The sequence below is a fragment of the Paramisgurnus dabryanus genome, chromosome 5 (genome assembly GCF_030506205.2).
Source record: "Paramisgurnus dabryanus chromosome 5, PD_genome_1.1, whole genome shotgun sequence".
In the NCBI taxonomy this organism is placed as follows: Eukaryota; Metazoa; Chordata; class Actinopteri; order Cypriniformes; family Cobitidae; genus Paramisgurnus; species Paramisgurnus dabryanus.
In genome coordinates, this window is record NC_133341.1 from 10,474,071 (window position 1) to 10,546,159 (window position 72,089).

The 72,089-nt window shown below is 40.6% G+C and overlaps 1 protein-coding gene across 3 annotated transcripts; it reads right to left on the bottom strand.

The window, feature by feature from the left end:
* Window positions 1–9,386: 9,386 nt before the first annotated feature.
* rhobtb4 (Rho related BTB domain containing 4) lies at window positions 9,387–55,183 on the bottom strand. 3 transcript variants are annotated; one of them, XM_065266897.2, is made up of 11 exons: window positions 55,081–55,183; window positions 33,996–34,197; window positions 33,596–33,699; window positions 28,766–28,951; window positions 27,528–28,329; window positions 27,020–27,239; window positions 25,358–25,476; window positions 15,691–15,841; window positions 14,404–14,492; window positions 14,054–14,159; window positions 9,387–13,969 (listed from the first exon to the last, which is right to left on the bottom strand). In XM_065266897.2, the coding sequence occupies exons 2-11, from the start codon at window positions 34,185–34,187 to the stop codon at window positions 13,788–13,790; spliced, it is 2,151 nt and encodes a 716-aa protein (XP_065122969.2). In that variant the 5' UTR covers window positions 34,188–34,197; window positions 55,081–55,183; the 3' UTR covers window positions 9,387–13,787. The 3 variants fall into 3 exon arrangements, with proteins under 3 accessions (XP_065122969.2, XP_065122968.2, XP_065122967.2); XM_065266896.2 differs by lacking the exon at window positions 55,081–55,183 and adding an exon at window positions 54,391–55,006; XM_065266895.2 differs by lacking the exon at window positions 55,081–55,183 and adding an exon at window positions 40,737–41,126.
* Window positions 55,184–72,089: the final 16,906 nt, after the last annotated feature.

Sequence of the window (72,089 nt, forward strand, 5' to 3'; positions counted from 1 at the left end):
GTTACCCAAGACGTTTTCATGTGTCAAACACAACTATGCAAAAAAAGTATTTTGGTATGAATCAACATTCACATACAGAAGATATAAGCATTTAAAGCGAACAGTTAAGCAGGTGTTCTTAAAAAGTCTAGATTTTTATGATTATCCTACACTACACAGGGAATTATATGGATTTTTTCCCCCAGAAAACTTCTTGTATAAAATAGATTCAAGCCCTTCAATGACATGTATCTATCTATGTATATTTTCAAAAACTTCCCAGGGCCTTGAATTTTTTCCCCCAGATTCACAAACTTTCAAGGATTTCAAGGACCCATGGGAACCCTGAGAGAGACTCTGTTGTTATTGATTCTTTGAGGTTACGTTTGGGCCACAAAAGCTGGTTTAGAAGGAAGAGCAACCCATACAGAAATCACATATTTGTCTGTGTTTATATCTAGAACAGATGCCATTCATACAGACAGTCACGTGTGTTTAGACAAAGAAAGGGTCAAAGGATAACACACCAAAGATATATGCCTGGAGTCCAGCCTTATAGCTTGACCTCTGTCCTCTAACAGTCATTATTCTTTTTCATCATATGTTTTTTGTTAGCCCCGCTTCTCTCTGTCCCATTAAATCCAACACAGCAACCTTAACTGGACTTTTGATACCGTGTGTCTGTCTGCGAACGCAGAAGTGCTTTATCTTAAGTAAATTTTAGTATCATCAGGAGTGACTTCCAGAGAATTGAAAACCTTCAGGAATGCTTACATATCAAAGGGCAGTAAAAGGTCAGACATCATATTTACTATGTTAATTGGAGAATGCACATACATAGATTGTACACAATATACAGTTACTTAATGTTTCTTTATATTGTTTAAACATAATTTTTAGTTTGTTCTTGTATTGTTTTCCCATATCAACAATCAGGTCTGTCACCAAATGTCAAAAAAACACTGCACATTGTCATAACCTCATCCAGTCCAATAAGCAATATGTGGGGAAAGATTTTAGATTGGATGAAGAAAACTTCAGACTTCCCTTTACTACGAAGGGTTTGGAATTCAATGTTGTAAGCAATCTGTGTTTGCTTTCTCATGACATTAGGAGGTCAGAATGCTGCCTAGGCTAATATGATCACATTCTTGTGAGGAGGCTTCAGGGAGCATCCTCCACTGGGTTCAGCCAGTTTACATAGTCATTATTTAGTGCCATGCTCATTACACCAGAAGATGAAGATCTCACGCTTTAGTTGTCACAGTCTCCCACATGTGCTACTGGGATATGCTTGTTTATGCTAATTACATTTTCCATCAATGCGTGGTGTGCCGTACCAGTTGAGGCCTGAGTAGGAGTATTGCAAACTCCAACCAAAGCGAAAGTTGTGATCATGATATCAATGAGGTGAGAAATCCACAGTCACCTGCAGAGTACAAAGCATTGTAAAGAAAAAACCAACATGATCTCATGGAAAGTCGTGTTATAGACGGCTTCAGCAGTAACAACATAAACAAGCATCTTTCGTGGTCATCACATAACTTACGGTAAACTCTGCGAAGAATACATAACAACAAAGTCCTTTTAAAGTAGTTTATTCATATAACAAGCTAAATAAACAACACGTAGCTTACATAAAACATTTGTTATATTTTCAACGAGGTATTTGTTTAAAGGGGCAATAAGTAGGATTTTAAATCTGTTAAGCGTCACCGTCCCGTATACGGGACACCTAACTTTACGTCAATATTGTTCAGGTAAATGTTAATCTATCACTACAAACTATATATTGTTGGAAAGGTCTAAGCCTCTAGAATAGACATTTTAACAGTGTTTTATGAAATAAATTATGTAGGGAGAGTAATTGATTCATTTATGAAGAGAGTGCGCCTCAAAACATTTTTATCCTGCTAAATGTCACTGATTCGCCAGTGGGGCGCCTACGTTTACTTCAGTGTTTTCCATGTGAATTCTTATCCAATCCTGACAAACTATATATCATTTGAAAGCTCTAAGGGTGTATTTTCTATTTATCATCAGAATTTTGGGAAAGAAATGACATAGTGAGAGCCATTTTCTAAAATGCCACAGGTCCACAGGTGGGCTCATGTTGTTATTATATATTGGTAACACGAATACCCTATCTAAACCTAAAATTTCTTGACAAACTATATATCATTGGAAAGCTTTGAGAGTGTAGTTTTCATATTTTATCACCATTTTGGAGAAATTATGAGAGAGTGAGAGTCAGTTTCCAAAATGTCATCGGGCCACAGGTGAACCCAGTTTGTTTTTACATATGTATAGCAATAATACCCTATTCCAAACCTAAAACATTTTGACAAACTATATATCATTGGAAAGCTCTAAGAGTGTAGTTATCATATATCTTCACCATTTTGAGAAAAAAATGATCTAGTGAGAGTCAGTTCCAAAAAGGTCACGGGCCCACATGTAGGCCCAATATGTTTTTACATTTTTCTAACACTAAACCCCCCACACTAAACCCCAAAAATCTTGATAAACTATATATCACTGGAAAGCTCTCAGAATGTAGTTTTCATATGTCAAAGTCATCTGATGATAGAAATAATTTAGTGACAGTTTTTTGTTACATGCCACCCCCCCCATAGGAATGCATATTAATTTTCTATATTCATAACACTATATACTAGTATAAATCTACAAAAATGTTGACAAACTATATATCATTGGAAAGCTCTTAGAATGTAGTTTTCATATTTCAAAATGTTTTAGCAGTAATAATAATGCAGTGACAGCAATTGATTCATTTATGACAAGAGTATGCAGCAAACCGTTGACACCTACTGGCCGTTGTTGGTAAAACCACTAAAACTGTGATACAAACCTCATTTTTTGTGATTTTAACTTGAAATTTGGATCACAACTGCTTGAGACATATGGCTTTATGTTTACATTATTACTAATTTTTTGAATAAAATTAATATTTTATTGGATTATTTGTATTTATTAAAATAAATTTAAACTGCTATAACAAATTTTCTGTTAAATATTTTCACCTGCTCACCTTGAATTGTCTTCTTTAAAACAAGATAAAGATTAGGCTTCTAGACCAAAAAATGCCAGAGTTATATTCGTTTGAACATGCACTTCAATTTTTCACCCCCCCACTCTAAAGGATAGGACGACGCTTAAGAGGTTAATCAAAATCAATGTCTTTATTCATAAATATGTCCTTGTTGGTGTCAAATGACCTCTGCCAGTGATCTGACTTTTCTTTGTAAGCTTAGAATTTCTTCTCTTTACTAACATTGAACGGGTAAGTCCAAGGAGGCATCCATATCATTCCGGCGTATTGATAAACTATAATAGCAGAGAGGGACAAAAAGCACTAGCCTACCAACGCATTTCCACAACGCATTTTCATTCAGAACACGTGAACCAGCTGCAACGGACAAGGAGATCAGCGATTACATAACGGCTACCGTAGTTGCAACACGCATTTGGAAAGGGGAGGAGCTAGTAAGCACTGTTCGTTTGAATGCAAAATACAATTCCACCACTAGATGGGGGTAGATCCTACTGATTGCCCCTTTAAGAGTTCAGTTTCAGCAACTAGTCAGACCATTAAAAAATCTGAAACCGGAAGTAAAGTTCAGACCATATGCTTATCGTGTCACTGCATGTGCGCCCGATGAAACGGTCTATAAAAAATAAAAAAATTGGATTAATTTAATTGTGTACATGGCATGAAATTCAGCTTTTTTGTGCCTTGAGCACAAACGTATTTTTCGTGACACTCACACGAATTTCTATAAATAGTTTTTTGTGTCTGTGGCACGACTTTCTTTTTCCTGTCATTTTATCATATTGTTTTCTCATTTTCCCCCCTATTTTTAAATCATTGTCGCTTGGGGTTGGGGTTAGATTTGGTGTTTGGGTTAGGATGTACTTTTATTTATTGGTTTCTGTTTTTCTTCTGCTTTTAAAACTATTCTCACCTGGAGTTGTAGTTAGAGTTGGGGTTAGGAGGTCTAAAAATGTAACAGAAAGTGATTCTAACACTAACCCCAAGCAATGGTAAGAAAAAAGAAAAAAAACTATGAGAAAGCAATACATTAAATGAAACGAAAAGTCGTGCAACGGACACAAAAAACTATTTATAGAAATTAGGCCAAGTGTCACAAAAAAGACATTTGTGCTAAATGCACGCAAAAAGCTGAATTTCTTGCTGTTTTTTTTAGATGTATTGTTTTCTACATAAAGTCATCCTACATGATATATTTAATATTGACTAAATACGGCATTAAAATCGACATGAAATGAATAACTGAAATCAAAATGTGATGCTCTTGCTCAACTAGGTCACGATGGTCATGCAGGTCAAGCATCAGCAGTAAGGAACCTGTCTACTAAACAACATCGTTGCCTGGGTTGCGTATGTGGGGTGGGTCTATCAAAAGAAGATCCAGATTCTATTGGGGTAGGGGCATGTTTGTTTAGGTGATATCAACATTGGCTTTCAGAGATCATGGACCAAGTCATTTGAACTGTATTGACCAGTGATGAGCTGTAACTTGTAAAATAAATTTGACATAACTAAAGCAAATTCAACTTGATTTATTAAGTTACCGCAATGCATCACTTGATCAAGATAGTTGAAATGACTTTTAAATTCTAGTTGATTAAACTTAAAAAAATTAAGTGCAATAAGATTTTTTACAGTGTATTCAAAAGATGATCTAATCTATATTTGCCCATACTTTAAATGTGCAGGGCTAAAGCAGCATGTTTCAGAAAACATTGAGATTACATACTGTATAACGTACATCACATGATAAGAGTACTGGTTATTTTAATTTTTGATGAGACACAATGCAACATCTACAAAACACTGAAAGCAATTCCTAAAGCTATGGCATACGCTCTAAAAACAAACTGTGCTATAGCACTAAAAGTGGTTCTTGGCTCGTAATCATAGAGGAACCATTTTAGTGCTATATAGCACCTATGAAGCACCTATGAAGAACCATACGGGGGTCATAGCACCACTATAGCACCACATATGGTTCTATATAGCACAAGATAAAGTGCTTCACAGGTGCTTCATCTGTGATATATGGCACTTAAAATGGTTCCTCTATGATTACGAGCCACCACTTTTGGTGCTATTTGTTTTAAGAGTGCATACTTCTGTACAGGGTATGTGTACAAGAGACAAAGGAGAAGTTTTTGATAAATGGGTGCATGTGGTTCAACTAATATAGGGAACACAATAGATGATACAAAGAAACGAGAGGAAGTTAAAAAGTGTGTTTAACAGTTTCACTGTCTGTATAAAATCAGAATTCAGGTGCATTCAAATGAAACAATGCTCACATGTACTGTATCAGTTTCACATGAATTTGATCTATTACAGTACACTCCCACGACCTTGGCATTGGTATATCCACACTATGCCATACAGCTACATGAACAGATGCATAAAAACTCACCAATGTAGAGGAATTTATAGTGCGCTGAGGGGGTTATACCTCCTCTTTTAGTTAGTCTAGGCATGCAGCTCTTGTCAGGAATGTCTATGACCTTGCTTTTGTGATTTCAGTAATGGTTTTGGACTTGGGGCAATGCATTTAGTGCAGACTAATGTTGAGGAATTCCATTTGGACAAGAAAAACACTATCATAACATCTAACCGAAGAATAATAAGATGTTTAATCCTATAATTTTAAAGAGGTAGCAGACAATTCTTTGGTAGCAGCCATCATACAGTGTTTGTGAAGTGTTTTGCTGACATGTCTGTAAAAAGATAATAACATTATCTATGTCCGCAATTGTTATAACTAGCCTTTTGGTCAAATACATTTTCTATGGTTTTCATAAGAAACTACCTTGTGATGGTATATTAATGTGAAGGAAAAATGTGGAGAGACCACTGCTCAGTGATCTCATGACTGAAAAATGCCATGGCAAGTTCAGGTTGATTTAACACTTACGTAACACTTACAACACTATAATGTTACAGTTTTGTATAATCACCTACTTTTATACAAAAGTTGCTGCAAAGTAAATTTAAATAACCTGTTAAAAGTGAACATTACCCTGCTATAAAAAAAAAACAATAAAACCATTACAGAAAATTCTAATGGTTTTATTGGGAATTGTATTGGTTCTAATGGAATATGGCCCAAAACATACAGTGTATTGGATTTTGTTGGTCTCTAATGGTATGTATTGGTTCTATGTATTGGTTCTAATGGAATATGTATTGGTTCTAATGGAATATGGCCCAAAACACAAAGTCTAGTGGTTTTAATGGTAAAAGCTAATGGTTCCTACTGGTATTTTAATCGAAACCATTAGAATTTTCTGTAATGGTTTTATTGTTTTTTTCCAGCAGGGTACACGCACATAAAAATACAAAACTTGCATTGTCTCACACATAAACAGATGGAAGTAAATATTCTGGTCGGTTTGCCATACTGTATACACATTAATGACTACACCCATCCTTTACAGTCAGTGACTACAGCATCAATCATTCAGCATAGCGACCGACCACCATTGCCTCATGGAAACAGAGAAAAGTTTGCATGACTTTACTGTTTGTTTGTTTGTTTAATAATTCAGAGAAGCAGAAAATATGATCTTCTGTGTATGGGTCGGGGGAGCATGGGTTGGTTGGTAGATACAGATGTGTGATGATGACTCAGCATTTTGACAGGCTAAGCTCAGATGAGTCTACTGAGATGACTGCCATGCATTCATTGGAAAGATTTAACAAAAGAGATAAACAACATGGATTATTTTGGAGTCATGTCAACGTTTTAATTAAAATCTCTTGACTTTTATTTGAATACTTATTTTTGGCAATTTTAAAAAGATTTATTGATTAAGATCTTTAGGATATCAATGTGCATTTATGTTTTTTCTTGGGAGAATGTCAATGTTAAGGTTTTAACAACTTTACACATTGCTCATAATTTACACCAAGACGTTTTTCCATGTTTATATAAATTTCTCTCTCTCTGCACGCTGTGAGAATTACAACATGATATGAGAAAAAAAGTTTCTTGAGAAAGCACTGTGATAAATCTGTCTATGCCTCCCTCTGCAGGACAATTAATAGTAGTGAGTTATCCACGTTAGAAACATAACCAAGACCTATTAATGTCTAAGTTATTCACTCTAATACCACGGGGCTGTTGAATGCTTTATTCTGATTGGTTGAAAAATGTTTCACCGGTATTATTTTTCGATAATTGCACACCTGATCTGTAAAACGTGTAACTCCCCACCAGCCTTTTGATCTGTAAAACGTGTAACTCCCCACCAGCCTTTTGATCTGTAAAACGTGTAAAGGGCGATTTATAGTCGTGCGTAGGTCCTACGGCGTAGCAGCGACGGCGTAGGTTCCGCGTCGGTTTTCATTTATACTTGTGCGTCGCCGTCCGCGTCGACGTGCAAAGACACGCGAAACCGCTGGTTGGCAGTAATCACGCGTGTAACCACAGTAGCAGCAGAAGTCGTCACAGAAGAAGAAGCTAAGCAAGTTAACCCACAAACGAAGAACAAATAGCAACTTGTTGTGTATAATTTGAGAAGACCAGCAATGATGTAAGTAAATAAACAGCGACTTATGTTGCAGTTTTAGTTAAATCACTCCTCAACTTGGCTCATCTTTGTTTTCACCGTCTCAACGGGAAATACCTATGACGCAGTTTTTTTTACCTGACGGGAGGGGTTCTGGTGGACCAATCACAGAGCTTGCGGTCCGCGTAGGTCCGACGCGCTGTTAAGGGCGATTTATAGTCGTGCGTAGGTCCTACGGCGTAGCAGCGACGGCGTAGGTTCCGCGTCGGTTTTCATTTATACTTGTGCGTCGCCGTCCGCGTCGACGTGCAAACACACGCGAAACCGCTGGTTGGCAGTAATCACGCGTGTAACCACAGTAGCAGCATAAGTCGTCAGAGAAGAAGAAGCTAAGCAAGTTAACCCACAAACGAAAAAGAAATAGCAACTTGTTGTGTATAATTTGAGAAGACCAGCAATGATGGAAGTAAATAAACAGCGACTTATGTTGCAGTTTGAGTTAAATCACTCCTCAACTTGGCTCATCTTTGTTTCACCGTCTCAACCGGAAATACCTATGACGCAGTTTTTTTTACCTGACGGGAGGGGTTCTGGTGGACCAATCACAGAGCTTGCGGTCCGCGTAGAGCCGACGCGCTGTTAGGAATTTTGTGAGGTGCGCGTCAGGCTACGCAGAGCTACGCACAGGCTACGGATAGCCAACGCCGTAGCTACGGCGTAGCACCTACGCACGACTATAAATCGCCCTTTAGGAATTTTGTGTGGTGCGCGTCAGGCTACGCACAGGCTACGGATAGCCTACGCCGTAGCTACGGCGTAGCACCTACGCACGACTATAAATCGCCCTTAACTCCCCACCAGCCTTTTTTTTAAGTTGCCCACAAAAGTTTCACAAAATGCCTTCAAGGAAAATATACGTCTATATATTTTTTAAAATATATAGTACTGTGCAAAAGTCTTTAATTGAATTGCGATAACTCGTCAATGGTGGGGAAAGAGTTAAAATAACCACCAGAGCAATGTCTGTGGTAACCGGGGTATAAACAGAATAGTTAACTATGGTCATTTTAATTATTTAAAAATATAAGCACACCCGCAGCGTGCTGCATTACCATCTTGAGTGTGTATCATTTTCGAACAATTCAATGGCCTGTTGTCAATCATTCCTTACTTAATATATTACAGAAATGATTTTATCATTCATAAAAGGCAGTGTTTTCTATTTATATGTAAACTATATCCGTCGAAGGGACAATCTTAGGCTGCAGGAGGGGCAATAATATTATTCGCGAAAATAGTCCCCTGCTATTGAAAGTTACCACGGGGACTATTTTCTGGCGCTGCGTAATATTATTGCGCCTGCTGCAGCCATGTTAGAGCAGCAAAGTCCTTGATTATTACGCCCAGAATGAGAATATAGTTCCTAGCAATATCGGTCTAGAAAATCACAACTTTTAATTTTCCGTCGATCTTAGTACATAATGTAACTACAGAAGAGTCAAGTTTTAAATAGGAAAAATATCAAAACTCTTTGGTCATTTTTGAGCGCGATGCTAATGGTCTCATCAGATTCAATGGATTATGATAAGCCAGACCTGGAGATCAGCTGAATGAATTCCAAAACAATAAAAATCCAATTTGTAACTCTAGGGGAGCTGGAAAATGAACATATTTTCAAAAAAGTGGAGTGTCCCTTTAAGGTTTATATGTAAAGGTTTGTAATAAATGCTTTTTTTTTGGTAAAACTAAGAAATAGAATTTTGCCAGTTATCAAGAGATAAATCAGTCGATACCAAACATACAGCATGTGAAGAAAAACCAAGCTCAAGTATTTCAGTTTAGTTTTATTAAAAGCCAAGCAAACATTAAAATACTGAAACAAATAACCTTTTCAACCCGTTCCCAACTCCATTTTGTACAAATCACAGTTATTCAAAAATATTACAAAGAATTCAATAAAATGTTTTTTTTTCTTTTATCCTTTTTTTTGCAACAGCAGCAAAAACATTCTGATTTAGTATTTTAAAAGCCCTTAATAGTGTGTGTGTGTGTGTGTGTGTGTGTGTGTGCTTCTAGTTCAGACCAAGTACAGAACAGTAACAGAAACTTTTGGGTTTAGGACGAGAAAAACAATTCTTCAAACAAAGTGAATAACAACAAACACAAAGTGCAAAAAAGCTTTAAATAGTCACAGGAAGGTCAAGAGTCAGGTCAATTCAACAGACAGTCAGTGATTCCCTCTTACCTCAAGAGGATAAAATTGGCAATTATCACTTAACACCTACCACATTGTCAGTCAAAAGGAGTAAGTGCTAAAATACAACTGACAGACTGACTTTTTTTTCTTAGACTCGTAATACGGGCCTTTTGTTTACTAGAGATGAAGGTGGATTTCAAAACACATTAGACAGAAAGAAAGCTTTCAAACAGAAAACCTTCAAATGGTCAGTACTTATTTTAGAAAGTAAGTTGTGGTTAATTACTCATCACAATATAAACCAAACCCAATTAAACATGTTGTGTAATATAGGCCCATTTTCCTTCCCATACATTAATTTATATCACCTTGATTATTTAAAATAGGTGAAGTGTGCAATTTAAAAACACTCTTGTCCCAGCCTATTATTATGAAACCTGTATTTTTTCGATTCCATTGGTGACGTTAGTTGCGCTGAAACGATTTAGTGTCAGCTGACGGTAGAGGGCGCAAGGGTACATATATATAGGGTATATATATATATATATATATATATATCTCACATCACTCACACAGAAGGTTTTGCTACATGCTGGCCACAGACATGCAGAAAAGCAATGTAGTGGTCTGCTGGCTGTCATCTTAGCACATATTGTTGAGTGTGTGTGTGTAAATATATATATATATATATATATATATATATATATATATATATATATATATATATATATATATATATATATATATATATATATATACACACACACATATATACATATACGATTACAGAATAATTACAGGACTTTTTGTTAATCAAAGGCACAGGTAACTCAGGAGTAGACCACAACTTTCAACGACTCTCTCATTTCTCAAAAAACGCATGGTTTCTATACCTTACAATGCATTGAATAACCAAACCTAGAACAATATTAAGTGTTAATAATGAACATGAAGCAAGCAGTTTCCAGGAAGAGTACTAATGTATTTTCACAACATATTATTATGTGGCTTAATGAGGGCTTTTTTTTCTCAAAAACAAGACGAAAGTTCACGCTGACTGCTTAACGTTATTCATGACTACATGCTAACTCGGAAGCTGGCACTTAAACCAATCATCTTACATGTAAACGTGCATTGTTAATACTTCACAATTTGTCATTTGGGACGATTTGGGTTAAATTGAATAAAATTTACAAAGCATTTTGTATCTAACTTTAGGCTAAAGTGCATATTTAACAAGCAGTTATACTGTTAGCAGTTGTTAGATCCAAGTCAGAGTGTCTAAACCAATTTCTTTTCTTAAATTGGACCTCCGGTAAACAAATCAACTAAACCTTCTAGACTATTAAAAGCCATACATCAGGTCATGTATCTCATAGCACAAGGTAGGAAGTCTTGGACGTCTTCAGCACAGCAGACATCAAAGTCTTATAGAAATATTTTTTTCATGCAAGCACAGAAATACAGGGCTGTCAGAAGCACCATTTTAATGGAAGAAACCCATTACATGCTACAAAATGTAATCTATTTTTAAAAGTCATGGTTTTAGAAACAGTCAATGGCATGCACATCAAAGCCAGACTGAAACTACGCAAAAAAAAGTGCAAAAGCAAAAAGAAACAAAGTGCTAACAAGCCCGAAATCACCACGGCAACGAAGCTTTCCATCCCAGGACGTACAGTCTATTGATGCTTATTATGTTTCCTAAGCACTTATCAGGAGTCGATGTACCTTTTTGGTTTCGTATAAACTCGTTTTTGAAAATTACATAATTCTTTGCAGCACCGGTCTGCAAATAAACAGTAAAGTTATACATTCTTGAATTTACTTTTTATGAGTGCTTCTACAAGGCATTCATTTACATTACCGACCTCATAAATACTGCATTGGCATTTCATCAGAGACGGGTGAATGTCAAAATCTTTGACAAAGCAATGCTTACAGACTTCAAATACTTCTTCGTTTTTTATTTCTATATTATAAGTGTGCAGATCGGCCTCTCTGGGCACATAAGCTCTGTGTGCGTCTATTTTTGTAGCTGTTGATGATTTCAGCTTGTCTGGTGAGAAAAGCAGGATGCAATCTTGAAAAGGCGAAATCAGGAAGCCAGAAATAGAAAAAAAGTGCCATGAAGAAATGTCTTGGGTTTCTCATTCACCTCCAAAGTAGCTATTAATAACACTCTCGTTAAAAGGCACAAAACAGGCAAAACAAACATGCTTCACCAAGACATACTTGATCTCGATGTACAAGGAAAAGTGTAACATGGTCATAGGCACTCATGTACTTAAATGGAAGGCAATTCAGACAGACTCTAGCGAACAGATTCAATGCTGATTCAACACTGCACCGCAGTGCATACAGATCTGTAAAGAGGAACCAAACCGGGAGGAAATGGTATATTACAATATCAGTGTCAGATAAAGCTTTCATTCGAAAAAAAGAAGCATGTTTAATTTACAGCTTTTGTTGAGCAGTTTCGTTATTAAGATTGTCAAACAGGTAAACTTGTAGAAAGAGGTGAGTGAGCGGTCAAATAAAATTTTGCATGCAAATCCTGAGCACCAATTTCGTCAGCAAAGTGCAAAGTGAGATTCTAACTCTGAAGCATCACAATGCAACGTATCAAAGACTACAGGAAATGGATTGATCGTTTCTTCCTCTGTATGGTTAACGCAGAGGTAGAGGAAAGGAGGATTAAAGGCGGGGTGCATGATCTCTGAAACAAACAAACACGCCCCTATCCCAATAGAATCTGGACCTTCTTTTGATAAAACCGCCCCACACATATGCAACCCAGGCAACGATGTTGGTTAGTAGACACGCCCCTTAGTGCTGATTGGCTACAAGTGTGTTTTGGTACTTGGCCCGACTCCCTTTTCCAAAGTGTTTTTTTTTTTCAAAAATCATGCACTCCGCCTTTAACAGAGGGGGCAGATTTAAGAAACGCCACAATATAATTTTTTTTTTTTTTTGCCAATCACTTGAATTTAGCGCTACTAAATGCTCGGATTCTTAGATGCAAAGATTTATGATTCAAAAACAAATAAGTACCTAATACTTTCTAAAGAAGGGTAAACTCAGAAGGCATGGGCGCCACCCAGTGGTGAAGTTGAAAGGCAAGCAAGTCAAGTAGCTTGGTAGTGGTCACGTCACAGAAAACGATTTAATGTTATATAGCTGCAAATTCTCTCACGGCAGTGGTATAAATAACCCTAAAAGTTCACTCGATGTCAAGTTTAGTCTTGTTTCAGTAGATTTTGGTAAGGCGTTTGTGTCTGAATGAGTTTGTGTCTGTCTTTGGTGCTTTGCTAGAGCCTATGAGTGACAGACCTGAAATAATACCTTTCTGTGTTTCTGCCCCTGGTCTATCGCATTACCAAATATTAAAAACAGGAACAACTAAATGCAAAGCCAGGAGGTGCAATGGAAGATCTAAAATGGAGATATTTTTGCGAGAACGTAGGCAGACATAATTTTGAAGAACTCTTTGATTTCAACAAAACAATTTATATCCCTGCCGCCATTAAGCTTAAGCTAAGTTTCAGCTTGTATGCATTGAACATGACGGGTTTCCCAGAAATGGGTCTCACAGAAAAAGCTTAACACAGCAGCACCATGCAGCATCCGACGGCCTGGGCGCCAGCGCACAGACAGGGTGCTGGTGTTAGTGTGTGTGTGGTCTCGTATAATAATAACAGTCTTTAAGAGTTCAAATCAGGTCATTGCAAAAATGACATGATGCTGTGGTAAGACCTCACACCTGCTGCATTCGCACAGTGAAACACGTAATGTTGAAAGTGAGAAAGATTAGAAATGTTCTTCAAGCCCCATTGAATGACACATACTCTGAGAGCTCGTGGTGGGCAGTCCGCTAAGGCCCATCTCGGAGAGAGAAGATGAGGGGCAGAGAGGCCCGGAATAATTCCCAGAGCAGCCAGGTCGGACACGCCCAGACGTAGAAACGGGGGTTTCCTCAGGCTCGGAGGCAGAGATTGAAGGGTTAAGGGGGTTGATGGAAGGAGATAACCCTTTATGATATATGGGGTGCAGAAGAAGACGGGTGTCTCCAGAAGCACCATCCACGTTTAGTGTGTTGCTTGCGTAAGATCTCTTCCTCGCGCTCTCGCTCTTTTTGAGAGCGAAGGTAGCGGTCTTCCTCCTTCAGGAACCAGACGGGTGGCCAGCGATGCTTCTCAAAGTGCTTCTGGTTTTCTACGCAAATGAGACAAAAAGTTAAAGCTAGACAGAACTGTCAAACGCAACCGATTCGCCAGGATTTCCAGAAAACTTCCTTACCGGCAGACATGGCCTTCATGTCTTTGGGGAATTTGCGACAGACACTGTTATAGTTGGTGCAGACGTGATGCAGACACCAGGCAAAGAGCTGTTTGGCATTGTGGAACTGCAGCAGACAGAGAGAAGAGTACACACACACACACACACACACACACACACACACACACCATCAAATAATGATTTTTCTCAATGAGGCTCATTTATAAAAAATCTCCATAGCCTTTCAACAAGAATGAAGTAGGCAATTCTGTAATGTCTTTCAGTTTTTTAAAAAGCCACTTCATTACGTAGTGTGAATGTGGTTTGCATTTGCATTGCACTATTAATGCATTCATCTTTATTAACGTTACCTGAGCTAACTCCAGGTAGGCCAGCACATGTCCATCAATGTCCACCCCTTTAACGGAAAACTGCAACAGCTCCTCAACGGCATGTTGTTCTGTAGACCATAACAAAATACAATAAAACAAGTGTTAATATTTCAGCCATTAGGCTTAATGGTTAACATTTGTCAAGACATTCCATCACAACAAAACCCACTTAAGTGACACTTTTACTTCACTGATGTTTCTTTCACAAATTCGGCATGCAGCTGTGGATATAGATGTCACATTAGAGGCCAAATGGCATCATGCAGAACATTTGGGTGATTCTCGCGAAATTAGACTTATGAGGTGTCATGAAAGATTTGGATAAAAATAGTAAATGCAAAGTAAGAGTATCAAAATAAGAAGCATACAGTTACAAACATCTCTTCATGTACTATTTTGCACATGATTTCAAATGACATCATACAAACCAATTTTGTTGTTTTTTCCACACTTAAGGGGAAAATTTTCATTACCGCAACGTGTCCATGACTGGATTTGGGTTCTTTAACATGGAAATATTTATAATAAAAAAATCTAAAAAATAAAAAGCTTCAGTGCATGTTATGCTATAAACATTTACAGTAAAGAAACATGTGGTATTTGGTGATCGTTGGTAAATGTAGAGACATTAAGAAGGAATATAAATGTATCCAAGACCAGTTTTCTCATCCTCTGCAACAATTTTCAATCATTGTTTAAGCCCTCAATGAACTAACATTTTCAAAAACAATTGTTGGAAGGGACATAATTGACTGTGACATTGAGATGGCTACCAGGTAAAGAGTTATTATTTTTTCTCTCCAGATAAAAGTTGAAATTTTGTTTGTCATAGTACTTGGACAACTTTTTAGTTCTCATTACCGAAACATGAGTTTGTAAATGCATATATTTATTATAATATCATGTTGCGGTAATGATAATGTTTAATAATGATAATCTAAAAAAATGTAAATAATTCTACAGGAAATATTTTTTAAATCCTCTAAAAATAATGGTTATAGTAAGTTCAGACCTTAATCTTATACAGTATGTGAAAAAAAATGGCTTCAGGGGCTTTTTAAAAAATCTAATTCCGGATCGACATCTAAGACTGGATTTCATGAGAATCACCCATTTGCTTTTAAGAGTGAAGTTTTTGGCACTTTGTGGAAAGATACACTTCTTTTTCTTTTTTTACCTCCCTGTCCCATTAACCAGAATTATACAGAAGTTTTGCAATGTTCACTGTTTGTTTTAAGGTAAACACAGAGCCATTACCAAACCTACCTGTTAGAGCTACAAGGCGGGGAAGACAGAGGCGGTTGGCTAGTATTATAAGGTCCATTGGCTCCAGTTCAGGACTTGGTGTCAATACACCGCAATAGAGATACTCCAGAACTGCTCTCATACAGGCACAAGTGGTGTTGGGAATGGACACCTGAATAAGAGAATGAAAAACGGGGATTAATTAGCAAAAATTAAGAAAACTTTTTGAAGGCAGACTTCATAACCCATGCTGAGGAATGTTTATTCATAGCTCATCTCCAGGACATGAGAGGTGGATTGATCCAAGGACGAAACAATCTGCTCGGCCCCCTCCCCTATTGAGACCTGGCCACTGACCATTAGAGGACACCTGACACATGGCAGGACCCAAAGTGAGCAGGAAATGGGTCAGAAGACGATGAACGTGTCCAGGATGGCTCACAGAGAAAAGGGTGATAAAAGGGCGAGGGCAGTGGTCGCCACGAGGGGTCTTTTATCCTTCAGGAGATTAAAGCACTGTGGGAAATCGTTGACAGTCTCAGCTTAAAGCTGTGGAAAAATAACTCTGTGGGCTTGTCGCTAAGGGAAACCTGGCCGCTGCATAAACAAGGGCCAATAAGACAGCCTACAGGAGACACTGTCATCATATAACAGTGAATACAGAATTTGCTTTACAGCTTATGTTAGTTTGGGGCATTTCAGTATCATTTAGGCTTAAAACAGTATAGAACCTGATTACCTGTAGTGCCTTGAGCACCTAAAATTAGCAAGGCTGTGAATGTAATGAATGTAAATTAAAGACTCAAGAATGAAATAACACCTAAATTTCAAGAGGCAATAAAATGGATTCCTTAGAGAGTCTGGATAAAACTGGAGAGATGTGGTGGGTGTTATGTGACATTGATGAGATCCCTGGAGGCCACATGACATCATGTCCTAACCCCATTCACATCGAAAATAGGTAAAATGGACAAGAGCTTTTGTTTTGACTCTGCTTTGGCTGGAGGGTGGGAAGCAGACAAAAGCATGCTTATTCTTTCAGCCCCGAGGAACGGCCAAGGAATTAGACACAAAGAGGAAAGTGCTGGGCCTGTGCATCAATCCATGGCAACCTTTTGCTCTCGCATTGCTCAGATGAAGCAGTTGTTCCTCTGTGAATTTGGACAGGATGCAGTGGATTTAATTGCCTCTTACGTTACCCTTTTTTAATGACTTTGTGCTTATAAGGCACAGAGATTTAAAGGGACACTCCGCTTTAAAAAAAATAAAAATATGCATATTTGCCAGCTCCCATAGAGTTAAACATTTTATTTTTACAGTTTTGGAATCCATTCAGCTGATCTCTGGGTCTGGCGGTACCACTTTTAGCATAGCTTAGCATAATCCATTGAATCTGATTAGACCATTAGCATCGCGCTTTAAAAAATGACCACAGGTTCAACATTTTTCCTATTTAAAACTTGACTCTACTGTAGTTACATCGTGTACTAAGACTGACGAAAAAAATTAAAAGTTGCAATGATATTACACTGCGCCCCGAAAATAGTACCCTGCTATTGAGAGTTAAGGGACTTTTCCGCCTGCTGCACCCACGGTACGGCAGCAAAGTCCTTGACGCCAGAATGAGAGTATAGTTCCTACCCATATCGGCCTAGAAAATCACAACTTTAAATTTTCTGTCAGTCTTAGTACACGATGTACTAAAGAAGAGTCAAGTTTTAAACAGGAAAAATATCAAAACTCTTTGGTTAACTCTTTGGGCGCGATGCTAATGGTCTAATCAGATTCAATGGATTATGCTAAGCTATGCTAAAAGTGGTAGCACCAGACACAGAGATCAGCTGAAAATTCAATTGTTTAAGTCTAGGAAAATAAGCCTATTTTCGAAAATAAGCCTATTTTCAAAAAAAGCAAAGTGTCCCTTTAAGCCTGAAATAGAAGTAGCTTTTTTACGTTGAATACATGTCCTGACAATCGGTGACGCAAAATGCATCAGAACTCATGCTGTGTGATTATTTTGAACTGGATGAATGACAACAGAACTGATATTTGTATGATATGCACTTTTAGGATTTCATAATAATTTAAAACAAGGAGTAAAAATCTAAACTATCGGTATCTATCAGTATCAGTAGTTGTCATATTGGCACAGAAACGTTGTATCGGTTCATTTCTAGTCACAATATAATCTATCCTGATTCCATCACAAAAGCAGGAGTTTGTGGGACCATGGCCCCAAGTCGACACATATCCCATAGGTCAGAGATGTTGCATTAGGGGGTGACAAGATGACACTCAACGGTACTTCAGAAGCCTAAGGGGTGCCCTTCACCTGCCTGTCTCAAAGCCAATTAACAGAATGTCAGTGTGAATGTGACCTCTCATTATGGCTAAAGGGCAGACGAAAATGACGCAAAGGGGACACAGATGGTAACTTCCTGCTAAAACCAAAAGGTAACAATGATGCTGTGAGGGAATGGAAATTCTGTTTGCCCAAATCAAACGACTCAGAACACAAACTCTAGTTTTAGCAAACAACCCATCATTTACTCTGGAAATGCACCACGTTGCCCTTTAATTTGCCTTTTTCCAACTCGGACAAGTGAGAATCGGAAGACGATAATGAAACTACATAGAAACCAAAGGGGGTCAAGACAAAGGGCTTCGTTTGTCAGGAAGTGTTCACATACACCGAGCAACCAGACTCCTCCTCATCAACTAACAATTGCAGTGCACACCGAAACCACATACTGTTGTAGACTCCACCTTAATAGTCTTGTTTTTCACTTCATCTTTTTCATCTCATGGGAGAAAGGCAAAAAGTTCTGAGCTTCTGTTCGCTGTTGTGCTTATCACACTCAGATCTACGATGTTGACAGGAATACTGACACCATAGCATCTGCCATATGTTCAAATACTGCCTGTCTTTCTGGAAAGCTGTTCACAAGAAAGAGCGACCAGTCTCGAACAGACGGCAGACCTGAGAATTCAGTTTAATGTGATGTACACATTTGATATAAAAGCAAAGTTATAAATAACATTTCAAATAGATATAGCACAGATGTTGCAACTGTCCTCAGTAATAACTATGCACTGCCTAACCTCAAAAACCTTGAGATATTTTTGCACGGCGCTAGAATAGTAAAGCTTGCATGTGGTACAACAATCAAGGACAATTCTTGACTTTGTGCGTCATAAATCGATGTGCATCAGTGATGTACAATAATAAATATAAAACATTTGGGAACAGACTGACAAAAAGCCAGACAACTTATTAGCTTTACTCAACTGAATGGCACTAAATATTTGCCGTGCGCAGGTCTTGCAAGCGCTTATACAACACCGTCTGTGACAGCTTCCACACAGACTATGACAAGAATCTGCTCTACTCAAAACCTCATTTTATAAATAGCACAGTGTTCAGTACAGCTTGGGTCCCAGACCAACAGACTTCGACAACAGGCCACGTGACAGCTCTTTTTCACATTATTATTGTATGAAGTATGCTCAATTTTAACAGTTTATTAGCATTGGTGTACAGTATTGGGGAAAGTTACTTTTAAAAGTAATGCATTAGAATATTAAGTTACTCCCCAAAAAAAGTAACTAATTGCGTTACTTAGTTACTTTTCATGGAAAGTTTAAGTTTAAGTTGCTTTTGAGTTACTTTTTCTTACTTGGCTTAGGCTTGATTTCAGGCCTTGCAGGTGTTTTTTATGATCGCAAAAATTTCAAGCTTTGGCCTGCCATCTCCGTTTCTGACTCAAACTGTTCCCGCTGAGGCGCGCGTAGATTGCGTATTTCTTAGTTAATATGTTCAGTTTAATTCAGTACGTATTTTAATTTTAAATTAAATTAATTAAACTGTTAAGTAACTTGCATTACTTTTTTAAAAAAGTAACTAAATATTAATGTGTACATTTATAAAGTAATGCGTTACTTTACTTGTTAGTTCAGAAAAGTTATATTATTACGTAATGCACGTTACTTGTAATGCGTTACCCCCAACACTGTTGGTGGAGCATTTAGCCCAAATCCCAATAATGATACTAAAGCAACAATTACTCATGAAAGAGGCACCAAAGAGCAGTGTTGGGGAAAGTTACTTTTAAAAGTAATGCATTACAATATTAAGTTACTCCCCAAAAAGGTAACGAATTGCGTTACTTAGTTACTTTTCATGGAAAGTAATGCTTACGTTAATTTTAAGTTACTTTTGCGTTACTTTTTCTTACTTGACTGAGGCTTGATTTCAGGTCTTGCAGGTGTTTTTTATGATCGCAAAAATTTCAAGCTTTGGCCTCCCATCTCTGTTTCTGACTCAAACTGTTCCCGCTGAGGCGCGCGTAGATTGCGTATTTCTTAGTTAATATGTTCAGTTTAATACAGTACGTATTTTAATTTTAAATTAAATTAATTAAACTGTAAAGTAACTTGCATTACTTTTTTAAAAAAGTAACTAAATATTAATGTGTACATTTATAAAGTAATGCGTTACTTTACTTGTTAGTTCAGAAAAGTTATATTATTACGTAATGCACGTTACTTGTAATGCGTTACCCCCAACACTGTTGGTGGAGCATTTAGCCCAAATCCCAATAATGATACTAAAGCAACAATTACTCATGAAAGAGGCACCAAAGAGCAGTGTTGGGGAAAGTTACTTTTAAAAGTAATGCATTACAATATTAAGTTACTCCCCAAAAAGGTAACGAATTGCGTTACTTAGTTACTTTTCATGGAAAGTAATGCTTACGTTAATTTTAAGTTACTTTTGCGTTACTTTTTCTTACTTGACTGAGGCTTGATTTCAGGTCTTGCAGGTGTTTTTTATGATCGCAAAAATTTCAAGCTTTGGCCTCCCATCTCTGTTTCTGACTCAAACTGTTCCCGCTGAGGCGCGCGTAGATTGCGTATTTCTTAGTTAATATGTTCAGTTTAATTCAGTACGTATTTTAATTTTAAATTAAATTAATTAAACTGTTAAGTAACTTGCATTACTTTTTTAAAAAAGTAACTAAATATTAATGTGTACATTTATAAAGTAATGCGTTACTTTACTTGTTAGTTCAGAAAAGTTATATTATTACGTAATGCACGTTACTTGTAATGCGTTACCCCCAACACTGTTGGTGGAGCATTTAGCCCAAATCCCAATAATGATACTAAAGCAACAATTACTCATGAAAGAGGCACCAAAGAGCAGTGTTGGGGAAAGTTACTTTTAAAAGTAATGCATTACAATATTAAGTTACTCCCCAAAAAGGTAACGAATTGCGTTACTTAGTTACTTTTCATGGAAAGTAATGCTTACGTTAATTTTAAGTTACTTTTGCGTTACTTTTTCTTACTTGACTGAGGCTTGATTTCAGGTCTTGCAGGTGTTTTTTATGATCGCAAAAATTTCAAGCTTTGGCCTCCCATCTCTGTTTCTGACTCAAACTGTTCCCGCTGAGGCGCGCGTAGATTGCGTATTTCTTAGTTAATATGTTCAGTTTAATACAGTACGTATTTTAATTTTAAATTAAATTAATTAAACTGTAAAGTAACTTGCATTACTTTTTTAAAAAAGTAACTAAATATTAATGTGTACATTTATAAAGTAATGCGTTACTTTACTTGTTAGTTCAGAAAAGTTATATTATTACGTAATGCACGTTACTTGTAATGCGTTACCCCCAACACTGTTGGTGGAGCATTTAGCCCAAATCCCAATAATGATACTAAAGCAACAATTACTCATGAAAGAGGCACCAAAGAGCAGTGTTGGGGAAAGTTACTTTTAAAAGTAATGCATTACAATATTAAGTTACTCCCCAAAAAGGTAACGAATTGCGTTACTTAGTTACTTTTCATGGAAAGTAATGCTTACGTTAATTTTAAGTTACTTTTGCGTTACTTTTTCTTACTTGACTGAGGCTTGATTTCAGGTCTTGCAGGTGTTTTTTATGATCGCAAAAATTTCAAGCTTTGGCCTCCCATCTCTGTTTCTGACTCAAACTGTTCCCGCTGAGGCGCACGTAGATTGCGTATTTCTACGTTAATATGTTCAGTCTAATTCAGCACGTTATTTTATTTTTAAATTCAGTGAATTAAACTGTAAAGTAACTTGCATTACTTTTTAAAAAAAGTAACTAAATATTAATGTGTACATTTATAAAGTAATGCGTTACTTTACTTGTTAGTTCAGAAAAGTAATATTATTATGTAATGCACGTTACTTGTAATGCGTTACCCCCAACACTGCCAAAGAGACATTCAAGTGGTTTGGCTGTGTACTAAACTTACCAAGTATGTTTTTTATCTGAAAAACTTAAAAATACCCTTTCCCAAGTTTGCACAAATAAAAAAGCTCAACAAAATGGCACTGCTTTGCAAAAAACATAATACACTTAATAACAGAATAATTAATAAGTAAAGAAACCAAATCAGACATTAAAATCAAACCCTATTTAAATTCAACTCTTGACCCACAACTATATCAAGCTTGCATCATCGAGTTTACTCATCTCTGACCACAACATTTTGCTCTCTAGGTGACATCTCTAAACCAATGCTGTCAGACTAGAAAAGCAGATAGCATCTTATTACCTGCATCAGTATGTGCGCTGTAAATCTAGCTCCCTGTAATGCCCGTAATGTAATACAGGGTGATCCTGTTCAGCAGCAGACTCGGGCACCTATAACCCAGCCAGTTTTCTGTGTTGGTCAGCCTGGTCCTGAATCTCTGCCCTCAGGGAGTTTGACTTTCTAGAACTTGAGCTGACAGCCGGTAGCCCAGAGAAATCAGAGAGCGTGCATGGGATAGACCTGGATTGAGTTATGTGCGAGTGAGATGCTTCAGAACAGAATACAGCGAAACCTTACCTTTGACACCCTACTTAATAGTTTTGAATAAAAAATGCATGAGCTAACTTTGTGCCAAGTTGGGTCTGTGATCGTTGTGAATAATTCCTAGAAGAAAAATTGTATTGCAGCTCGACTGATAAAGCGTAGCACTACCAGGTTATGGGTTTAAATCCTTGGATACACAAAAATTGATAAAATGTGTTTGCAAACTTAGAATGTTTTTTAACCCATACTTAATAAAAATTGACAAACCTATAAAATCAACCTATACCGGATGTTTCAACTTTAAATGCATATGGACATTTTCTAGGTTGGGTTTGGCCATATTTTACTCAACCATAGTTAAAAACAACCCAGCTATTTTTTTATTATTTTAATAAATGTAAATGAGTAATTTAACTGGAAAGATTATCATTTGGTAATCTGAGGTATTTCACTGAAACGTTTATGACTCTAACGGTACATTCACACGGGGTGTAAGCGTTAACGCTTAACGGAAGGCTTGTCTGAAGCGTGGCCAACAGCCAATCACAGTGGCCGCTACACATGCTCCGTTCTTCCATAAACGTAATTGGCTGGCTCTGCCTAGGTTATTTGCATAAGGCGATCTGATTGGCTGACGCATGCGTTGCCGCTTGAAAAGTTGAGAAATGTTCAACTTCTGCCGCGAGCAACGGCACTGACGCGGCGCCGACGGATCCACAATTCAGTTCGGCAACGCATGACATCACCCATTAAAAGTGAATGGGAGCTGTAACGCTGACGCCCCGTGTGAATGCGCCGTAAGGCGTGGTTTCCCGGACAGGGATTATCTTAAACCAGGACTAGGCCTCAGTTTAATTAGGAACTATAACTAGTTTTAGCAAACATGTCTTACTAAAAACATAACTTGAGTGCATTTTGAGTGCAAAGGGCACTGATGTATTTTAAGATATGTCAGTGCACGCTGTTTTCAGTTTTGACAGCTCTTACATTTATTTAAGTCTAGGACTAGTCTAATCCCTGGCCTGGAAACCGCCCCTAAAACTAAAATGTAAAAATCTAGACGCTAACATATAAAGTCTTGTGGTGCTGAGGAAGTTACTAGCTGCTTTCTAGGAAGTGCACAGTCACTTCCTGTCACTGCAACTTAACCAGTGTATAAGTAACACAAGTTCAGTACCAGAGCTTTAGATTTCGGTAACACTTTACAATAAGTTTGCATTAGTAAACATTAGCAAATGCATTAACTAACAAGAACAAACAATTAACAATATAGTTTTCAACATGTATTTATTCTTGTTTAAGTTAGCTAGTGTCAATACGGTTATTAATGTTAGTTCAGGGTACATTAACTAATGTTAACAGTTTATACGTTTGATTTTAATAATATATTAGTAAATGCTAAAATGAACATAAAATAAGATAAATAAATGCTGTAGAGGTATTGATCATTAATAGTTAATGTTACCTAATGCATGACCTAATTGTTAACAAATAAAACCTTATTGTAAAGTGTTACCTTTATTTCTTCTCTAGATTTTGATATGCATGCGTAAATATTTCAAAACACACAGCAACTGATGGCTCACATCTCAGATCATATCAAATGCTAATGAAATGAGCCAAAATAAATACTGTAAAACACCACTTATCCACTGAATGCATAGTAGGTCATCCAGGTGCTATAGATTTTGCCGACTATGTCTTTGGAAACGGATATATTTTACATAACCCAAAAATTCTCTATCATGACTCATACTATTATAAAAACAACATTTGCTTCTTAATATGTACATACGCTCAGAAAATACAATAACCCTTAAAGTTGGTCATCGACCTAAAAGATATCCTTATAGACACCAGCATACTACACTATAGTTTCCCCTTCCTGCCTCACAGACACAAAGCACATATTTCACCAAATATCTCGATATAGATGCATGTGTTCCTGCACGCACAGGAGCTCCTCTAATATTTCAGCATCTGTCTGCCTGGAGTGCTCCCTTCAGAGCCCTGTTTAGTCCTGCAGGGCTGTTATCTCATTCATATGGATGAGATTGCATCAATGTGGGCCAGGCTGTCATAGAGGTGGCCTAGTTTTAACTACCTGTGCCACTTTCTTATTGGGATTTGTCAGAGCTCCAGGGTAGGAAGAATCAAGGTGACTCAATCTAATCAGTACTTCAAGTTCTTCCATAAATAAGTTTTGGTGAAACTGGAATAGTTATGGTCAATTTCCGTCAAGCTTTAAATCAAACCCTTATCAAATCAAACCCACTTCCTTGTTTTCTGACTGATAGGCATGTGTATTAGCTTGTAAGGAAGAAAATTACTTTAAAAAGCATATTGACTTAAAACTGCATGCTGTCTCCTTACCTTACCACAATTTACATTGGTAAGCTTATAATGATTCATAATTTCGGGTCCAATTTCGCAAAAAAAGTCAGTTTGATGTCATATGACTTCAATCCTTTAAAAGATAAGTGCGTAAAGTAACCAGCAATTAAATTTTTGATGATATAGAGCAAAAATGATGGATTGTCGCTTCAATAACTCCTAAAAGCTACTGTGCATGTCATCGGCATTAGCTTTTAAAAATATTAATATTTCAATTATAAAATGAAAGAGTATGTTTGTATCAGCATTTGCTGTTCGTCTTGAATCAAAATTGGCATTGAGAAAGATGTATCAAATAAAATGTCATTGACATAGACAAACATATTATTATGTGGAACTGCTGAAGCCTCTGTAAGCTCCTCAATAACGTCTAAATCACTGGAGATCAGTGTTTTTATGCTTTATTTTGTATATCTTCTTAAAACTGAAAACAAAATATGTATCATTAGGATTTGTTTACCTCCTCAATGTAGCTTTCCATGAAGGATCCACGAAACATGGCTGCCATCCAATCACAGCTTGAGATGAGCAATGGCTTGTGGGCCGGCAGATATCCGTCGTCCAATCGAAACACCACATCTAAAACCGGGAGGAAAAGAGCACACATCTCGGCGTGTGTCACAGAGTCGAGGCTACAGAGGGGAAGACAGGTGGACGAACGAATAGAGAGACAGACGAACAGACAGACACACACACACAAACATACACACACACAGACCAATAATAAATAGATGATAGACAAGGCTAAAAATAACCCTCCTGAAATAAATAGCTTAAACCAACCCAAGCTGGTTTGCTGGTCTGAAAGCTTTGCCAGTCTGGTGTGTTTGCTGGTTATAAGTACTTTATACCTGATCAGATTGGGAGGCAAGCTGACCTCCAGCTTAGCTAGGGTTGAAGACCAGATAGAAACCAGTTTCTAACTGGTGGACCAGTTAGACCAGCCTAAAACACCTAAGACTGACAACCCAGCTTGGATTAGTTCAAGCTATTTTATTCAGCAGGGAAGAGGACAGAAAATGTAAAGGGAGGGCCAGACAGATTGTGATAAGCAGGGGGAGAATTTATTTTAGTACTGAATTCTTTAGAGACTAACGTGGAGGAATCCATGTGTTCATTGTGACTCAAATCTATTCAGCAGTTAAGTATCACTTTTCATTTTCGCTAGTGAGCACCAGATAATATCAGGGCAGTTGTTTAGTAATATATGATGAGGGCATTCGGAAGGGCATGAAAAGAAATGTTTGTTTTCACAACTTATTTTTTATTTTGTATAGGGGCAAGCAAATCCATTTCTAACGCTCCAGTTTATAAAGTTTAGCACATCTGTGTGGAATGCACAATAAGGCCACAATGGAGCTGAAAAACTGCTCTGGCTTTCAAACATGAGAAAAGCACCTTCATGGTTGGGTAATGAGATTATGACAATTGCAAATGATGCAATGAAATAATGTGTTTGGAGAACGGGTGTCTTGAAAGAGGTTAATTACAACAAACATGCACACAAACGCACAAGACATGACAACATCAAAGGGTTAGCCACAGAACAGAAATGCAAATAGACTGCAATGAAGGGGTATTTAAAAGCACTTCACTAGGTATTTCATCAAAAACACACAGACTAAATGAAGACATATTGTACAAATACAATTTTCTATTCCAATTCCACTGGATTCTGGAATTGAAATTAGAACTCATGAGAATCTAGTCGCTGCAAGGAACTTTTGAATGTGACAAGCTGATGCTAAGTAATGGAATTAGCAATTAACACCAGAATCTGTTCTATACAAATTTGGATAACTAAACCCCCCTCCCCCCAAAAAATCTACAAGAACTGTTCAGTGTTTGTACCCTTCGGTCATATTCAGCAGTTGTAAAAGTCTACAAAGTTAGAGGTTGATGAATGGAAAACAAGAAATTTTCATTTCTTACTGAAAAACATAAATAAATAGATGGAAGGTTTGCAAATCACTTGGGATCGCACAATGCAATAGGCATGATTGTCATGAAAAATTGTATATGATAAGATATACAACAGATTTCTTGTATATGTGGCAACTAGAGTGTAACCATTTATAATCCAAGTAATCACTTTCAAATTGTAACATTTCAGATTGCTTACCAGCAAAGGTGCCCTTGATCAAGCATTCTTTGATGCGATTGGCACGACGCACGTGGAAGGCTTTGGTAATCTCTTGGTTCATGAAGCTCTCTCGGTTCAACACATTGGCCACCATCATGCGCAGGTCGAAGACTTCCAGAAGTTCAGCGATGGTGGCCACCTGCATCAGGTCCCCACGCCCCTCATCCAGGTGACCTGTGTAAAGGTACTGCAGTACTGCCTGAAGAAACCAAGTGAAGAGAAATGGTGATACTATCTAAGCACCTCAATCAGAATAAAAAGAGCCAAACCGATTAAGAATCGAATATAGGTTTGAGAGGGGTGTTTTATACAGTAAGGAAAATTAGTGAGGAAACAAGTATTTCCGATGGAGGCAAAAGGTGTCCATGTAAATGTAGCTACTGACTTTGAAAAGCTTTGTATGAAATTATTATTATTATTAACATTTTCACGCTCTACCTTACATCACATTACTGTAGCTTGCGTGACCACGTGAGTATCTTCTTACCTGGAATGGCCCTTTCTGAATGAGATCGTCCATAGACACTACAGTCATGAGTCTTTGTCGCCCTGTCACAGGGTCATCCACCATCTCCAGATAGACCCCCAAGAAACCACGTCCCCAACCCAAAAGAGCACGGCCTGCTCTTTGGGGTCCCATAGAGCAATGGCTCCTGGCAGGTAGAGCATTATCACTCTGTGAAGTCCTTAAGGAGCCTTGCTGCAACATAAGCAGCCTGTTAGAGCCCCTGGTACCTCCTTCACCGTCCTTATCAATGTCTAGGCTCTTGGTCCGCCCAGCCTGTTCTTTGGCTCCTCTTCGGCTCTGCTCCTCTTCCTCACTCCCCACAGAGCTTTCCTCGCCGTCCTTCTCCTCACCAGCCGTCCCAAGATCTATTGTAAAAAGGTCGTAGAACTTAGAGCAGGAATTGGCCAGGTACACCTTATGGGCGAAGACACGAGTGGTCCCACCCTGGAGGAGAAACAGGACATCTGCACACAACGTCTGGCAAAAGAGAGAGTCCGGACCTTCTCCATCCAATGGAGGAGGATCGGGGATGCCCACCACAGGCCGTGGTGGTCTGGGGGGCAGGAATGGGGCTTGGAGAAGGGGATGCTGGACTTTCTTCAGATGAGACTTCCAGAACTGAAGGTGCCGTCGAGAGATGAGTGCAGCACGGATAGCATTATCAAACACATCTTTAACACCAAACTGTGCAACAATGCTTGTTTCGTAGTATGGAATGCCTAGTTCTTTAGCGACCTCGTGGCCTCGCTCTGGTGGCAGGATGTCTGTGGGTTTGACGGGTCTTGTGAGGGGAGAGATAGAAAAATAACAGAAGCATTGTCAAAAGCCAAACACCAGTAAAAAAGGACAGAAAGACAGAACCTGATTGTTTTAAAGGCGGGATGCTTGATTTTTGAAAAACACTTTGGAAAAGGAAGTTGGGCGGAGTACCAAAACACACTTGTAGCCAATCAGCAGTAAGGTGCGTATCTACTTACCGACATCGTTGCCTGGGTTGCGTATATGTGGGGCGGGTATATCCAAAAAAGATTATATTTGGGTAGGTGCGTGTTTGTTTAGGTGATTTCAAATATTAACAATGATGCAACCCGCCTTTAAGTACTGTATTGTGTACGCATGCAAGTGATCAAATGTTTCATGAACAATAGCTCTTGCAAACTTTTCGTGATTAAGTAACAAAATATGAGCTACAAGTGGGTGTAGGATGTGGTCCATACTTGGCCAAGGGCCGGCGAGCCCTATTAACAGCATCCAGATCAGCATAGCGCAGGTCCAGCTGGCAGCCCACCAGGATGATTGGGGTGCGGGGGCAGAAGTGCTTAATCTCAGGGAACCACATGGAGCGGACATGCCGTAAGGAGTTTGGATTGGCCAGAGAGAAGCACAGCACAACCACATCTGATCTAAACATACATAGAAAGAAATCTGTATGAATTTTCTTAATATAGACATCATAACAGGCATGAAATTGGCAAACCCTGGACATTAATCATCCTACACAGAGACTTTCAAATGGACGAATTATAAACACAATCATTAACTGGATTACAAAGGTAACAAACAAAATCAGCCCATTATTTAACCATTATCTTAGTTATGACTGCAACACACATTCATAATGTGATTTTTGCATGAATGCAGATCCAGCTCACTAATAATCATTCTTTTGTGAAACTAAAACTGTGGTATGACCATTTCCTAGAAGAACAAATGAACATTATATAAACAATGAGCATGCAGCCTGACAGAGTTATGGATGCCTATGTATTAACACATATGCGCTTTATACATATAGCACCAGCATCCAATATTAGAACAAGGTGTTGTGCAATGGATACAATCAATAACTCAATAACTAAGCGCTGGCTGGTGTAATAATTGTTAGCCTTCCATAGATGGACTCACAAATCATAGGACACCTGCATACCCAAATGACTTATGGTACACTACAATGTTGTTGAAATGTAAACATATCTGTACTTGCCCAGTATTTGGGATTACATCACAGAGGTTTGAATTTACACTGTACAGTGCTGGCATGCATGTTTATATATATGACAAAGTAAATACATATCAGAAAACATTTCTCAGATATTCTCTGGCCTTGCAGGAAAATGCCTATTAATAACACAATGGGAATATAGAGTCTTATGTTTTGAAACAATAAGGCTGTTATTTGTGGATCAAACTTCATGTGTGGTGACTCAACAATGAAATTCTTCAAATCAACTTCAAAACAAATACATAATGACCTACACATGTAAACAGTTAACAGGGGTATACCCAAATCCTGACATGTTTTTGGTTTCTTTGGAAAACACCTGGTTTTCCATATATAGCATAGCCCAAATATAAATAGAAACACTTAGTCAGAGCCTTAATACCAAACCTAAGACAGCAGTTTAAAAGGTGTAAAAAAAGCTTACAGCCCACAAGGATCATCTGTATGCCTGTGCCTCTCTTATTGTGTGTGTATGTTCATGAACATGGGATCGTCTGCAAGAATATGTGGAAATGGGTCAGACAATAAAGATGAAAAACAAAAGGCACACAAAACAATCATTTACTATCTCCCTCAGTGAATAATAACCATGTGCGCTGTTAAAGCAAGACTATTGAGGGTCATACAGGACAGCATTGTGTATTCAGTGCGTGTGTGGTGTTATGTAGAGTTATGCGGAGCATGTCTGAGTTCAAACTCTTGACGGCATGTCTGCTTGACTTCATTGTAAACACAGTGTTGGTCGGAAAGACGAATCTAAACATATAAAGGGTTTTCATTACTGTTGCCTGTCCAAGGGAACAATGTGGTGGTATCATGGCACACTGAAGGTATAAATAATCAATGGACTCTGCAGCAAGGGTTTTTAATAAACATTATCAAGAACTGTTACTGTAAATGTGTCAGTGTGTGTTTGTGTGTGTTTAGGTTCAGTAACAGACAGTGGGCGTGTAGATCATCTGATTCTGTGTTTCCATAACAGGGCACCAACATTAATACGTGCTTGCTTTCACCCTTCAATGTGCCATGTCACCCACACAGCCGTAGGTTCAACAGCTGAGCTGGCATTGGGTTTTATCAGCTGACTGCATCTGGTCAATCCTACTCACACATACATTAGATGTTACATTCAGTCAATGCATTCACATAGATTTCTTCCTCTCGCTCTCTGTATTTCCATCGTCATATGGTTACATGTGTACAATGTACAAAGAAATGTTACTATAGTTTAAATTATGTAAGATTTTAACCAAAAACATACTTGAGTGAATTGTACTTTGGTATTTACTCTACAAGGGTAACTTAAATAAACTCATAAAAAACAGTGGAGATTATTTTCATTAGGGTAATTCTGATGCATAAACTTTGTAAAGCAACCTGTTGACTATGTCTCTAGGGCACACCAGATGTTAAACTCAAACCTCTGTCTTGAAACCTGTTAAACTTTAAACTCAGCGGCAGCTGATTTTGTACCGTAGCTGTCTGACAGTTTAACATAGTTGTTTACACTGTAGACTTATCTTCAACTGAGCAATGGTTGGATGTTTAGTTTCAAACCTACTCAAAGTCCAAATCCTCCATAAAAAGTAATAAAGTATACATAAGAACAAACCTTTGCAACTAAAGAAACCACATCCACAACACTGTCACATTAATGCACTTTAAAAAAAATAAATGACTATGAAACCATGACCTCTAATCAGACAACTATGTATTTGATGTATGAGTAATGGGTGCAATAGCTATGTGACAAAGGCTCAGTCCCAGTTAGAGCTAATGAAAATCACGTAGCATCTGCTCTGTGACAAGTAGCAATTGTTAGAATTGGCTGCCACATGTTAGTCAGGCCCAGATGATGTCATGAATGACCAGCCTTTTACCGTGGCCCCAGAAAGCATAACAAGACTTTAAACGCCAACTTACATTTACATTGATGAATTTGACAGAATCATTATTTGAATAGACTTACAAGCTACATTTTTTATGGGTATGTGTGTGTTTCATGGGAAATGAACCTATGACCTCTGCAATGATAATGCAATGATCGACAGTTTGTGCTTTGCCAAATAAGGCCAGTGCCTTATAAAGAAAAACTTTTAGCCTTTACATTATATACAACATTATTCCCATAAAAACACTACAGTGGCAAGAAAAAGTTTGTGAACCCCTAAGAATAAACTGGTTTTCTACAGTGATTTGGCATGAAATGTGATCTGATCCTCATCTAGGTCACAACAATAGACAAACACAATGTGCATAAGTTGACAACACACACAAAATCTAGTTTCTTGTGTCTTCTTTGAAAACACCCATTAAACATTCACAGTGCTTGAGGAAAATGTAAGTGAACCAATAGACTTATTACTTTAATGAAACCTAACTTGTTTAAGAAATAAAATGTAAGACTTTGATTGATAAAAAAGAAAAGAAGGAGCTCTCTAAAGAGTTGTTGCACTCCATAAGGCTAAAAAGGGATACAAAACAATCTCAAAATGTTTAGACATCCACCAGTCGACAGTAAGACAAATTATCTATAAATGGAGACATTTTAATACTGTAGCTACCCTTCCTAGAAGTGGGCACACAGCCAAGATGACTCCTAAGGCACAACGCAAAATACTCAATGAAGTAAAGCAGAACCCACGAGTAACAGCTAAAGGCTTGAAGACATCATTGGAGCTTGCACATATCTCTGTTCATGAGTCTTCCATAGAAAAGTCTTTGAACAGGTACAGTGTCTATGGCAGAACACCACAGAGAAAGTTGCTGCTTTCCTGAAAAACATTGCTGTGATTTTGAAGTTTGCAAAAGACCACCTTGGCAAACCCTAGTACTACTGGGAAAATATTTTATAGACTTATGAAACAAAAATTGAAAAATACTATGGTGCAAAAAGGAGACAACATCAAAACACATCCCAACAGTGAAGTATGGTGGAGGGAGAATCATGATTTGGTCATGCTTTGCTGCCTCAGGGCCTGGACCACTTGCCATCATCGAGGGAAAAATAAATTCCCAAATTTAACAAAATATCCTACATGATAATGTCAGGGTGGCTTTCCACCAGTTGAAGCTCAGTAGAAGTCGGTTGATGCAACAGGACAGTGACCTTAAGCATTGAAGTAATCCACCACAGACCGGCTTAAGGAAAACAAAATGTGCCATTTGGAGTGGCCTAGTCAAAGCCCAGACCTTAACCTGTGGAATGACCTCAAGAGAGGGGTTCACACCAGACATCCTACAAATGTGTCTGAATTGAAGCGGTTTTGTGAAGGGTAATCGGTAAAATTCCTTCTGAATGATCTGCAGGTCTGATTCAGAACTACTGAAAGCGCTTGCTTGAAGTCATTGCTACCAAAGTTGGTTCAACCAGCTATTAAATCCAAGGGTTCACTTACATTTTCCTCCAGCTGCATGAATGATTTGTGGTATTCTTGGAAGTGTCAATATTAAGCATTAGAAAAGTCAAGTTAGGCTTGGGAAAAGGTATAGTAGCATATATGTGCAGATGCAACTTAAATTTACAAATACATTAATGGCCCATTGTAGCAGCTTTCAGATACAGTATCAATAGCTTTATTCTCTAAACTCTCTCTCTCTGTTTGGCTCAGTAGTTACTGTAATCTGCGGCACTGCCCTGAGCCAAAGCAGCACCACTGATCCAGTGATCCTCCACTGCCCTGTGCTGCTTTGGGAATAAGATCCTCCACGTAGTGATCTTTGGCTGGGCTTACAGCACATTACCTTCCCAGCTGGGAGGATTAGGGCAATAACCAAACCTTGGCAGGACAAAAAAATGCCATAGCCAAGAGCACTGAGAGATCAGAGCAAATAAATGATTGATCTAAGCAATGGCGCTGTGGGAAACAGACCTGGCCTAGACTGTCTGGAATAATGGACAAGTGATATTAAATGGGCAGGTAAAGTTAGGTGTGTGTTGGAGGATATAGCAGATGGACTGTTTTTAATATGATAAAATCATGTAAACCTAATAAAATATTTTCACAAGTGGGATGAAAATGAGGATCAAAATTGTGTAACTGACCTGCCGTATGCGAAGCGTCTGTCTTTGTGATGATCTCCAAATGTGTCCCACAACCTGAGGGAGACACTGACCTCGTCCACCACGTCTCGTGACCTCTCTAGTACCTAAACAAAAAAATGTAACTGTTCAGTGGTATTTAATTGTACCTAAGCACCAATGCAAACACTTAATATTACTCTATCAACAATATTTAATCTATCCATCTATCCATCTATCCATCTATCCATCTATCTATCTATCTATCTATCTATCTGTAAGCTGAAAATCAATGTTACTTTACTTTATACAGATATTTTCAGTAGGTATATATATATATATTGCACTATACTGTTTCCAGCGAGTGTTTTATGTCAACATTTAATGCTTTTCATTGTACACAATATGCCAAAGGCCTTCCCACCTCCTGGCACACACGGTATTGGTCGATGGCCCAGACAGTTGGCACGTGGGTGGCAAGCAGCTGGTACTGAGTAAGGGTAGCATTGCAGGCACGGGCACAGATCAGCCGGGTTTTGCCCACCGCGTTATCACCCACCACCACACACTTTATAGTCTCCACATTAGGTCGCTCATAATCTGTGTCTATATCCATGGAGAGGGCCCTGGGTAAAAGAGAGAGAGAAATAGTGAGGCACCGCCTATTAATGTAATTATTGTATTATTACTGTCTATTAAAACTTATAAGCTACAAAAGTTGATTCTGAAGTGTAATTCAGCACACTTTTCCAGACACATGCACAAAAAAGATCAGAACAAATTACAATGTGTGTGCTTTTGACATTTGCATGTGTTGTGTAGCGGCACTTGTGTGTGGGTGACCTGAGTTTAAATCGAAAGTAGTGTATAATAGTGTCCAATAAAACACTATGAAACTTAGTCTATTCATGCACATTGGCACACTCAATGCAGACACATAACAATGAATGGCATCTTCACTACTCATTCACCAAATGTTCAAAGTTTAAACTAAAATCTGGGTCAGGTGCTATTTCTGTCTGAGGAAGGAACAACAAAAAGAGCGAACACAAATCTGCACTTGGCTATGCACTTCATAGAGCTTCAAAGTCTGCAACTTTTACCTTATAATTTTGAAAATATGAAGTTTAAAAAAAATGTATTTGTATGAGAGAACACTGATCCCATTTGGTAAACCAGAATAATCTCTTGAACTTTTTCCCAGCATACTGAAACAATAAATATTAACCATAACCTTCTACAGAAGGAATTCACATCTATGACTGTAACTAAATTTCCATGACAACTAGGACCAAGCAATGCGAGATCCAACTCTTGATATCTGCATGTGTCCTAAAAATTGCAGTCAATTATTTATTATGCTCCGCAGCTTTGCTTAAGGAAGCTGTGTAAATTTGAGCAGTTGTAAAAATTAATCTTTATTACAACAACTAAGGAATAATTGATGACGGGACATTGAATTATAAGAAAATAATGCACACCCATACAGAAAAATAATCAACACCCACAAAACATTTCTCAGCCAATCAGAATAAAGCATTAAACAGCCCCATGGTATAACACTGTAATAATGGATACCTTCAAGAAATGAAATTAAAATGATTTTAGGAACTGTAATTGCTTTAAATGTGCACCCACTAAGGCTTAAATTACGCTTGATAGATGCGCAGTGTCCTGTGCTGCACAAGTCAATTATCTTTTCTGGGAAACAATAAAGAATTTCCTTTAATAAACACACAAGCAACATGGAGTGCAGTGCATTCTTCTCATACAGCTAAAGTGATACGGCTATCTGCATTACAAACCAGTCAGAGCTCTGCTGTCCAAGTCAGCTAACGTTCCATAAAAAGAGTTCATGAAAGATTAATATGGCCACTGTTTATTGTTCCATTGACAAAGACGTCACAGGTCGGGCATCCAATGACATACTGGGGTCTAAAATTGGTTCTCGTTCTTTCAATTCATTCTGAGTTACTTGAGGGAAAGTTCTGTACATATGTGACCCTGTCTGTAAAATCCAGTCTCATAATCTAATTATAAGATTAGGAGCATTCACATTGATTTCAACCTTTGACAAGACTTCGGTCAATAATTAAGATATTACATTTATAATGATATGTCAATTATTATGTAGAATAATTTGATATAGACAACAGTAAATGACAAATAATAGGACCAGCTGGGTTTTCACAGACTGGGTCGCATATTTTCAAAATCAACTATTCAAAAATTTTCCTGAATGTAGTGCAAGAATGAAAACATGGCACACTGTCAAATAGCTAACGCAGGCATTACATTTCACAAGTTCTCATTAAAGGCGGGGTGCATAATCTTTGAAATTCAGTGTTGACATTTGAAATCACCTAAACAAACACACCCCTCCCCTAATAGAATCTGGACTTTCTTTTGATAGACCCATCCCACACATATGCAACCCAGGCAACAATGTTGTTTAGTACGCGCCTTACTGCTGATTGGCTACAAGTGTGTTTTGGTACTCGGCCTGACTACCTTTCCAAAGTTTTTTAACATGTAATTGAGGGAATGAGATAAAGCATATTTGGCGTGCTTTCCGAGGAGAGGGCTCCGAGCTCGAAATTTTAGCCCGAACCCAGAGTTCTCCCCCTTGTTCAAATGGAATAAATTAAACAAGATGAGAGTGAGGTGATAGGGTGGAGGTAAAAATCTGTCAACTGATAGAGGTGAGGGACTGCTATTTATAGGCATCTCTTCGTGCTAATTGGTTGGATCACATGACCATGCTTCGCCCGAACTAAGTTAAATAAACAAATTTCATAAAAAAAATTGCTTTATTGAAAAACTAGTCAATTGTAAGTCAATATAATCAATTTGAATTAGTCAATATCACTTATGGATCACAAGACCACCATGATGGCCACACTGACCAAGATTAGTTATGTCAAATTTACTTATAATAGGTTGAAAAACAGATTTATTCAGAGCAGTGGTGCTCTGTTTATTTCCTTATGAGAGGAGATCAAGTCACTGCCTGCTGAAGGTTTCAGAGATGTTTCTCGTAAATGCTTTTAAGATCTTCTTTCATTTGGGTTACATAACATAGGCAGACTGATAAAGACAAAAAGCTGTAAATGTTACTTCATCTTTGTGCTATGTAACACTAATTGTTATGATAGATAGAAGTGTTTGTGAGTCACCAGTATTTATAGATGAATATTATAATGCTTCCACATTTATGTCTTTACCGCAAACATAAAGTGGGGCAGTGGGTAGGGCTGTGGTTGCAAGCTTTGCACCTACCTACAGTACCAACAGCCAACATTTCAACTATTCAAAGAATTTTTTTGTTTTAGGTTCCATACGCAAGCTTAAAATTACATTAAGAACAACATCAAGAACTGATTTAAAGAGCAACTTCCTTTTCTAGCACACACACACACACACACACACAAACAAATGTCTATAATAAAAGCAATGATACCGGAGATCAGCTTTTAGCAGAGTCAGTGAGTGAGTCAGTGTTTGGTCATGGGGAATGAGACGTGCAGTGTGCCACACTATTTCTTGTTGTAGTGACAGGCAGTGATAGAAACAGTAGGAGGTGAGAGAGAGAGAGAGAAAGAGAGAGAGAGAGAGATGAGACGCGTGGCAGACGCCCACTCCATTCACAAACACTGTACTTCCCACACAACAGTTCGTCTGCTGTATTCAGGCCTGCCAGCCTAGTGTGTGTGTGTTGTGTTTGTCCCAACATGTAGGTAGAGAGAAGAATTACAACATGTGAACCAACCCACCAGCAAATATGGCTGTTAATGAAAAATAAACTGTTTTGTACATTGGACTCCAAAACATTCAGGCACGAAACAGTTTCTTCCCACAAGCCTCCTTTATTTAACAGTTAGCACAGCCACTGTGGTATTTTTTAAGCAATACTCTCTCAGGCATTATGCAATGAAGATGCACATTATATATTTCACATTATATATCAGCACACACTATCAATAATGCATTTTCTGATCCTACTATTCTGCTATGGCTTCATCCGTAGGACCCTCAAGCTTTTTACTACTGGTTTACATTTACTCTGGCAATCAATAAACCTGAAAACCTAAATAAATTTTAAAGCTGAATATTCTTTTGCAAGTTTGAACACTCTTTCCTGCTCCGGCATCACTTTGTCTTTTTAGAGATCCATGCAGCCAAGCAGCCGAGACTTGCTCACCCCTCCCATGATGTACGTGTGTGTGTTACATAACAGTGGCAAAGGCTGCTCTCCCCGCTGCCAAATAACCACAATCCACAGCTAACCCTCGCTCTTAGAGAGCACCTGCTAACGCCCGTCCTAAAATACTGACTTCAGACTTACCCACAAGCACAAATACAAACCCACTTGCAAAAATACACAAACTAAATCAACCACTTCTTCATAAACACACACCCCTGTCTGCCATACTGACCTAATTTCTGCTGTTTCTGTCAATTCATTTGAACTTTCATGTCTGGTTCAAACAGAAAGTATTTGCAAAAAAACACATTCTGAAATGTTTAGAGGTGTTGCATTTAAAAAAAACACAACTTGTGCCACAAGTGAGATGAGCGCAGACAACTTACGTAACGCAGTGAACGGTAAACAGGTTAAAGTGAAACGGCACTGCGTTTCCAAATACAGGACCCTTCTGAAACACTGTCCTCATTACTGTGGTTCTAGCTTTTTAACCAAACAATGAGACAGTCAATGCGCTACTGCAACGCAGCATCTCAGCGTGCTTTGCGGCTCAAAGGACTAGTCAATGTCTCATAGCAGATCAATCTCATTTTATAGCCTTTAGCCCGACTGCAAAGTCTTTAAGAGTGCTGAGTCCTCCAGATCAGAGAATGAATTGGATCTTTTCCATTAGTACTATCAGTCATTGGGGAGTAAGGGAGAAATGAACTGCTCAATCGACTGCATCTGCGTATTTGCCAGCAGTTTAAGTAAAGTTAGGGATGTTTTATTATCTCTACGTACAGTATCACACATCTAAAAAGGCATAAGAGAGGGAAAGTGAGGGAAAGAGAAAACAAAAGACTTCCTTAAAATCTGAAAATCTGACTTTTTCCATGTTTAAGTGCTATGATTGGGTCCCCAGTGCTTCTATCATCCTAGAAAATTTTAAAAACATCAACCCAGTAACTTAGTTTTGGTAAACCATTCCTACAAGCACATGAAAAAATAGGTCGTTGAAATTTGGCTCTCCTTATGATGTCATAAGGAGCTCTTATTACAATAATACCACCCCTTAATCAGCACTATCCAACCACAACACTGCCATTTAGTGCAGAGAAGAGCACAATTGAGTTTTAATTGCAACAAACCACCATCATTGTGATCAGTGTTTGAATTTCATCAGCTCATTTTGCATTTTAAAGGACACACCCAAAACGGCACATTTTTGAACACACCTATAAAGTGGCAATTTTAACATGCTATAATAAATTATTTATATGGTATTTTGAGCTAAAACTTCACATACGTGCTCTGGGGACACCAAAGATTTATTTGACATCTTAAAAAAGTCTTGTGCCATGGCCCCTTTAACCCCACACACACTTAAATTAACTTTTTTACATTTAACACCTTTTAACTTTATTTAACATTGCAAACCATATATATATTTATATATATATATAAATATATATATATATATATATGTATATATGTATATATGTATATATGTATATGTGTATATGTGTATATGTGTATATGTATATGTGTATATGTGTATATGTGTATATGTGTATATGTGTATATAATATATATATATATATATATATATATATATATATATATATATATATATATATATATATATATATAATCAGTCCTTGCATTTCAAGGAAATCAAACCTACGACGCTGCATGGTTGCAAGTGTAATGCTTCCCTATTAGAATTTATAGTGGGTCAATTACCACAACAGCTCAGTTACCACAACAGACAAAAACATCTTGTCAACTCCTGCAAAAACAGAAAGATGTGCATCAAAATAATCCACCAGCTTGACTATAGCATCCCACATGGCCCATAGCAGTCAGGTGCAATTTATTCTTAACTGCATCTTTGCTCTTCAGAGAAATCTCAGCAAAGAGTGACTCATTAAAACTGGGTGTGGAAAAACTAAGAGGTAAAGTTTCCAGGCCTTATTTCTCAATGGACCTGCCACAGCGTGTATATTCTAACAGTGCTGGTGGATGTTGACAGCAGCATCTTATCTGAGAGCACTTGCACTTTAGATGAGCACACAACATTTGTTCTTATTTATCCATGTGTGACAACCAGATAAACATTCAGTCGTGTACGGTATAACTGTATCAGAAAGTTTGTTTACATTTACAAACTCACAATACAAAATGAATCACAATAAAACTGAAAGTGTTGTTATCCAAACAGTATGATAGATCAGGTTGTTCACTGCGGTTTGTAATGTGTTTAGTAGCTGAACATTGACAAGTAATGCTGGAACATTAACACAATGATTGCTGAATCAGCAAAGTAGAGCCTCAATTTGTCTCTGGTTTAGTAAGACAGTATAGATTTCGGAATTGACTGCATATAGACGTGGGATATGCTATGCATAAAAACAAAAACAAAACCAGTTTCGCTGTGTTATATATCTAGAAAATTGTAATAGTCTCAGTATTTCCCACGATTACATCAGGTGCAAAGGTATTGTGTGAAACGTGCACTGACAACCCCCATTCATACTTCTAATTCTGCACCCATTCAGAATGCCAGAAACGTGGGCCCATAGTAAATTGTACAGGTAAGAAGATTTCTCGCGTTGAAATTAAACAGGTTGCTGTTTACAGGTTGTTTTTTTTTAGTGCATAAGGATAAAGAGACATGAGGTGCAGTGCAATGAGCCAAGCCCATGCGCGCCATCGAATCAAAATGCACAGCGGGAAATGAATAAACGCCCAAATAAAACGCTGTACTATGATGCATAGCAACTAGCTGCACAAAGGAGAGTTACGACGTGATACAAAGACACGCTTCTAACATAAAGCATCAGATGGGCGGTGTTTTTTTATTCGAGGATGCAGCAAGAATGTAACGGTAGCCGAGAACCCGCAGATAATGCTGCATGACTGTTGCGAGGTGAAACATGTGACTCGATGGTGTGCAGAAGTGAAATTTCACCACCTTACCTTCCGACGCTTCCAGAATTGACCCACATGCCAGTCCTCTCGTGGTTCACTCCTTGCTCCCGTTAAACCGGGTGCAGGAGATCAAATGCTGTCTGTAAATGATTAAGACGTTTGTAAAGAAAAAAAACCTATGCTTTTCAAGTTAAACTCGCTGGTTACGGCTGTCACAAAGGCAGCATCTTCACACTCGCCTTTTCTTCTGAGCTGATGGAGATCCTTTGACACAAGTTTTCTAAACGAAACGAAGAGCATTTACCGTTTAGTCTGCTACATATATCCTTCCGCTTCTCAATGATGCCTTCAATCTCCTGAAATTATTGACATTTATAGGTAAGAACTCATTTTGGGGCGTTCGCTGGAGTGTTATTGTTGCTACAGCTGATTTCGTAAAGGACACGCCCCTACTGCGGCGTCATCAAACTGAACTCATCCGAAATTCATGTAACTGCGACAGTTAGCCAATCAAATCCATCCCACTCGATGGCCCCGCCCCGTCTGGAACGCTAGCATTTTAACCCACAATCTGCCGATCATTTGTTTAGACTTACACACAGTCAAAGAGGCGGACCTGTTACAAAACGTTTTCTACGGAAGAACACAGGGTGTATTTGTGCTGAACTGCTGACATGCGTTGAAGCACTTACACAGGCATCGATTATTAATTTAACACTGACGTTGTTTTATTACGATAGCGATCATTTAGATTTAGATGGCTCGTTCGAACGTCATTAATCAAACGTAACTAAACCCCTGGCATTGACAGAAACGTGTTTCATTGTACACTCTTCTTAAGGAAATTATAACGTTCGTCGACAAGATCTTGTTAGACATGATATGGTATTTAGGCAGATATGAATGAACTGTTTATTTACTGTGTATCTTGTCTAGATTTGAAGTTGGCTCAGAAGCTTAGGAAAGACAAACAAAATATTTATATTTATACAAATACCAATATCAAACCGTAAACCCTTATAAAAACATGTCTTATATAAATGTCAAGTTTCCGTTATGTCAACTCATTAATATTTTCCATATACTCCGTAACACAGCACAGTAATAAATACTGACCTCTAGCGATGTCTACTGGAATAACAAGACAGTCCCGAGGACACTAACTATTAAAAAGTGAAAAGAAAAATGTGTGGAAAAAACAAATCACAACACCAAGTTATTGTGTTATTTAAATCTGAAACATATTCAATAAAACATTTTGAAGCACTATAAAAAACGTGTCCATTCTCAGACATTTCGACTGCTGATGGATTCGGAACATGAGGTCACTGCACAAGTTCTGCAGTGTCAGTCAGCATTTTAGTGAAGTACAGACCCTGTTCCCACACTTCAGTCAATGCAACCCTTTCTGCCATACATCTCAGGCCCAGCTGGACTCTTGCAGGCATACTAGTGCCAGTGCCGCGAGCCCTGAGAAACTGATGCCCCTGTGGACCCCTTGAAATAGAAGTAAAAATTGGAGATGCAAATCATAGTTATGGGTATATATGGTGATTTTGGGGTTCGTCTACGGATGGGTCTAAATGGAATGAAGTATTATGAGGTTAGTAAAAGTGTCATAGCATCTAATCTAACACACAGTAAGGCTTCTTATAGTGACTTATGACAGAGCAAAGCAAAGTAAATGGAAAGCAGAAATATAGGTTCCCTAGGTGAGTGTGCAAATTGACTAAGACCATGCCTTCACATTCGTCATTTACATTCATCTGACGATAGGCTTCTCCCAGCTGCCCCTGAAAAACTGATTCCAGACCAGACTGTGCATTGCATTATACCAATATACAAAAAATTATCCTAACAAGGTAACATCACTCTCAAATCTACTGCAAACATATTCAGCTTTAGTCTAACCAAAGAAGGTCAGTCCTGTTATACAAAGGCGAATAATTGTAAGTACCAAATGTTGATCCACATAAACAGGAAGTCACAGTGGACAACAGTCAGACAAAAACATTTGTTTGCCACACTCTCCTGTACTGAAGAGGTTATGATAAAGAGGGGATAAGATTTTTTGTGCCATGGACACAAAGTTGAGATGTTGACAGGGGCGGATCTACCGGGGTGGCACGGGGTGGCAGTTGCCACCCTAAATAAAAGCATTGCCACCCCATATGCCACCCCAGCGCGGGTATCCTAATATATATAATTTATACCCGAGTAGGCTCTTTTAACCAGAGAGGCAATGGAGTTTTTCTCTGTGTGTGTTTAGGGGTGGGAGACACATATCTGACGATGATTGGTGTGTGTGTCTTAGAGGGAGTGGGACAACCACATAGCTGATGGTGATTGGCTTAATTTCCATTGTTAGCCAACCAGAGGCAGCAGAGTTCATACACAAGCATGCAGTCAGTCCGAGCAGAAAGTCTTTTACAGTGTAAAAAAGTCCGCGCAGATTTGCCAACTTGGTGACTTGGTCGCTAGATTAAGAAACTTTTTAGACCCCTTTAGCGACTTTATTAAAAAAAGCGACTAGGACCAATCTAGCGATCTTTTCTGGCGTGGTTGGAGACGTTTGGAAACTGCGGTGAAAGGATGCATCGCCCCATCCAAGGCACACATGCAGCCCGGTTCTCGCGCTGCAGTCCATCCCAGTCGCACAAACCCGCAACAACAGAGCGATGGGAAGTACAACGAGCTCAAAACAAAGGTAGCGGACGCAAGCACAAAGTATAAAAAGCACAAACGTTACTTTTCCATCGTTGAGGTTAAAGGCAAGAATGTTTATGAACGTGCAACTTATGCCCATGAAGAAAGAGTCTCTTCACGTCTGTAGCGAGTAATTCTGATAAAGCACCTCACATCATCACATGCTGCCAAAACATTAGTGGTTTCTCTTTAGTGTCTTAAAGTGATTAAGTTGAGCATCACATCAGCAAATCAGAGTACTAAATACGGTCATATTTATAGATAAATGTTGCATCAGGATAAAAATACAAAAATTAAACTGATGTTAAATATTGCACGAGGTAGTTGCTTGGTAGTTAAAACAACTGAACTGCAGGTTTGTGTAAGCAGTAAATATATTTTAAGCAGTTCTTTCTAGATTTAGCTCGTCATGTCTTGTTAGCAACTGCAGCAATCAAAATATTCCATACGTGCATATGAAATCGCTCGTTATGATATAGTCTAATGTTTTTATTTGTCTTCGTTAAGGAGACAAAACTATTCAGTGTTGTGTATGTTTAGAAAGCTTGAAAGACAACTTAATGCGGCATTTTCCAGGATATTATGAAAAGAAAGGCTGATATCCATTCTTTTTACCAAAAAGAATAGAAAAATCAAATACTATGGGAGTGGAAGGTACAAATAAAACAGAAAAATATGTTGTGGAAGGGAAAGGAATAGATGAAGTAATGAAGGAAAGAAACATATGGATGGCAAAGAGCTAAAAAGAAGTGAAAAGACAGAAACAATCCATCATGAAGTGAGTGAAAGGATTAAAGAAGAGGGTTATGAGAGAAAGAGATGTTTGCCTTTCAAATATGTTTTACATTAATATAAACTAGGCAATCCTATTTTGTTTATATAACTGTCTTTATACCATTATGTTCAACCAGTCAGTGTTTTTAGATATTGATAAGCTGTATGTATTAACTTAGTATTAAGACAAAGGGTGCTACAAAGATGCTAAAGGTAGCTGCTTGGGTACTTACTTATAGGAACATTTGTTGTTGTGTTTATTAATGTTATAAAAATTTGAGGTCCAGTGTTCACCAAATATAGTATATACAGTATATAATTTCTTGAATCCACGACAACCATGCAAGGACGCTTACTTCATTGCCACCCCTTGTAGTTCTCATGCCACCCCCTTGCCACCCCATAAATAATTTTCTAGATCCGCCCCTGGATGTTGAGAACAGAGTGAGATGTCCTAGTATCAGTCCACAAAGGGTGGCATGGTGTTGCCAATGTGAGAAGCTTGTGGGGTTATGTGTAGAACATCCAAACAAAGAGATTATGAAAAACATCACTGATAAAAAAAGAATAAGTGAAGAAATGAAAGAATGGGAATATTAAATGGTAATAGTAAGTGCAGCAGACCTTTCTGGTTGTGTGGACTGTTAAGTAATTATTTGGCAGTATCTTCAAGAAGCCTACTGGATTTGGGGACAAATGGGAGGCGGTGTAAGGTTGGTAATGGGGGGCTGCACGGAGGGGACCAAGGAGAATATGTGTGTGAGCTTGTTTTCACCAGACTTTATCTCCACAGCATTATGACAGGCCACACTGTCTTATCAACCCACAATTTCAAGCTCTCCAAGTATGTCAGCACTTGGAGTTCAGGCCAGCTGTCATTGTACAACATGTGACCTACTTACAGTCCTGATTTATGTACAGAACTCCAGACAACACGTTCTACCCTTAATATGTAAATAGTCAATTTTAATATAAATCAACAAATGACACATACCTAGCGATTTAATAACAGGTTCCTGAGAAAAATGCCAGACTGGACCCTTAGCTGTCAGATATCTGTTTTGCTCTCAAGTGACATCAGGGTGCAAAACACCGCTCTCCTCCTTACAGGACACAACTGCACCGCCCAGCCCACTAGAGAATGTAGAGGTGCTGTTGTTTGTGGGTAATGGTAGATGCATCACTTTTCATTGTACAGACTTGAAGAATTTGAAGACTTGGAGGTGGAAAGAGGTCAACTGATGCCGTACGTTCCTCTGTGACATGAAGCTGCTTTGATAAAGATGGAGTGAGCTTAGCCATGCTTTGGACCAGGAGAGTCTTTGGATATCTGACAAGTGAAGCCTTACTATAATGGGGTTATCAGTATCTTATAGCCACTGGGAGTACAGATGTGATTTTGATATCCTTCTGCTGTGTGGTTCACATATTCACTATTAGCAACACATCTAATCTTATTGTAGTTAAGGAGATAGAAGTGCCGCCCCTCTTAGCAGGATGTGACTTGTGTTAAGTGTGAAGATCTTTAAGCACAACCTGCTCAAATGAAGAGGCTAATCTAATTAAGCCTTTACTCAGTTGTTTAATCACAGAGCTACACTGGGGCCGGGTGTCCTAAGTGCACTAGTGCGCAAGCTAACTGGGTGATATCTGCATTAAATTAATTGAGTAATGTAGTATTACATAAAGAATGAAATGGGTTATAGGAAAGGGAATTTTTTTTGCAAAATGACACTGTCATGCAAGGAAAATGGAAATATATTAACTCTTTCCCCGCCAGAGTTTTTAAAAAAAATTGCCAGCCAGCGCCAGCATTTTTATGATTTTCACAAAAGTTTAATTCCTTCCAGAAAATTTTCTTCTTTAAATATCTAAACATACAAAATATCAAATAAAAGTCAGTTTTATCATACCTTCATTTGTCCCATTCAAACTGCCTGTCTAAAATCGATTCTGAATCGCAAGGCTGCGATTCGGTGTTTTATACACAGCTTGTGCGTGTACTAGGACATTTGGTCAGTAGGAAGTAGACCTGTCGGGACTCACTCGGATCTTTCACCTGAATCTTTAAATTAACTCATGAGTCGCGAGTCTCTAGTATCATTAACCCGGATCAGTTGAGTCCCACTACAATTCAATGTAAAACCATAAACAGCACCACCACACACACAAACCTCTTACAACGTTATTGATGAGACTTTGCTCGCTCTACAGATCCACTCGTAACCGACTGATCTGCGTGAGAACTGACCCGAGATTCTCACTCAGAGCCGGAAACATTGTAGACTCGAGATACATGCGAATCTGCAATGTTTCCGGCTCTGACTCGAGAATCACAGAGCCGGAAACAGCAGATTTGCAGATCTGCCAGAAACATTGCAGACTCGAGACTCTCTGGCTGAGAATCTCGAGTCAGTTCGGGCGAATCAGCCGGTTAGTGGATCTGTAGAGCGAGTGAAGTCTCATGAGTCCCATTGTCTGCGAGTCTGCAATGTTTCCGGCTCTGAGAATCTCGAGTCGCGTGGATCAGCCGGTTACAAGTGGGTCTGTACTGAGTTTCCTTGGCGATTTAGCAATACTGACTCAAGTTACTCACACATCCCGGATCACTTTAGTGAGCGACTCACAATAACCCGGATCCTTAAAAGGAATAGAGTTTGCCAGGCGTAGTAGCAAGTCCTTATCAATCTAAAATCGAGTCGTTTATAACGTGCATTTAAAAAAGCAACACTCGTTAAACAAAATCATTTAAAATATTATTTATTTTCATGAAAATACCTGAAACAAATGAAAGAACAGCAATAATGATATCCTGTAGACATTTCCTGGAAAAGCGTTTGTAATGCTGCTTCTTCTGTGCCACAAAGGGAGTTTCTGCACGAGAGCACCCGCCCCCTGCCTTTGGGATGTGCTGGGATTTAACCGTAATTCATTCAAATTCATTCATTGAGAAAACGCGCATTTGCATGATTAATCGTTACAGCCATGCCGGCGGCGCCTGGATGGGCTGGCCGCTGTGACTCAGGATGCTGCTCAAATCCCTGTCGCGCCACAGAGTGCCACTTACATAGTTTAACATTAAATAACATCATATTTGTCCCAAATCGTTAGTGATTAACATTGGCTGCTAGCGTATATTTTGCATTTTGAAGTAGACACTATAGATGGATTTCAGTCATGTGACCTTTTACGTCATGCCGCCATCTTGAGGACCTACCGAGTACCAGTAGGCTATTGACAAGCATTTACGGATTTCTTATCTTTTACTGTCTATGATTCTTACGGATACAGTAAAGGGCTACGAAAGACAACATGTCACATCTCGATTGTCATGAAAATAAACGCTACTTAAAAAAAAATATCTTGGTTAGGGTGTGATGCCTACTCGATCCCTGATGCGTTCTTCCAGCTGCTGTCCGCTGCTACCGAACTACCACTATTTTACAACATAAGAAGGCGCGACACAACATGAAACTTTGCTCGAAGTATCACCTGGATCTCTACACATGAACGCGAGCATTTAGAACATTGTTTGTGTACACGGAGTTTACTAAAAATAAAGGTTTTGTACAACTGCCTTTGGCTGTTATGGTGTCCGCTCGTCATCTCTGCTAGACGTAAATAATCGATTTCCGAATGCGAATGAATGAATCTCATATGAGGCTCGTTTTTCAACTAGAAGGTCAATATTGTTTTTCACTTGCGACAAAACAACGAATTATCCGTGCATTTTTATGGAACTATGCTTTAGGAGATATCAATCTTTACTCTCCTCCCTCCTTACGTTGCAATTGGAGATCGATACATCTTGACTGGGAAGAAAGCGGCGAGCGGACGCCAAATCATCAAAAGTCAGTTGTTCAAAACCTTCTTTTTAGTTAATTCTGTGTTCACAAACAATGTTCTCAATGCTCGAGTTCACGTGTAGAGGCACAGGCGATACTTCGAGCAAAATATCATGTTGTGTTGAGCCTTCTTAGTGTTGTTAAAATAGCGATTATGGTGATTTTGATGCTCACAGCTTCTAGTTCTTTTGCGACCACTTCAGGTCCTCAAAATGGCGAAAGACAAGTGAGTGACGTCAGCTGATATTCATGTATAGCTTGCGCTATTTAATGTGCACTTTCGGTGTACGATACCTCCGAGTTGTTCTAGACACAACGCGATGTGGTGCTTCTCGTCTGGTGTGCGACCCCCTTAAGGAGTTGCTTCTGGGTTTTATATGTTGGGAAAGAGCGCCACCTGGTGGATAATAGCGGAAATACGGATTGCCAGAAAAACTCATTGGCATTGAACCGTTTTCTCCAAAATGACGAGTTAACCTTATTTGACCATGTGAAAATGATTGATTTTGAAACTCACAAAATGCACAAAACCGAAAACAAAACATTTGCAGGCATGTGACGTTGACATGTAGGCATGCATAAAATATTTCTAGACAAAAACTAAAAATAGGACACACCTAGCACAGTATATTTGATTTGTATTCTACGGGGATGAAAAGCTAGTATAACTTGACATTAAAGAATGTAACAAGGATCAACAGGATGATTAACTAGATTAGCGTTACAAAACAAATATTTTTGAATCGCCCCAGGCCAAACTGGAACCTGGCTCTCTGCTTTCAGAGGTATGGGAAGTGCACAGCATCACTGTGATTCTGCTCTGTGAGAAGCTTAAGCTGGTGATACGAGTCTTCTGGTAAGTAAGAACCAGCCAAAGAATGAGAGAAAACATAGACCAGAGAGAAGAACTTCTGACTTGTTCTTGTTTTTGTTGGCTCACTTTTTTTGCTTGCTGTGACTCTATCTCTATTCCTCTCTCTCTCTATCTCTCTTGGACTGTGGGTTTTCAGAGGGAACAGGAAGGGATGTTGTTGAGATAACTGGCAAATGTTGGCTGGGTGATGCTGTAACTGCCTTGGAATGTATTTTCATACACTGTTAAAAGTGGGTTGAGAAAAGAAAACAAACAAAATTTGGCCCAGAAATAGAACAATAGTTCTAAAAAGAGGAACTTCTATGTATACAAAACAGAATCAAAGACAACAGCTCATATTTTAGTTTAGACACCAACACATGCACACACAACAAATTGACTGTCTGGCGCCTTTGCTGAACACCTACTGTTAAATAGCATCTCCAATCAGTGCTGGAAAAATCTATATTGGGGTTATGTCTGTGCCAACTGTAACCAATCACATGTTATTACCATCACAAAATCACTGCAACCGCTAATAAGTGATGATTAAATCCAGTGGTTCATTTTAAGTTTAGACTACTGTATAGATTTTTGATGGAAAAATTTATAGCATGGTATGAGTTTGGTTTTGAATGTGTGTGTGTTTGTCTACTGTCATTGAAATATGCACATGCACTGAAAACATATTATATAATTGGGAGGATCCACATTTCAGTGGTATTGCAGGATGGCAAAATACAGCCTGTCGTGTTTTTGTTAACAGACTTTAATTGTTAGTAATTAATGTGTTACACAACTAATATAATAAAAGTAATTTTCATCTGTTGCATGATTTCATAAATAAAATTTTTACTATTTTACTTTTCTTTACTGTGTTGCCGTGTGTGTAGCATGCGAAGGCATATATAATTACCACCTCAGAAACACTGAGGTGACTTTTTCATAAAAAATATGTGCTGAATCAGCAAGAAACACCAATTAGAGGTTTTTGCTAAACACAATGACATTTGTGTTCCTGTAGCTCAGTTAGTAAAGCATTGCATTGGCAACATGAAGGTTGTGGTTTCATTTTCTAGAAAACACACAAACACTGATGTAAACTGTATAGCTTTAGATAAAAGCATCTGTCAAATGTAAATTTAAACTCTTATTTTTAGTCACTGGTAGGTGATCATAAAAATGACTGACATGACAATAGAAACACATGACAGCAGTTAAACTGTCTCTCATTTGTCATACGCTAAATAACCAGAAACGTATTTTGCGCGATGTTATGCTCAAAAAGGGATAGGACATTTAAAGTGTCCAAATGGTGTCTAAATACTGTATGCCACATCTTAGGTATACAAAACTTCACATGAAACAAAAAACAACATATCTGCCAAGTCATAATTCACGATTTATTCATACAAAAGTTACAATAAGCTGCTTTGTATTTTACAGCTACATTGTGCAGATGAATCGTCTTGTCTTTTGTGCTTTGTTATGGAAGGAATTACAGCAGTAAGCAGTTTGCAGTTGTGGGTGTTCCCACTAATGCCACACCAGACACTCCCTGCTCTACAGGGTTTTCCTGCTGACTCACTTGGTGTGTTGGCAGACTATTTCTGTACTGTATATGATTCTAATGAAATGAACAAGTTGGGTGTGTGGTCAATTTGGGATGTGGTTTACAGGCAGTTTAATAGGTTAAGTTGGCTTTGAATCTGCATTGCAGGAGGTAAGAAATAAGGATGGTTGTGTGTTCGCTAGGGTCAATGTGTATGTGTTTCTGTAAATCAGAAATTGTGCAGTGGTAATCTATAATGCAGGCAGTGAATAATCTTTACTAAATTTAGGCTTTAAAATAAAGTGATTGATTTTATGTAATTTCTAACACACCAGATACCAACATACATGCCAATACATTCACACGCTCAGCATACTGTGAACAGGGCCTCCTAATTCTCTTTAAATTAATCCTATAAAAAATTGAGCTTTAGGAAATTGTATTTAGGAAAGTCACAATGTCTTGCACTTTTGTTACTTTTAGGCTTAGAAATTATGCAAGACAAGTTAAGGAAACATGAGACATTTCACCCCTATAAAAAACCTCACTGAACCCACACTTGACCCCGAGTCTTAGTAAGCATAAGCAACTGAGAAATATGTGCTGCTCTGACTGGTGTTGATTTTGGATCTGGTTTTTAAACTAACCCTTCGGAAGCCTCATAAGTCAAAAGAAAACAAACAAACAGTGCAGTTTCTATGTTTATACCATAATATGGAAGTGGCCTGTAACATGCAACCCCCTGTTCCATTACTTTAAGCACATTATTAGCCAATCAGTGAATGGGTCAAGTTTAGGATATGTCTGGGTCAAATTTGATCTTTTGCCAAATATGGTCTTTTGTATGAACTGGAAGAGAGCTTTTTTTCAAATACCTCAAGAGCAAAGAGGGAAAAATTATATTTCATCTACAGTACACTCTAAATGACGTTGGAAATTATTAAAGCAGACATTTTTTTAAATGTGAAATAAATCTTGGGTCTAAAATGTGAAAGAAATCTTTTTCACATGCTTGCATGAGTGGTTTACCAAAACTAAGTTACTGGGTGGTTCTTTATTATTTTCTAGGTTGATAGAAGCACTGGAGACCCAATTATAGCACTTTAACATGGAAAAAGTCCCTTTAATATGTATATAGCTCTACTTTACCAACTTTTACAATCAAGTTGCAGCAGCTTTTAACATCCTAAGACCCGAACTTTGGTTTGGCTTGCATTTTAGATTTCTGATATACGTGGTTAGGAAGAACGAATAAATATAATAACCAAATATATATTTTTTGAACATGAAGCAGTGTAAGTGTCCACGTTTGTGTACAACAGGTTTCAGTTACACAGAATTAAGATGTCCACGTATGTTACCTATTTTTAATTGGAAAAATCCTCAGTAAAGGGTTCTAAACCATAACAACCAGATTTAAAATGAACAGTGTACCCAATCATTACAAACTAAATTTACTCTGTTTTTACATCAGTTGTGTGATAGTATGAAAAATATCGATCTCTGTGGAATTTAAAACAATACTGTAAGATGAAAAACCTACTGTAATGTAGCTTCAGAAGACGATGTCTCTTGTGGTGATGAGCAGTGTTGGGTGACCGAGTTCATGATCCCTAAAAGTGTGGCAATAGTTGTGCAATGCTGTATGCAACTCTATCTGCAGTTTACATGAATCCCAAAGTATACACACAGACGGACAGAGCGCAGAAGAGCAAGGTATTTCAACATCAAGAGGAAGAACAGCAGGAGGACATTACTAAATGATAACAGCTACACTGCATATTCTGTATGCATGTATCTCTCTCTGTGTATGGGACATTCTAACTTGCTACTGCCAATAACAATTTCACAGCAAATCAGTAACATATGGTTTAACCCTTAATATATATCTGATAACCCCACCCTTAAACGACATGTACTGTAAAAGCAAAACTGTGATTCATGTCAATCAGGCATTTCTGACTAAATGGGTGGCTCTTGCCAGGTTAGAGCTGGCAAAAAATACCCAGCCTTTTGCCTGAGTCAAAAGTTTGCCTAAGTATAAGAGCAAAGGCTCTGAATGCTTAATAAGACTGATCAGCACTGTATCATTCATTTTTTTTCTCTTAAGGGTCCCTTTCACCTCAATATATTACTAATAATTAGTTTTTTTTATTTACTCCTCTCTATTCTCCTTTTCAATCACTCTTTTTCTTTGCAGCTGTGACTTATTCAGAACCTCCTTCCCACAACCCCTCGCATGTCTTCTTGAGGATCAACTCTATTCTTTTTCCTCCCATTCCCTCTCTCCCTCTGTTTTCTCCCACTATCGGCCTGCTGTCCTGGCCTCAACTTTCTTTGCACACGGATTCTCCCGTTTCAAAAACAACTGTGAGAGCAGCCAAAACGCAGAGGGAGATAGAGCACTGTACAATGACTGTCTCTCTAAACTGCATTTCTCAGGCACAGACGGACATCATGTGATTTGGGGAAAAGATACATGTTTGTTTTTCAGTTTTTCTCCAAGTTTGTATATGCATATGTGTGTGTGCTTGTATAAATAGGTCAGTTGCTGGCAGTGACCAAGAATGAACAGCATGTGTCTGTGCAATGTCAGACTATTCAGAATGCAGAATTTGCCCTTGTACTTTCTATGTTAATATGTGCTGTGACTGTGAGCATACTTCAGTCATCATCTGAAGTGGCATAACGTGTGGCCTGTATCTGCACATTGCACATCTGTATGTATTCCTAATGGGAATTGGGAATGAATGTGGCTCGGTAAAGAAACAAGTGGAATGCAGAACACCCCTCCCTTTCCTCCTCGTGTCAAGCCATAGGGAGTAAAAGACCAAGTTAAAGATGTTGCTTAACACACTGGCCCCGAGTCTTATATGGCTCCCAGCTGCGTGGAGCTGGCCAGCTCCTTGGTGCTCCAGAGGCCTGGAATGTTTGGAGTGCAGGCGTTCTGAAAAGCTCAAGTCACCAACAACAATCTCGGAGTTGGAATAGAAAGAATGAGAAAGTGACAGAGAGACAAAGGGGAGAGAGAGAGAGAGAGTGAGAGTGGGTGGCAACAAGCTCCACAATGTGCCTCACCCAAACAACAGTGGTTTTAGATCCATGAAGACTAAATGGGTGGAAAACAAATGCATTTGTCATCTTTGGCTTATTCTTGCAGTGGGATATTCTGATTCATTTTGAGTAAGAATACAATAGGTGCAGTGTGGACTTTGACCGGCAGTGAGTGTTTATGCAGCTGTGTGAACTCCCCAAAAATACAACTTATGGGGAAACCATATGAATTACTTTAATAAGTGACGCAGGTCGATTTACCAGAGGTAAATTTGAGAATTGTAAGCATGCCTTAAGTGTACAATCCATATAAATCATTATATGGACTACACATGTGAATTTTTGACACTTGTTGTAGACAAGTCTGTATCTCAAAAATACTGAACTGGCTATTAATGGGCATCAAATCATCAAGAAACGATTGTTGCAAGACCAGAACTCGACAATGATGCCAAATATGTTGCCTAGGTAGGCAGCTCAATCGGTTAGAGACACTGCAGCCAGTGTGTGGCAACAGACCACGTCAAAGTTACTTGTGAACTCTTGAAGAAATCGCTTAAGTTTTAAAGTTGCATTTGATTTGAAGGTGACGGTTAAGACGAACTTCAGTCTTGACATAGACAGTAGGCTATAACATTAACACAGTAGCCTATATAACATTGACTGTTTGGGCACAGGTCATATCTAGCCTATTTAAAGAAAAATATTCAGCAACTTAATAATGACTTCATAATAATGAAGTCTTTATTATAACAAATATCCAAAACAGGAATAACGATTTCAAAACTATCAGAAAAACATTTCCGTTAAACAAGTGCACATATGGGAGAAACCCACTCGAACCAAAAAACATACGACAAAACCCGTAATCACTTATAAACTTTAAAAGAAGTGTTTATAACTGTAAATAACTCTTACCTTGTGTAATTTCACCTCAGGAATTGTTCAGAAATTCAGAAATGCGTTCACTTGCGTTAACTTAAAGAAAAGCAGCTTGGTGTTTCTCCTCCATAAGGAAAAAATAAATAAAAATTGGCGTTTGAAAAAGACGCTGTAGACCCAAAGTTCAGAGATTCTTTAACGGCGGTCCGGGAATCCGAGCTTCGGTTCACAACCTCCTTCAAAACAGAGCAGACGAAATGTGTCCGTGTCGCCGCTTTTACTGAGAGGGTTGATATTGTGGTGCTGATGCAAGTTGTCTAGCTCGTCCTTTTGATTTTGTCACGCCTTTAAAGTGAGATCATTATCTCTTCACTTTCTTTACCACAACTCTGTGCACTTCGGGATATCCTGATATCGCAACGCACATTCCAAAATAGTAAAAGGACCAAAGGACTAACGAAATGTTTTGTTTGCAGCTCTCTTCAGTGTTTTGGGAGTTTAAAAAACTATTAATAAATATTTATTTAAATTGTTGGGCGTATCCTATTTACACCAACGGTCATATTGTAGGGATGGTAACGTTTATTGTCCGTGAACGTGTTTAAGTTGAATATGGGCGGACAAAAAAACTGCATGCTTGTGATTCCTTTGTTTGCTGTAACCCATCCTCCCACCCCGCAAACATGTGAAACTGCCTCTGTCACACATGCAGCGCTGCGTGCTCACCGTATCGACTCCGGTTGCCTTTTGCCCCTGAAGCTCGGGTCGATCTCGCTCTGGCTGTTGTCGTATGCTGTCGAGTCCACTTGCTGTCCTGTCGAATCCACTGACAAGCGCCAGAGTCTGTTAGCAGCATGACGACACTGACAGTCACACTAGCGCCACTCCCATCCATTCATAAAGTGGAGCGCGAGAGCGCGTGGACAACCGCGTGCTGGGTCACCAGCACTAACACGCTGAAATTGTGCAAGTGATGGACAGAAATAAATAGGCTTGGGGAAATGTTTGGTAATGTGGTCATTAATTTGTTTTAAACAAAGAAGGCACCTTTTCAATTTTGGCATTATTATATAGTTTTTTTTTTTTTAAATAAATGCTAATATAGGACTACATATGGCAGGCATTACTGTCAAATAAGTGTATTTACAAACAAATCATGCTTCCACTTACAGTCAGTGGCGTCCTCTACGTGACAGTAAATGTTTACAGTGCCAGAACAAAATAAATAAAAGGAATGTCAATATTTGGCATATAAATATAATTGTTATGATCAAAATATTAAAAAGAGGATGAACACACAATATTGCAAAGGAATTAATTTTACTGTAACTCTAAATGCTGTGAATTATTTAAGTTAACTAGTGGTTGTCCTTTTGAAAACAAAAAGTTACTCTGTACTTCAGCCTAGACAAATGTAACACACAGTAAGCATTACAATGGCTTCCAGCATTTTTCCTAAGTGAGTAAATATTGTATGTCACCTATTTAAGACATAGATGTTTACTGAAAACATCACATAATGTTGATTTGTATAGCTGGATCTGTGTGGCTGATTATTTCTGCTGGACCTGTATAAGTATATAAAGTGAAAATATAATTAAAATTTGGAAATATTTTAATGGGTTCATTTTGATAAAGAAAGGTATTCATCTTCTCTTAGCAAACATAATGAAAAATATGCTTTTATCTTTATAAGAGCTTTTATCTAGGACTATAAGTGTCTATTATGAAATATTTTTTTCAGTAAGTAATATCTTTTAAATAGGTACATATAACATGGAACCACTTGTTAGAGTAGAAAATCCCAAGGTATTTTTTAAATCAACAAATGACTGCAATTCCACTAACAAAGCAATTTTATTTGCTGTTTGCTGTTTCATAATGAATGAGCATCATTAGGTAATGCTGTTTGTTCATTGATCTCAGAACTTTCTAAGAAGTTACCTGATATAACCTTCATCTTCTTAAGTAACATCCATTTAGTTATACTAAATAATTATGGTGCACACTGCTTTTGTTGTGCCAGGTGACCAGAATAGCAGGCTGTTCAAGTTCAAGACACATACCTTTCAATTTAGGTCAGCAACGGCTTGTTTGTATTATTTGGATCCCATTTGGACTTATTTTATTCCTCTTACCTTTAAAGTCATTATATTTCTTTAAATTGAAGTTTTTTATACTTTATAATGTTGTGCCAAATTCATTTTTACTAGGGGAGAGTGGGGTTCAACCTAATGCATTTTGGCTTTGGCTCAATCATAAAAAAATCAGAGTTAGATTAATCATATTTTAACACAAACAACACACACACCGTTGCTACAGATGAACATTTACTTAATGGCAGGCAAGTGCACGATTTTTGAGATTTTCTTAATGAGCTAGTTTATCTCAGAAATATACTTGACCTCATTCTGGGGACCAAATTGTATTTTTGAAATACATTTTTTCCAATTTCTTCCCCCAATCTTATGTCTTCACGTTAGATCTGGTAAGGTCAGTGTTATTTATGGGATCCTAACTGATATTGTCATGGTTACTATTTAGAGTTCAGACAGTTAGGATAGTTAGAGTTTCTGTAATATGGTCCCAGTGCCAGAAAATGTGACCCACTGGTTGGAGGTACATGTGAATAAGTTAGTAAAGATGCAAATAGACCAGGAGATATTTTTAGATCGGTTTATTTAAAAACAAAACAGATGCTGTTCAAACTTAATGACCTAGTTTGGCAATTTCACTAGGTTTTATAGACATTTTGGGATCTGTTCCAAGAAAAAAACTCTTTCATACTTGGCACTACATTAATGTCTGATGTAGGCCAGTATGATGTGTCTAGACTCATCCCTCTCAATTAAGAATCTAAGTGTCACCAAACATCTAAAAAAAAATAATATAGCCTAATATAGAAATTTCCCAACTTACCAAATCCATGTTATTCCAAATATTAAATAAGTATATGGGGTGTTTTTGTGCATAGGCAGTCTGCACTAGCAACAACAACAAATTGTTGCTGATTCCTCTTGGTAACAACCATCCCAGCTGAGTTTTTATTCCAAAGTGTCTTTTCCAGCAGTTTTTCTATCCAACATTATTGATGTACCCGTAGGCACAATCGTAAATAAAGGTGGTTTCAATGCCCCTCTGCTTTGTCCCTGTGTGGTAAAATGCTGATCATTGGAAAGACCTTGCGTAGGCTCCGGCTGATTCTAACAAAGCAAAGCCTGACCAAAGCCATAGCCACATGAAAGACCAAGCCTGCATAGATCAGTTTCTCTCAGCAACTCTCTGTGTCCCTGGCACTAAAACGGCAGAGCCCATAATAACTTGTTTTCTGTGGCATAGAGCCGTGCCATTCTCCTCACTGATCCATTTTACAAAAGCCCAATACAAAGGTGCCAATTGAGCTTGAACAATTACCCACAAAAGCTGTTATTTACATAGATTCTGTCCCCCGGCCCAACCCCTCTACCCCCCCAATAAAAAAAAAATGCCCAGTGGTGAGTTGATCTCTCCTCACTGTTGTCAGATCACTTGTGCCTCCAATCACAGCTAGAGTGTCAGGGTCCGGCCATTGTATCCTGTTTAATATTGTGTCTTGTCAGTATGGCTGGGTTCTGACAGTCCCATGTCTTATGTGAAGGCTCATGATCTTGTGTTTAGAGTCATGTGCCTTCGGTGTCTTGTCTCCTGACCCCGCCCCCTTGTTCTCCCTGTTAATTGTTTAATCATTAGTTCATTCCCATCACCTGTTCCTCCCTTGTTATCTTGTTTAGTTTTTGCTATTTAAACCCCTTTGTGTCCATGGTCCTGGGCTGATTCATTTTGTACTGTTTGTGTATTCTAGTTGTGTATTATTAGAGTCAAGTATCTAGTCTAGTCTAGTTTTCATGTCAAGTCTAGTGTTAAGTCTCTGTCGTACGTTGTTTAATGCTGTTTGCCCCCACGTGGGCTTTGTTTTGTCTTGTTGTTCATTAAAGTCTTTTGTTTAACCCTTCATCGTCTGCTATTGGGTTCATCTGTCCAAACCCTGAAAGAATGAATCAGCCACAATTGAACCCAGCGATGGTGTCGGGGTCAGCTGCAACACCTCCTATTTCTGTTCTGCTGCCAGTCGCGGTGCGCCCTGTCCCAGATTGGTTGACCGAGAGGATCTGTGTGCGGCTCTTTGCTGAACTTTGGAGGGCCGCCGTTGAGTTCGATCCGGACCTTGAGGGGTTGGCTGCCTTGTCCGGTCCAATCCTCGGATTGGCCGCTGTTCGGTTTGCCTCAGCTCATGGGATGGCCGAGCCCACGCAGTCCGCGCCACCAACACATCCGTCAGCGCATGAGCCACAGCCGTCAGCGCATGAGCCACAGCCGTCAGCGCATGAGCCACAGCCGTCAGCGCATGAGCCACAGCCGTCAGCGCATGAGCCACAGCCGTCAACGCATGAGCCACAGCCGTCAGCGCATGAGCCACAGCCGTCAGCGCATGAGCCACAGACGTCAGCGCATGAGCCACAGCCGTCAGCGCATGAGCCACAGCCGTCAGCGCCCAAACCCCCTTGGACTGTTTGTCTTGTATACCCAGTGGACTCATGTGTGTGATTTAGTTTTGCATTGTTTTATCTTGTTTTTTCCAGCACCTTGTTATTTTATATTTTTATGTGTTTGTATCCTTGTCCTGTAGTATCTGTGATGTTCTTGGTCTTGTGTGTTCCCTTGGGGACGCCAGGTGGCGTCCCTTTAGGAGGGGGTACTGTCAGGGTCTGGCCATTGTATCCTGTTTTATATTGTGTCTTGTCAGTATGGCTGGGTTCTGACAGTCCCATGTCTTATGTGAAGGCTCATGATCTTGTGTTTAGAGTCATGTGCCTTCGGTGTCTTGTCTCCTGACCCCGCCCCCTTGTTCTCCCTGTTAATTGTTTAATCATTAGTTCATTCCCATCACCTGTTCCTCCCTTGTTATCTTGTTTAGTTTTTGCTATTTAAACCCCGTTGTGTCCATGGTCCTGTGCTGATTCATTTTGTACTGTTTGTGTATTCTAGTTGTGTATTATTAGAGTCAAGTATCTAGTCTAGTTTTCATGTCAAGTCTAGTGTTAAGTCTCTGTCGTACGTTGTTTAATGCTGTTTGCCCCCACGTGGGCTTTGTTTTGTCTTGTTGTTCATTAAAGTCTTTTGTTTAACCCTTCATCGTCTGCTATTGGCTTCATCTGTCCAAACCCTGACATAGAGTTGAGATCACTGAGCTCAAATTGCACAATACGTAAAAATATCAGATTTTATATAAAGAAATAAAGCTTTACAAAAAGTTATAATATTAGGAGCCAACACTTTATCTTGCTTAAAGGGATAGTTCGGCCAAAGATGATATTAAACCCATGATTTACTCACCCCCAAGCGGCCCGAGTTGCATATGTCCATCGTTTTTCAGACAAACACATTTTCGGATATTTTAGAAAATGTTTTAGATCTTTCAGTTGATTAAATGTAATGTTACGGGGTCCACGACCTTCAAGTCCAAAAAAAGTGCGTCCATCCTTCACAAAATAAATCCAAACGGCTCCAGGATGATAAAGGTCTTCTGAGGGTAATCCACGCGGTGTTGTTATAGAAATATCTGTCACAGGTGACGTTTTGAACGAACGACGGGCGGAACCCGGCTTCCACATTTTGTATGAACGACGGGCGGAAGCCGGCTTCCACATTTCATTTCCGGGGTTTCCCCGAAGTCAAATTAAGCCTGATTGCGCGCAGGTGGGGATAATTTGCACAGCGATCGCTGGTAGGCTGACGAGGGGAAGAGCCAGCATATAAAAAGACCTTTGTAGACATCAAACGGGGTGCTGGTGGTATACTTTGTGTACGCTGTGTTGCTGCTTTGCAGACGGACCACGCTGGTTGGATCGCTCTCCTGGGGAAGAGAGGAAGAGACAATCAGCTGACGAAGGAATATTGTGGAGTTTCAGTGAGAAAGAGTGGACACAGAGCCATCAAGAACGCAGTGAACCGAGGTTATTGGAAACAAAGCGTGAGTAACCGTGGTGGTACTTATCTGTACATAACTTGTATGAAGAGTTGTCCTGGTGTGTGCTTTTTTGCGTTTCTTGAGGTCCCTGGCCCCACTGGAGAGGAAAGCGTGGGTGAGCTGCGGGTTGACCGGAAGCACGGACGACGCACCGTTTACCAGTAAGTCAGTGGCCCTGTGGGAAAAAGGAAGTGCAGGTGAGCCAGGGGAGTGATAACCAACACGCCGGGCCTGTGAACATCACATATCTCTCCCTCAATTGTGATCCAGTTGTTACCCAACCATCCTCTCGAGGTCGTCGTAGTCAGGTGGCAAGGACGATCTAAAATTCACGTGAAATTGTATAAGAGTGCTGTGGGTGAGTTTCACTGATTGATGGTGTTTACGCTTTACTTGCTGTGTATATGCTGTGCTTGTAGCGTTCAAACTGCCGAGCCTCCGACGAGTCACGAGAGGACGACATCCGTTGTGGCCTGAGTCCTACAGAGAGAGAGAAAACCAAGCCCTGTGCCCGGGGTGTGACAACGAGAGCTTCGTTTGTACACAGAACAGACAGTGGTAGAACACAGTGAGTAGTATCAAGTGTGTACCGTGTGGATTGTGGGTCGTAACGGTGTGTGTACTGACCTCGTCAACAGAAGCTTGTGGTGAACGGAGCCTCGACGAAAGTTCGCCCCAGCTCGTGACCCCGGTCGTGGAAGAAGGAGGGGGAGTTTGGGAAGCGTTCGGCTCCGGTCATCGGACTCACTAGTCCCTACGACGCCCGGACAGCCATACTGGAAGGGCGAAGGAATACGGTACACTGACACTGTAGCAAAATCCACTGTATGTAGCAACTATCTACCTGAACCCAGTGAAGCTTTGTGTGGGAACGAGGATCCCCGGCACTGTGAGTAACGCCACCTGTGAAATAAACCTGTTCTGTGTTTATAGTAACTACCTACCTGAAACCAGTGAAGCTTTGTGTGGGAACGAGGATCCCCCGGCACTGTGAGTAACGTAACCTGTGAAATAAACCTGTTCTGTGCTTATAGTAACTACCTACCTGAAACCAGTGAAGCTTTGTGTGGGAACGAGGATCCCCCGGCACTGTGAGTAACGTAACCTGTGAAATAAACCTGTTCTGTGCTTATAGTAACTACCTACCTGAAACCAGTGAAGCTTTGTGTGGGAACGAGGATCCCCCGGCACTGTGAGTAACGTAACCTGTGAAATAAACCTGTTCTGTGCTTATAGTAACTACCTACTTGAAACCAGTGAAGCTTTGTGTGGGAACGAGGATCCCCCGGCACTGTGAGTAACGCAACCTGTGAAATAAACCTGTTCTGTGCTTATAGCAACTACCTACCTGAAACCAGTGAAGCTTTGTGTGGGAACGAGGACCCCCCGGCACTGTGAGTAATGTAACCTGTGAAATAAACCTGTGCTGTGCTTATAGCAACTACCTACCTGAACTAGTGGAGCTCTGTGTGGGAACGAGGATCCCCCGGCCTTGTGAGTAACGCCACCTGTGAACTAAACCTGTACTGTGCTTACAGCAACTACCTACCTGAACCAGTGAAGCTCTGTGTGGGAACGAGGATCCCCCGGCACTGTGAGTAACACAACCTGTGGGATAAACCGGTGCTGTGATTATAGCAACTACCTACCTGCATCAGTGAAGCTCTGTGTGGGAACGAGGATCCCCCAGTACTGTGAGTAGCAAAGGAGTACTTACCCTGGTCTGACTGTGTTTGATTCTGCCTCCAGGAGAAGCGGAGCGCGCCACGGATTGCTGGGCCAGAGCCCCGGTCCCCAGTCTTTTCCCCAAGTGGCCCTGGAGGCAAAGAAGAGCCACATTAGTTTTAAGTTTCCCTTTTTCCCTTCCCCCTTTTCCCTTTTTAAATATTTAATAAAGTTTGTTTTAATAGTAGTATACTCGTCTGTCTGGTCATTGGGGTGGTCTTGGGAAACTCCTCGAGGTGGAAGAGTTAAGAGGGGTGTGACCCTTTAGTCTATTTGGGTCCGCCTCGGGGTGTGACAGATTTGGCGTAGTCGGCAGGGCTCCACCTCGAGTTGAGCGACCAAGGCCCTCCAATGGCCGACGACGAGTTGCCCGAAGCCCCGCCCCGTGTTGTGCCTGAAAGGCCAGAAACCCCACCCCGTGTTGTGCCTGAAAGGCCAGAAACACCACCCCGTGTCATGCCCGTGTTCCTGGGAAACCCCTGGGTGCAGAAGTATACTGGGGTCGAGTCCGAGGTTCATTTAACTGAGTGGAGGGCCCAGATTGAGTATTTGGCCGGCCTTCAGGGGCTGAGCGCCAGTCAACAACAGCAATTCGTATTAAACTCACTAGGAGGAGAAGCCCGGCGAGAAGTACAAGCTGCCCCCGAAGCCGTTCGAGCCACCGCCCAGACCATATTCCACTTCCTCACCGAGCAGTATGGTGATACCACCCCTGTGGCCGTCCTGAGGTCGCAGTTCTTTAATTACAAGCAGGGCCCACACCAGTCTGTTCGAGCCTTTGCCCTGAAGCTGCGCGAGCAGTATACGCGCCTACAGCGACGACGAGATCATGGGTTGGGAGATGAGGAGACCCTGCTAAGGGACCAGTTCCTGTTAGGGCTACGGGAGGGCCCCCTACGTCAAAGCCTCCGAGTACAGTTTAGAAGAGACCCTGAACTTACGTTTGATGATCTGAAGAAGGAGGCTATGGCCTTGGAAGGTGACCATGCAGAAGTAAAGGAGGCCCCCGTATGTGCAGCAGTGAGTGGCCCGGCGGCAGCCTCGGAGGTATCAGACTGGAAACAAACATTGAAGATGGAGCTCCTAAAAGACGTGCGAGATCAGATGGCCGAGCTAACTAAGGCCCTGGTAGGGGAACTGCGCCTAGGGCCGGGAAGGAAAGAAGAAGGGCCCGCCCCCCGAGAACGGACGTGCTCTGATCGGGGCCGAGATGGGATGAGGCGGCCCTGGCAGGCGAGTCGGCCCAGGTTCGAGTGGGACGAGCAAGGGAGGGCCATTTGCAATCGGTGTGGGACCGCAGGGCATGTGAGTAGGCAGTGCGGACCACGAAGAGCCTCCGAGGGGGGTTTTTAAGACGACCGGCCACAGTGGGTCATGTGGTCGGCGCCCCCCAAAGTGACCCCCATAGAAGAATGGAACCCAAGGATGGGATGATTGGGCTTAGCCCAACAGTGGAGGCCCAGGTATGTGGCACCATGGTGCGCTGTCTCGTTGACACTGGTTCCCAGGTCACCTTATTCTCCGAGAGCTTGTCCCATGAGCTATTTGGGGCCTACCCTGCACACAAGGCTGAAGCGCCCTGGCTTACCCTGAAGGGGGCGAACGGCTTAGAGATCCCCTACATCGGCTATCGACTTACCGACTTCGAACTGTATGGAGTACGAGTTCCGCAGAAGGGGGTCATCATCGTACAGGACCACTGCCTCGGCCGCCATCGAGCCCTCCTGGGTATGAATGTTCTCTCGGAGTGTTGGGAGGAGCTATTTCGGGCTAGGCCCGTTCAGACAATACCGAGGGCCGAGCGGCCAGGCTGGGAACGAGTAGTGGCCGACTGCAGGCGAGTGCAGCTGGCTAAGAACCAAGATGGCCGAGAAGAGGTTGGTCGAGTAGCATGTCGATTTGCATTGTCAGTGCCAGCAGAAAGCGAAGCCATAGTGTGGGCCAGGGTGCCACAACAGCGTCGAGGCTCTGAGAGCTGGGTGTTGGTTGAACCTCACGAAGACTGCACACAGGTGAGGGTGGCCCGAGGACTGACGGTGGTGCGACGAGGCCGAGTGCCGGTAAAGGTCTGTAACGAAAATCCCTACCCAGTACACTTACACAAGCACCAGCGGCTGGTGACGGTGACGTCGGTCGAGGGACATCAGGTGCGGGATAAGGAAGATGTGAGTTTCCGGCGAGTGCACCCTGCAGTTGTTGAGGTAGCACAAACGCAAGCAGAAGGAGCATCTAGGATGAGGGAGAAAAAGGTACCGGCCCATTTGACAGGGGACTCCTTACGAGGAGAGGACCTGGAACAGGAACAGGCAGAAGAGCTGCGGAAGTTACTGGAGAGATGGCAACACGTGTTTTCTACCCATGATGAAGACTATGGTTGTACGACGGTAATACGACACAGCATCCCTACGGGAGAAGCTGCACCGAGTCGGGAGCGGTATCGGCCGATACCCCCCACCTTATACACAGAAGTGAGAACTCTCCTACAAGGTATGCTGGAGCAGGGGATTGTGCGGGAAAGCAGCAGCCCATGGGCGGCACCTATAGTACTGGTCCAGAAAAAGACGGGGGCTTGGAGGTTCTGTGTGGACTATAGGAAGCTGAACCAACTGACCAAGAAAGATGCGTTCCCCCTGCCTCGTATTGAGGACTCGCTGACAAGCCTGACCAAGTCTGCATGGTATTCCACCTTGGATTTGGCCAGCGGGTACTGGCAGGTACCGGTTGAGGAACGGGACCGAGAGAAGACCGCCTTTACAACGCCATTTGGTCTTTTTGAGTGGGACCGGATGCCCTTCGGTCTTTGCAACGCTCCCGCCACCTTCCAGAGACTGATGCAACGATGCTTGGGAGGTCAGTTGATGGAATCTGTACTAGTATACCTTGATGATGTGATTGTGTATTCCCCAGACTTCGAGACTCACCTGCAACACCTGGAAAAGGTGTTTCGAGAGATGGAGAGGTACGGACTGAAATTACAACCAGAAAAGTGCCACCTGCTGCGCCGTAAGGTGCAGTTCTTGGGACACGTGGTGAGTGCGGCTGGCGTGGCCGTTGACCCCGGGAAGGTATCTGCGGTTCGGGACTGGGAGGCCCCTAGGACTGTAAGGCAAGTGAGATCGTTCCTAGGCTTTGTAGGGTACTACCGGCGATTTATCAAGGGGTTTTCAAAGATTGCCAAACCCTTGAACCAGTTACTGGTCGGGACCGGGCGACCACGAGGGCGAGGATCCCCTACGGTGGAGTGGACCACAGAGTGTGAGACCGCCTTTAGGGTTCTGAAGCAAGAATTATTACAAGCCCCGATTTTGGCATATGCTGACTTCTCCCAACCATTCTTACTTTATACAGATGCCAGCAACCTGGGCCTGGGAGCGGTGCTCGCACAGAAACAGGATGGAGTGGAACGGGTGATCGCCTACGCTAGTCGGAGTCTCCACCCTGCTGAAAGAAATGATGCCAATTACAGTTCCTTCAAGCTTGAACTGCTGGCGCTAAAATGGGCCTTGAGTGAGAAATTCAAGGATTACCTCTGGGGAGCCAAGGTAACCGTGGTCACTGATAATAACCCTCTGGTACATTTGCAGACGGCCCGGTTGGGAGCAGTGGAACAGCGATGGGTGGCACAGCTGGCAAATTACGACTACCAGCTGCAGTACCGTCCGGGGCGGGAGCACACCAACGCCGATGCCCTTTCCCGGTTGCCAGCAAGGGAAGACTCGAGGGGCCCGGCCCCACTCGAAGGAGAACAAGCGGAAGAAGGACTGATGATTGGGGTAGTGGAGGCGCCTGGGAGCCAACAGGAGGCAGCGCCCGTAAGTTGGGGATGGGACCCCCAGCGTTGGAAGGCTAGGCAGCAGGAGGATCAGGAGCTGCGGAATCTGGGCGAGTGGCTCAGGCAGGCTCGGCGACCGACCCCCGCCGAGAGACAAGCCCAGACAGAGGTGGGTCGAAAAATACTGGGACAGTGGGAGAGATTGACATTGAGAGAAGGTGTGTTGTGTAGGAACATTCGGGACCCAGGGACCGAAGAGGAGGTTAGCCAGATCGTGGTACCGGCCAGCCAAGTTCGGGCACTGCTGGAGGCATACCACGACCAGATGGGACATCAGGGGCAGGAGCGCACCGTGTCGTTGCTACGCCGACACTTCTATTGGCCAGGGATGGAGATTTCTGTGAGTACGTTCATTCAAGCATGTCCCCGATGCACTCTGTTTAAATCCCGGCAGGAACCTCGAGCACCGATGGTCCCGATTCACGCAAAGGCCCCCCTCCACATTGTGGCGATGGACTATCTGACCCTGAGTCGTCCCAAGGACCGTTACCAGAACATCTTAGTCGTAACCGACTTGTTTACCAAGTACGCCTGGGCTATTCCCACTCTCGACCAGACGGCAAGTACCACGGCCACGGCGCTATGGCGGGCGGTCTTCCAGCCATTTGGGTGCCCTGAGTTCCTGCACTCGGATCAGGGCCCAAATTTCGAGTCCCGTATAATCCGAGAACTATGCCAGCTGTACGGGTGTATAAAGACCCATACGACCTCGTACCACCCCCAAGGAAACGGAGGATGTGAGCGCTTCAACCAGACCCTGTTGAACCTTCTGGGAACTCTGGACCAGAGACGCCAGGATGATTGGGTGAGTGCTTTACCGAACTTGCTACAAGCCTATAATAACAGCGTACACAGTACAACGGGGTATGCCCCCACGTACTTAATGTTTGGGAGACACATTCGCTTGCCCACAGATCTCCTATTGGGAACATCGGGAGGTGAGAGAGAAGGGAACGTGACCGAGTGGGTGGGACGACACCACCACCGTCTCCACTTTGCCTACGAACAGGTCAATAAGGGGATCCAGGCAGCCGGGGAAAAGAACAAGCGGTTGTATGATAGGACGGCGCGGGATGCTCCCCTGCTCCCTGGAGAAAGGGTACTAGTCCGGGACAATCGGCGACTAGGTAGAGGCAAGCTGAGTGATCGGTGGGAGGCGAGGCCGTACATTGTGCAATGGCAGCAGAGACCGGGGCAGCCGGTATACACGATCCGGCCAGAAGGGAAGCCTGGACCGGATCCGGTGGTTCATCGGAACATGATCCGCCCTTGTCCAAACTATCCCCCGCTAGTCACAGAGGTGGCTCCTAAGGAGCCAGAGACTGCTGCCCCCTGGTACGGAGGGTGGATCATCTTTCCAAGAGGCCCGGCGGAGGGGCCGGCCCGAGTGGCCCCAAGGGAGCCTGAGAACTTACCTGTCGTAGTGGATCCAGCGAACGACGTAGCCCCAGAGGCTCCAGGAGAGCCGGACAACTTACCTGCCGAAGGAGCCCCAGAGGCCCCAGGAGAGCCGGATGATTTACCTGCGGAAGAAGCCCCAGAGCCCCTACCACAACGCCCCCAGCGGGAAACCCGGGGGCGGCCGCCCATCCGATATGGAGAGTGGGTCACAGGAAGCGGTTCTAGGGAATAGAACCATTTCGGCGGGGGAGGATGTCACAGGTGACGTTTTGAACGAACGACGGGCGGAACCCGGCTTCCACATTTTGTATGAACGACGGGCGGAACCCGGCTTCCACATTTCATTTCCGGGGTTTCCCCGAAGTCAAATTAAGCCTGATTGCGCGCAGGTGGGGATAATTTGCACAGCGATCGCTGGTAGGCTGACGAGGGGAAGAGCCAGCATATAAAAAGACCTTTGTAGACATCAAACGGGGTGCTGGTGGTATACTTTGTGTACGCTGTGTTGCTGCTTTGCAGACGGACCACGCTGGTTGGATCGCTCTCCTGGGGAAGAGAGGAAGAGACAATCAGCTGACGAAGGAATATTGTGGAGTTTCAGTGAGAAAGAGTGGACACAGAGCCATCAAGAACGCAGTGAACCGAGGTTATTGGAAACAAAGCGTGAGTAACCGTGGTGGTACTTATCTGTACATAACTTGTATGAAGAGTTGTCCTGGTGTGTGCTTTTTTGCGTTTCTTGAGGTCCCTGGCCCCACTGGAGAGGAAAGCGTGGGTGAGCTGCGGGTTGACCGGAAGCACGGACGACGCACCGTTTACCAGTAAGTCAGTGGCCCTGTGGGAAAAAGGAAGTGCAGGTGAGCCAGGGGAGTGATAACCAACACGCCGGGCCTGTGAACATCACATATCTCTCCCTCAATTGTGATCCAGTTGTTACCCAACCATCCTCTCGAGGTCGTCGTAGTCAGGTGGCAAGGACGATCTAAAATTCACGTGAAATTGTATAAGAGTGCTGTGGGTGAGTTTCACTGATTGATGGTGTTTACGCTTTACTTGCTGTGTATATGCTGTGCTTGTAGCGTTCAAACTGCCGAGCCTCCGACGAGTCACGAGAGGACGACATCCGTTGTGGCCTGAGTCCTACAGAGAGAGAGAAAACCAAGCCCTGTGCCCGGGGTGTGACAACGAGAGCTTCGTTTGTACACAGAACAGACAGTGGTAGAACACAGTGAGTAGTATCAAGTGTGTACCGTGTGGATTGTGGGTCGTAACGGTGTGTGTACTGACCTCGTCAACAGAAGCTTGTGGTGAACGGAGCCTCGACGAAAGTTCGCCCCAGCTCGTGACCCCGGTCGTGGAAGAAGGAGGGGGAGTTTGGGAAGCGTTCGGCTCCGGTCATCGGACTCACTAGTCCCTACGACGCCCGGACAGCCATACTGGAAGGGCGAAGGAATACGGTACACTGACACTGTAGCAAAATCCACTGTATGTAGCAACTATCTACCTGAACCCAGTGAAGCTTTGTGTGGGAACGAGGATCCCCCGGCACTGTGAGTAACGCCACCTGTGAAATAAACCTGTTCTGTGCTTATAGTAACTACCTACCTGAAACCAGTGAAGCTTTGTGTGGGAACGAGGATCCCCCGGCACTGTGAGTAACGTAACCTGTGAAATAAACCTGTTCTGTGCTTATAGTAACTACCTACCTGAAACCAGTGAAGCTTTGTGTGGGAACGAGGATCCCCCGGCACTGTGAGTAACGTAACCTGTGAAATAAACCTGTTCTGTGCTTATAGTAACTACCTACTTGAAACCAGTGAAGCTTTGTGTGGGAACGAGGATCCCCCGGCACTGTGAGTAACGCAACCTGTGAAATAAACCTGTTCTGTGCTTATAGCAACTACCTACCTGAAACCAGTGAAGCTTTGTGTGGGAACGAGGACCCCCCGGCACTGTGAGTAATGCAACCTGTGAAATAAACCTGTGCTGTGCTTATAGCAACTACCTACCTGAACTAGTGGAGCTCTGTGTGGGAACGAGGATCCCCCGGCATTGTGAGTAACGCCACCTGTGAACTAAACCTGTACTGTGCTTACAGCAACTACCTACCTGAACCAGTGAAGCTCTGTGTGGGAACGAGGATCCCCCGGCACTGTGAGTAACACAACCTGTGGGATAAACCGGTGCTGTGATTATAGCAACTACCTACCTGCATCAGTGAAGCTCTGTGTGGGAACGAGGATCCCCCAGTACTGTGAGTAGCAAAGGAGTACTTACCCTGGTCTGACTGTGTTTGATTCTGCCTCCAGGAGAAGCGGAGCGCGCCACGGATTGCTGGGCCAGAGCCCCGGTCCCCAGTCTTTTCCCCAAGTGGCCCTGGAGGCAAAGAAGAGCCACATTAGTTTTAAGTTTCCCTTTTTCCCTTCCCCCTTTTCCCTTTTTAAATATTTAATAAAGTTTGTTTTAATAGTAGTATACTCGTCTGTCTGGTCATTGGGGTGGTCTTGGGAAACTCCTCGAGGTGGAAGAGTTAAGAGGGGTGTGACCCTTTAGTCTATTTGGGTCCGCCTCGGGGTGTGACATATCCATATTTAAAACTTAATTAACGTAAATAACTACCTTAGTCAAATAACTGCCATCTTAGTCACGTCCACATTCAGGATGAACGCAGCCTACGGAGGCTACTCTGCTGCTGCTCTGTGCCCCCGCCCTCCGAATTTGTCATACGTCACTAAGAAAAGTGCGTACACTACGCTAATACTCTCTCCTGAATACAGATGAGTCTAAGATGGCGGCGCTACCGGAAGGTAGTTATTTACGTTAATAAAGTTTTAAATATGGATATTTCTACAACAACACCGCACGGATTACCCTCAGAAGACCTTGGTTTATCATCCTGGAGCCGTTTGGATTTATTTTGTGAAGGATGGATGCACTTTTTCGGACTTGAAGGTCGTGGACCCCGAAACATTACATTTAATCAACTGGAAGATCTAAAACATTTTCTAAAATATCCGAAAATGTGTTTGTCTGAAAAACGATGGACATATGCAACTCGGACAGCTTGGGGGTGAGTAAATCATGGGTTTAATATCATTTTTGGCCAAACTATCCCTTTAATGTTATCTTCAAATTGTTCATTGGTAAATAATAAATCACATAAAGAATAATCAATGACGGGCTGTTGAATTATACCAAAAAAATGCACACCCAAAGTGGTAATGCGGCACGACAATGCATTATTTTCGAATACTTAAAGGACCGGGGTCAATTATTCCACTTATACCACGAACATTGCTCTGGTTCCTATTTTTAAGACATCTGACAAGTTAGGTGTGCGTAAATAGTCAACACCCATGGAACATTTTTCAACCAATCAGAATAAAGCTTTCAACAGCCCTGTAGTATAAATTAATATAAATACAACCAAAAACTGTGGTAAATGTATTAGTATGGAGTATGTTAAAATGTAACATTAACCAAAGGTTAATGCTATATCATTTTGCTCATTATCATCTTGCGTTATTTCATTCACTCTAAAAACAAACGGTGCTATATAGCACCAAAAGTGGTATTTTGCTCGTAATCATAGAAGAACCGTTTTTAGTGCCATATAGCACCGGTGAAGCACCGGTGAAGCACCTGTGTAGAATCATATAGTGCTATGTAGAACCAAATGTGGTGCTATAGTGGTGCTATATGGCCCCTATATGGTTCTACACAGGTGCTTCACCGGTGCTTCACCGGTGCTATATGGCACTAAAAACGGTTCTTCTATGGTTACGATTCAAATCAACAGTTTTGGTGCTATATAGCACCGTTTGTTTTTTTAGAGTGTTGGATTAACTTATGTTAACTTAAAGTCCCACTGTGGTGAAAAGCAAGTTTTAATTGTTGTTTATATGTCTATGTGGTGTTTTTAAAAGTCAAACCATTTTTAAATTCATCATTTAGCACCATTGCTGAGTTTTCCAAAGACATCTCAATCCGGCGGTTTGAAATCACCTTGGTTTGCTACATCACACACACACATAACCACACGTTTGAACTCATGTGCTGAAGTCACAGTGTGTCACCTACTAACATCAGCACAAAAAACAGTTAGTGTGGCCAACATGCAGTTCACATATACATTGTAATACTGGCCTGGGTGGCTTTGTCTGAAACTACAGAAAATAACATGAGTATGAAAGGATGGAGGCGGTTACTATCATCATATGCATGGTCTGAGCTGAGTAGAGGCGGATACTAATTTGCATATTCATAGATCTGCGTATAAATGAAGGAATTACATTCAAGTAGTTTTAAAGCATGTCAAATTACTGTCACAGGATATGCTATTTTGATGTTCAAAGACAAGTTTTAAGTGATAAAATTAATGGCTACAGTGAGACTTTAAACATTATGTGTTCAGTGTTGTTGAAATATGTTTATATTTGATTTAAAAAAAAAAAAAAAGGTTTTTCTGACTATGACTTGAAGAGTGAAGGCATGAGGAAATCGATAAACACAGAACTATATTACTACATCATTACAAAGTTCTTATTTGAGAAAATTGTGTCAGCTTTGGATAGCAGGTGTTGCTTAGACTTGAACTGAACTGCTGAGAATTAAGTTTTGGCAGTCAGCTCATCCACACACCTGTGCTCCACCAACCCCCTCACTTTCTACCCTGGGTGTCTTTGAAATCAGCATGGAATGGTCAGATTTGGTTTGGCCAGCTTTGTCCAAGTGTACCCGCCACATGCCCGTCCTAACAGTGGCTCACCA

Coding starts and splice junctions, on each gene's coding strand:
- rhobtb4 (XM_065266895.2), bottom strand. CDS start 40,765: ATGTGGGTCAATTCTGGAAGCGTCGGAAG. Junction 14,160..14,403: donor CCTACCTGGAGTTAGCTCAG/GTAACGTTAATA, acceptor TGTCTGCTGCAG/TTCCACAATGCCAAACAGCT. Junction 13,970..14,053: donor CATGAAGGCCATGTCTGCCG/GTAAGGAAGTTT, acceptor TCATTTGCGTAG/AAAACCAGAAGCACTTTGAG.